Raw genomic sequence first — 72,089 nt, 5'->3', positions numbered from 1 at the left:
TCGTTAGACTTCGCTGAACACAAATATTGGTGTTTTAAAACAGTAAAATGTATCACAACAATTATATCATCAGTGTAAGTGCAATTTGTGTGTGAAAAATGCAAAAAAAATCATTTTCACTGACGATATCATTGTTGTAATACTTGTGTAATATTTGTGTTCAGCGAAGTCTCCGAAATAAAACAGTACCCACCATGTACAGGATTTATGGGGTCTTGGAAAGTTACAGGGTTAAATATAGTGCTAGCCAATTAAATTCCCTGGACTTTCTGCCTGGGTTGTCAGGCAGGTCCCACAAATTGTAATTAATAAAAGGACCTAATTATGTAAACAATATTACATAAATATATACATAAAATTTATATATACGAGCACGCACTTAAAGGGGAAGTGGGAGCCGAAAATCAAAACAGTCTCCCATTGGCCCCTCTCACCCCACACTCCCCATACTCTCACATTTTGGGGGCGTGGATATGACAGGGGCCAATCAAGAATAAGTTGAAGGTATTTAAACTTACCTATCCCTTTACTCCCTGCCCTATCGTGGTTTCTATTGCAGATCCCTTTAGCGCTTGTTGTGTTCAGTTGTGTTCCTTCGTATTGACCGTGGCTTTGTTTCTGACTACGTTATCTCTTTATCCTTATCTGTTCTGTTTGCCAGCTTGCTGTTTACTGTGTACCGGACCCCGGCTAGTCCCAGTTCACGCTGTCTCTTTGTGCCCTTGACCTCGGATCGTTCCTGACTCTGTCTCCTCTCATATACGTCGAGTCCGGCCATTCTAAGGCCCGGTAGACGTATCTCTCCTCTGTGTTGTCTTTTGTCGAGTTTAATCCTGCGAGTTGGTGTATATTTTCGTTACACATGCTCTCAAACAATCTCTACCATACTCTCAATTCCTAAGAGTCTTGAGAAACAACTCTGATCATATTAAGGCTAAGGAACAATTAAGCTTTATGTGGGATAAGTTTCAGCAGTGTGGTTACAGTGACCATGTTCTAGAAAAGGCTCCTAACAAGTGCCATTCAACACCAGTTATATCGAGAGATTTATCTACAAAGAGATTGGTGTTTCCTACTACTTACACCACAGCATCCTTACAATTCAAGCAAATGGTTGACAAGAATTGGAGAATCTTGAAAAACTATACTTCTTTGCCGGAATCATTCCGCTAACCTCCTATGATGTGTTACAGGAGAAATAAAAATCTTAAAGACCTGTTGGTTAAGACGGACCCCATACATTGTTATGAGAAGGACCAGGGTTCTACCAATGTGGGTTGCTACAGATGTCTGGGGTGTGTCACTTGTGGACACATGTTACCGGGTAAATTTTTTACCCATCCACATACAGGAAAGAAATACAATATCAAGCATCGATTAACTTGCACTACGGATTACGTAGTATACAAATCAACTTGCCCATGTGGGCTCACGTACATTGGCAAGACTGATTTACCTTTGCGTTAAACGTATCCGTAATCACAGATCCAGTATAAGAGTGGCAAATAGAGATCAAAAATCGGATCTCCCAGTGGCCAAAATTTTTTTTGAAAAAGGCCATACACTACCGACTTTAAAACTTATGGCGATTGACCACATATCACCACCTAGGAGGGGAGGGGATCGCAAGAAGATGCTACTACAACGTGAACTCCATTGGATTAGAACCTTGAGAACAGTATACCCAGATGGCCTTAATGAGAAATATACTCTTTTTGCATTTTTGTAATTTATCTATTAGTGGTATTCATGAGAAGAGTAATGTGATGCCCACCCTTGGGGATAGGCATACATTTTTACATCTCTCTTATACCATGTATATTTTCTTCATGCAAAATCACATATGTGGGATTAGTTTTGGGTGCCCACCCGGCGGGATAGGCAACCCTTTCATTTACCCACAGTGATCAAGGTTTATTTTACAGGGCACTGTTCTCTCCAGTCTTTATGTATTGATTTAATGCTTTTATTCCTTTTTGGCAATTGGAGTGTATTTCAACATTGTTGTGGTGATAGCCAATTACTGTTCTATACGTGGTACACCTACCAGTTGTAACTTAAATTTAAGAGCCCTGGGTTGTAGATAGAGGATCATTCAGTTATCCCTATATGGTGACACATATTTTGGATACTATATACTACAGGAATGTGGCATCTTTAGGCTTAGTGCTATACTCTATTAATTGTTTTTTCGATGAGGAGTTATAGTATATAATATTTCTTTGGGTTAGGTTGATTTTTATGCAAGTTATTAGGTTTATTGTTTGACATCTCTTTTCAGTTAATATTAAGCCTCCACAGGACACAACATGGTAATCTATATTTATTTTGATCTATATGATCAACAATGCTATTTAAAAGGAGATTGCATAGCTATTGATTGAAGCTATTGATTGCATTTTTGTTTCCTTTTTCTCTTTTCTGTTAAAGATTCGGTTAGATTTCGAGGCTAGATAGTCTATTATCTGATGTCCAGATAAACATTAGGGCCTCAATTCTTTATTTTGTATTATTTTCAATTATTTAATACATTAAGTCTCTATTCACTCTCTGGACCCATTTTTGGTTCGATACAATTTCAGCCGTTTAAATTAGGCACGGTAATCATATGGTGACAATGAGTATTATATAAATCTCTTATTCTCTAGATAGCTGTGCTGGTATTGCTCTGTATTTCTATTAGTTTAATTCAGCTTGTTGGCAACATCCACCGAGCGTGATGCAGTTAGCTATACTGCTTTTAATTTGTATGTTAGATGTCAATTACGTCTATGCATTTACAGGTTGCCATGGTGATGACCCCTGGCCGCGTCATTGAGCGTGACGCCGTGCGGCTGCTGACGTTCATCGGGTAGCGCGCGGCAGTCCCGGTCCGAGCGTCAATGGAGTCGGATGTATCACAGGTGGGGTGAGTGAATATCATGTTTTATGCTATATATGTGGGGTTATTTGTTTATACAGTGTGTCCTGATGAAAGCTTGAGGGGATCAAGCTGAAACGTTGACTTGCAAACTCAGTGTGCACCTTCCCATCACTCCGGCTGGGCACCGCGGACCGGAGAGCAGCTCGGCCACGCTACAGGGGAGGGGGTAAGAACAGAGAGGGAGGGGGTAAGAACAGAGAGGGAGGGGGGTTGGTAAGAACAGAGAGGGAGGGGGGTTGGTAAGAACAGAGAGGGAGGGGGGGTGGTAAGAACAGAGAGGGGGTAAGAACAGGGGGAGCTAAGAACAGAGAGAGAGGGGGTAAGAACAGAGAGGGGGGTAAGAACAGAGAGAGAGGGGGTAAGAACAGAGAGGGAGCGGGTAAGAACAGAGAGGGAGCGGGTAAGAACAGAGAGGGAGCGGGGGTAAGAACAGAGAGGGAGTGGGGGTAAGAACAGAGAGGGAGCGGGGGTAAGAACAGAGAGGGAGCGGGGGTAAGAACAGAGAGGGAGGGGGGTAAGAACAGAGAGGGGGTAAGAACAGAGAGGGGGGTAAGAACAGAGAGGGGGGTAAGAACAGAGAGGAGGGGGGTAAGAACAGAGAGGGAGGGGGGGTAAGAACAGAGAGGGGGGTAAGAACAGAGAGGGGGTAAGAACAGAGAGGGGGTAAGAACAGAGAGGGAGGGGGTAAGAAGAGAGAGGGAGGGAGGGTAAGAAGAGAGGGGGTAAAAAGAGAGAGGGAGGGGGGTAAGAAGAGAGAGGAAGGGGGTAAGAAGAGAGAGGAAGGGGGTAAGAAGAGAGAGGGAGGGGGTAAGAACAGAGAGGGAGTGGGTAAGAACAGAGAGGGGGTAAGAACAAAGAGGGAGGGGGTAAGAAGAGAGAGGGGGGTAAGAAGAGAGAGGGAGGGGGGGTAATAAAAGAGAGGGAGGGGGGTAAGAAGAGAAAGGGGGTAAGAAGAGAGAGGGAGGGGGTAAGAAGAGAGGGGGGTAAGAAGAGAGAGGGAGGGGGGTAAGAAGAGAGAGGAAGGGGGGTAAGAAGAGAGAGGAGGGGGTAAGAAGAGAGAGGAAGGGGGGGGTAAGAAGAGAGAGGAAGGGGGTAAGAACAGAGAGGGGGGTAAGAACAGAGAGGGGAGGTAAGAAAAGAGAGGGAGGGGGGTGAGGACAGAGAGGGAGGGGGTAAGAACAGAGAGGGAGGGGGGTAAGAACAGAGAGGGAGGGGGGTAAGAACAGAAAGGGAGGGGGGTAAGAACAGAAAGGGAGGGGGGGTAAGAACAGAAAGGGAGGGGGGGTAAGAACAGAAAGGGAGGGGGGGTAAGAACAGAAAGGGAGGGGGGGTAAGAACAGAAAGGGAGGGGGGTAAGAACAGGGAGGGAGGGAGGGGGTAAGAACAGAGGGGGGTAAGAAGAGAGAGGGAGGTGGGTGTGACGAAGTGCCTTTCGCCACTTTGTCCTGGAGAGGCCTGCTTGCCTGCCTCCTCTCCTGCGACTATGGCCCTGGAAGATTTGGTCCTTTAAAAACAGTATTCGGCCCTAACAGAGTGCATGTCACTCATTCTGGCCCTTTAAATACAGTGGGGCCATTCGGTACTTGCCCTGTGTGAGCGGTGATACCCCAGATAGCTATGCCATGGAGCCTATTCATATAATGAAAGACTATGGGAAAGACTTTAGCTCCATGGCAATTGAACTGTGTGAATAGGATCTGCGCGCTATTCGGTAGTTTTGTGCGCTCAGATCCCAGCTATCTGGGGATATGTGAAATGTCTGTGTGTTATGTGTAAAAGGGGACTTTATGTATTTTAAAATGTTTTACTGTTTTTGTTTCCCCATGTGCTCAATGGAGTCTGTCTCTGTACTGGGAGGTAATTGGATTACTTCTCCATTGTGTCTCCAGGAGAGAAGACTCTGTAAAACCGGTCTGAGCCGGAAAGCCATGCTGACAGGGGTTTTAAAAGATACTTTACTAACTTTTGAACCCCTGGTCTGATTCATGCCATTTTTTAATATGTTGTTCCCCTGAATGGATTGATTGTGGATATGTATTTTTATGTGAATGTGATGTATGGTTTTAAAGTTACAGAGTATGTGTGGAAACTGTATTTTTACTGTATGTAATAATTATGTTAATTGCTTATCTGAGGGGAGGGGATGTGTGGGTTGTACTGTTACTTGATTGGTTGTTTTATGCCTCCCCCTGGGTGTGTCCTGTATGTGCACAACTGTAATAAAAATCAGGCTGGGTGTTCCAGACCTCAGACCTCTTCTGACCCTCAATACGTAGCCTCGTCTCGTTATTGGAGGGAACTGCTATATCACACTTGGGATTGCTATGCTCTGCATATTCCCCTGAGCTTAATCACTTAGCTCTTTTAAGAGCCTGTTCCGGATACGCTCTCCTGGAGGAGAGGTCTTCTCCACACGGTCCTGGAGGACAGAATCCGATCCAGGGTAGAAGGAAGACGGTGAGGCTCCAGTTAAGCTATGGCGGTTGTGGAGCCTGCGGTGGTTGTGGTGTCATCTGCAGTGCTTGGAGTCCTCTGTAAGCGCTAGGAGCATCCATCAACGGAGGGTACTCGGTCGGAGTACACGGAGCTCCATTACAGGGGGTAAGAAGAGAGAGCAAGGGGGGGGTAAGAAGAGAGAGAAAGGGAGGGGGTAAGAAGAGAGAGGGAGGGGGGTAAGAAGAGAGAAGGAAAGGGGGAAAGAAGAGAGAAGGAAGGGGGGTGTCAGGGTACCTGAAGCCTCTACCTCCGAAAGAGGTAGAGACTTAGCAGTTTACTCCTCTGGCAGGTCGGCTTCCTCCATCCCTTGCGGCTCCTCTAGACACTCTCACGCCGGCCGCGAGGGATCCGTCTCATTTTATGACGTCACGCACGCTGCCCGACGTCATGACGTCAGTCCGGACCGATCTGTCACTCAAGTGACTGGAAGCCAATCAGGACTCGTCGGAGGCGGGTATACTCACTGTAACCAGGGTATTTAAACCTGTTTCTCCCATTCACTCATTGCCCTGTCGTGGTTCTAGCCTGTCTAGTCACACAGTGCTCTGGCGATTTCAGTTATTCCTTTGTTTCCGACCCGGCTAGTTTGACTTACTCTGTTTTCCTCTGGTATCCTTGACCCGGCTTGTTCCTCGCTCACCTGTCCTCTCGTTCCCTCGACCTCGGCTTGTTTCTGACCATTCTCTTTACTCTCCGTACGTTAGTCCGGCCATTCTAAGGTCCGGTATACTTACCCTGTCCTGTTTGTACTTTGCGTGTTGGATCCCTGTCCCGATCCTGACATTACGACAGGGCCAATGGATCCTGCAGGTACAAACAGTCAAGTTGGTTCCTCTGATTCCAGGTTTGACGCCATGGAACACAGAATGGACCAGATGGCACTAGCACTACAGGCGCTATTATCTCGTGCCAATAACCCACCTGAGGAGATCCGTTCTACTTCCATCTCTCCTGTAAGTTCTGGTCTAGAGGTAGCCACTGTAGGTGCCTCTTCCCGTATTACCCCACCAGTACGTTATGGTGGTTCACCGGAGAAGTGTCGTGGTTTTTTGAACCAGATTAGTATCCACTTCGAACTACAACCTCGCTCCTATCCCACAGATAGGGCGAAAGTTGGATTTATTATCACCCTACTCATTGAGAAAGCGCTGAGATGGGCCAACCCACTATGGGAGAATGATAACCCATTGGTATATAATTATAATGCCTTTGTAGCTGCGTTTAGAAGGTTAATGCAGCCAGATTACTGTTGCGCCTGAGACAGGAGAACCGAACACTTGTGGATTATGCACTAGAGTTCAGGTCTCTGGCGGCAGAAGTCAAGTGGAATGAGCAGGCTTATATAGATGTATTTTTGAACGGGTTATCAGATATTATCCTTGATGAGGTTGCTACTAGGGAGCTTCCTGAGAATTTAGAGGACTTAATTTCGTTCATTTCTCGTATTGATGAGCGTTTAAGAGAGAGACAGAACACTAGAGAGAGGAACTTCAGACCTGCCTTTAAATTAGCCCCTACATTTCAAAGTCCTGATTCCAATACCTCACTGTATCCTGAACCTATGCAGATAGGCAATACTCGCCTCTCTGAGGAGGAGAGGCAGTACAGGAGAAGGGAGGGTTTATGTATGTATTGTGGAGCCAGAGGTCATTTGCGTCTGAATTGTCCTACTCGCTCGGGAAACGCCCGCACCTAAGTTTCTCTAGAGGACAGGCCTTGGGTGTTTCTATTTTGTCCTCTACGCATAATTATAAAGATCACAGGCTTCTGCTACCAATTTCTTTAACGTGGGAGAAGGGAATGCTAAAGACCATGGCCTTGATAGATTCCGGAGCTGCTGAGAATTTTATCGACCAAGTCTTTGCTACTAAACATACTATCCCATCCCAGTTAAGGGATACACCCTTGGCCGTTGAGGCCATAGATGGTAGACCTTTGCTTGAGCCTGTTATCTCTCGTGAGACTATACCCATTAACTTAACTATTGGTATCTTACACGAGGAGAACTTATCACTTATGCTCATTTCATCTCCTTCTGTTCCCATAGTCCTGGGCTACCCATGGTTAAAGAGACATAACCCTATTATCGATTGGGAATTAGGGGAGATAATCTCATGGGGCCAGGGTTGTCAGGAGAGGTGTTTACGCAGGGTGTCTCCATTGGCTATGATTAACACACCAGATAGTTCTACCCAGTCTACAGGGAGACAGATACCTCCTCTGTACATAGACTTAAAGGCAGTGTTCGATAAGAAGAACGCGGATACACTACCCCCACACAGGACCTTTGATTGTAAAATTAATCTTCTGCCCGGCACCATGCCCCCCAGGGGTAATGTATATCCTCTATCCATTAAAGAGAATTCTGTTTTAGAGGAGTATATTCAGGAGAATTTAGACAAGGGATTCATTAGGAGATCCACTTCTCCTGCCGGGGCTGGATTTTTTTTTGTTAAAAAGAAGGATGGCTCACTCAGACCATGTATTGATTACCGAGGTTTGAATAAAATAACCATTAGGAATGCCTATCCGATCCCCTTGATTACCGAGCTCTTTGATCGGCTAAAAGGTTCTAAGATTTTCACCAAGTTGGATCTCAGAGGGGCATATAACTTGGTGAGAATTCAACAAGGTCACGAGTGGAAGACTGCGTTTAATACCCGCTACGGGCATTATGAGTACACGGTCATGCCTTTTGGCCTTTGTAACGCACCGGCAGTATTGCAGGATCTGATTAACGAAGTTCTTAGGGAATTTCAACAGGATTGTGTTATTGTATACCTGGATGACATTCTCATACACTCTAGAGAGGTTGAGATCCACCATAGACAAGTCAGAAAGGTATTACACAAACTTCTACAACACGGCTTATACTGCAAATTGGAGAAATGCAGCTTTGACCAGACCCAGGTAGATTTTCTTGGATACGTGATTTCTGGGGAAGGCTTTAAGATGGATCCTGACAAACTCCAGTCTATTCTAGATTGGCCATTGCCTAAGGGACTCAAGGCTATCCAGAGGTTTATTGGGTTCTCCAATTACTATAGGCGCTTCATTAAGGGTTACTATTCTATTATTGCACCTATTACCAATATGACCAAACAAGGGGCTGATACTAAGACTTGGTCTACTGAAGCTCTCGTTGCTTTCAAAAATCTCAAGGAACTTTTTGCTTCTGCTCCAATATTAGTCCATCCTGATACGTCCTTGCCGTTCCTACTTGAGGTCGATGCCTCTGAGACAGGAGTAGGTGCCGTTCTCTCACAAAGGTTGGGGGTGGATAAACCGTTACATCCTTGTGTTTTTTTTTCCAAGAAACTTTCTGGTCCTGAAAGCAGGTATGACATCGGAGACAGGGAATTGTTAGCAGTCATTAAAGCCTTGAAAGAGTGGAGACATCTATTGGAGGGCACCTTACATCCGGTTACTATTTTGACGGACCACAAAAACTTGTCCTATATTGGGGAGGCTAAGCGTTTGTCCTCTAGGCAAGCTCGTTGGTCCTTATTCCTGACTCATTTCAATTATGTGCTTACTTACAGACCTGGCTCTAAGAACTCTAAGGCCAATGCTTTGTCCCGACAATATGAACCTTTCACTGTATCTGAACCGATTCTTTCTTCTATAGTTCCTAAATGCAAGATTGTTGCTAATACGAATCTCAGGATTCATTCCCCGTTACTGGCCGAGATCATTAAAGGGACACTATAGTCACCTGAACAACTTCAGCTTAATGAGGTTGTTCAGGTGAGTGCTACAGCTACCCGGAGCCTTTTTCTTGTAAGCACTGTATTTACATTGGAAGCTTGGAACACCTCTTGTTGCAGTCAATCAGACGGCCACCAGAGGGACTTCCGAGTTCAGAGGCCCTAAAAAGGCCTCTCGTCCGATGCATTCTGGGTGAATGCATCAGATGGGCTATCAGCACACAAAGCACTGTGAACGCGCTTTGTGTGCTGATAGCCTGTCAGCACTGCTGTGGGCGTGGCTTCAGCTGACAGCTTCAGCTTCAGCTGACAGCTTCAGCCCGAACCCACAGGGACCTACTCTCCTTCCCCGGCCCCCACCGCTGTGCGGCGGGTGGGGGCCCTAAAATTATTAATAAGGGGGGGACCTATTGTCCACCCCGGCCCCCACCCCTGAGCGGTGGGTGGGGGCCCTAAAATTATCTATAAGGGGGGGGACCTACTGTCCCCCCCCCCAGCCCCCACCCCTGTGCGGCGGGTGGGGGCCCTAAAATTATCAATAAGGGGGGGACCTACTGTCCCCCCCGGCCCCCACCCCTGTGCGGCGGGTGGGGGCCCTAAAATTATCAATAAGGGGGGGGCCTACTGTCCCCCCCCCGGCCCCCACCCCTGTGCGGCGGGTGGGGGCCCTAAAATTATCAATAAGGGGGGGACCTATTGTCCCCCCCCCGGCCCCCACCCCTGAGCGGTGGGTGGGGGCCCTAAAATTATCGATAAGGGGGGGGACCTACTGTCCCCCCCCGGCCCCCACCCCTGTGCGGCGGGTGGGGGCCCTAAAATGATCAATAAGGGGTGGACCTACTGTCCCCCCCCGGCCCCCACCCCTGTGCGGCGGGTGGGGGCCCTAAAATGATCAATAAGGGGGGGACCTACTGTCCCCCCCCGGCCCCCACCCCTGAGCGGCGGGTGGGGGCCCTAAAATGATCAATAAGGGGGGGACCTACTGTCCCCCCCCCGGCCCCCACCCCTGTGCGGCGGGTGGGGGCCCTAAAATGATCAATAAGGGGGGGACCTATTGTCCCCCCCCGGCCCCCACCCCTGAGCGGTGGGTGGGGGCCCTAAAATTATCAATAAGGGGGGACCTACTGTCCCCCCCGGCCCCCACCCCTGAGTGGTGGGTGGGGGCCCTAAATACAAAGGGGGGGGGGACCCTAGTTAACCCTCCCCCCCAAAAAAAATTTTTTATCTCCCTACCTACCCCCCTCACCCTAAAAATAATGAGGGGGGAACATTAACTAAAAACCTGTAAAAAAAAAAAAAAAGAGATAAAAAAACTTACCATTCGATGTTTTCTTTCTTCTAAAATCTTCTTTCTTCAGCCCAAAAAAGGCCAAATAAAAATCCATAATAACCGACGCAATTAAAAAAAAAAAAAAAAAAAAAAAAAAACGAGCGCAAAAAAAATAATCCATCTTCACCCATGGAGGGCTCCGCGCAGACTGAGCTCCGCAGGGTGGGGAAGGCTTATAAAGCCTTGCCCCGCCCTGCAATTAGGCTAAGAACACTCTGATTGGTGGGTTTAAACCAATCAGAGTGCTCTTTGTCATTTTACAAGCGTGGGAAAGTTCTTTGGAATTTTCCCACGCTTGTAAAATGACACAGAGCACTGTGATTGGATGGCTTGAAACCCATCCAATCACAGTGCTCTGTGTCATTTTACAAGCATGGGAAAATTCCAAAGAACTTTCCCACGCTTGTAAAATGACACAGAGCACTGTGATTGGATGGCTTGAAACCCATCCAATCACAGTGCTCTGTGTCATTTTACAAGCGTGGGAAAATTCCAAAGAACTTTCCCACGCTTGTAAAATGACAAAGAGCACTCTGATTGGCTCAAACCCACCAATCAGAGTGTTCTTAGCCTAATTGCAGGGCGGGGCAAGGCTTTATAAGCCTTCCCCCGCCCTGCGGAGCTCAGTCTGCGCGGAGCCCTCCATGGGTGAAGATGGATTATTTTTTTTTGCGCTCGTTTTTTTTTTTTTTTTAATTGCGTCGGTTATTATGGATTTTTATTTGGCCTTTTTTGGGGCTGAAGAAAGAAGATTTTAGAAGAAAGAAAACATCGAATGGTAAGTTGATTTTATCTCATTTTTTCTTTTTTACAGGTTTTTAGTTAATGGTCCCCCCTCATTATTTTTAGGGTGAGGGGGGTAGGTAGGGAGATAATTTTTTTTTGGGGGGGGAGGGTTAACTAGGGTCCCCCCCCCCCTTTGTATTTAGGGCCCCCACCCACCGCTCAGGGGTGGGGGCCGGGGGGGACAGTAGGTCCCCCCTTATTGATAATTTTAGGGCCCCCACCCACCGCTCAGGGGTGGGGGCCGGGGGGGACAGTAGGTCCCCCTCTTATCGATAATTTTAGGGCCCCCACCCACCGCTCAGGGGTGGGGGCCGGGGGGGGGACAGTAGGTCCCCCCCTCATTGATAATTTTAGGGCCCCCACCCGCCGCACAGGGGTGGGGGCCGGGGGGGACAGTAGGTCCCCCCCTTATCGATAATTTTAGGGCCCCCACCCACCGCTCAGGGGTGGGGGCCGGGGGGGGCAGTAGGTCCCCCCCCTTATCGATAATTTTAGGGCCCCCACCCACTGCTCAGGGGTGGGGGCCGGGGGGGGACAGTAGGTCCCCCCCTCATTGATAATTTTAGGGCCCCCACCCGCCGCACAGGGGTGGGGGCCGGGGGGGGGACAGTAGGTCCCCCCCTTATTGATAATTGTAGGGCCCCCACCCGCCGCTCAGGGGTGGGGGCCGGGGGGGGGACAGTAGGCCCCCCCCTTATCGATAATTTTAGGGCCCCCACCCGCCGCACAGGGGTGGGGGCCGGGGGGGGGACAGTAGGTCCCCCCCCTTATTGATAGTTTTAGGGCCCCCACCCGCCGCTCAGGGGTGGGGGCCAGGGGGGGCAGTAGGTCCCCCCCCTCATTGATAATTTTAGGGCCCCCACCCGCCGCACAGGGGTGGGGGCCGGGGGGGGACAGTAGGTCCCCCCCCTTATTGATAATTTTAGAAAGCGAGCTGAGCTGTCAGTCAGACAGCTCAGCTCGCGAACGCGCATTCCGCGCACATGCGCGGTAAAGCGCTCAGGTTCTTCATAGGGCGGCATTCAATGCCGCTCTATGAAGAACGCGATTGGTCCAGCGCGAAGCCGTCCCATTGGGCCCCGCGATTTCGTCATTTTGACGAAAAAGGGGGCGCGGCCTAGCGGGGAGCTCGGCGCTGGAACGGAGGTAAGTTTTTAATATAAAAAAACCGAATTTTTTTTTTTAAATTAATGAAAGTTCATATAAAAGCAAGAAGGAAGGCTGGGGGACCTGTCTTTCTTGCTTTTATATGGTGACTATAGAGTCCCTTTAAGCTGCAACATCTAGCACCTAAACAGACTCCTGAGGGTCGACATTTCGTTCCTCCTACTCTTCAACTGGAGCTGTTGCAATGTTTCCATAACAGCAAGATGGCGGGACATCCTGGTATCCGCAAGACGTATGCTTTGATTTCTAAGGACTTCTGGTGGCCTGCTTTACGTAAAGATACTAAAGATTTCATCGCTGCGTGTGAGGTGTGTACTAAGACCAAACAACCTCATACGCTCCCAAGTGGATTCCTGCATCCCTTAGAGGTACCAGAGAAACCATGGTCTTGTTTGGCCATGGACTTTATTGTCGATCTACCTATCTCTAAAAAACAGACTGTTATCCTCACCGTGGTTGACAGATTCACCAAGATGGCTCACTTCATTCCCTTGCCTAAACTTCCATCCTCCCCAGAGTTGGCAGAGATATTCGCGAGGGAGATTTTTCGCTTACATGGGATACCTTCCCAAATCGTATCTGACAGAGGGTCCCAATTTGTTTCCCGTTTTTGGAGATCCTTTTGTTCTCAACTAGGTATTAAATTAAATTTCTCTTCTGCCTATCATCCCCAGTCTAACGGAGCTGCTGAACGTACTAACCAAAAGATTGAGCAATATCTACGTTGTTTTGTTTCCGAACACCAGGACGATTGGGTCGGTTTGATTCCTTGGGCGGAGTTTGCGCACAACAATCTCGTTTGTGACTCTACTCATTCAAGCCCCTTCTTCATGAACTATGGCTTTCATCCGTCTATTCTTCCCTCGGTTTCTCCTTCCCAAGGTGTACCGTCGGTTGATGTACATGTTGCCAATTTGAGGAAGTTGTGGGATCAGACTCGACAAATTCTTCTACACAATTCTATGCTGGTTAAGAAACACGCCGATAAACGTAGAAGGGCGGCTCCGATTTTCGTTCCAGGCGATAGAGTATGGTTAAGCACTAGGAATATTCAGCTTAAAGTTCCTTCCATGAAATTCGCTCCTCGATATATTGGTCCTTACAGGATCTTGACTCGAATTAACCCAGTGGCGTATCGTCTAGCTCTCCCAGCTGCCTTACGCATCCCTAACTCCTTTCACGTTTCATTGTTGAAACCCCTAGTCTGTAACAGATTCTCCTCCACGATCGCCCCTCCTCGCTCTGTTCAGGTGGAGGGTCAGGAGGAGTATGAGGTTAACTCCATCATTGATTCTCGTATCTCTCGGGGGAGAGTACAATATTTGGTCGACTGGAAGGGATATGGTCCTGAGGAGAGAAGTTGGGTGCCACAAGAGGATGTTCATGCTCCTCACCTTCGCAGGGCGTTTCACTCACGCTTTCCGTCTCGTCCCGGTTCCTTCCGCCCGGTGGGCGTATCTGAGAGGGGGGGTACTGTCAGGGTACCTGAAGCCTCTACCTCCGAAAGAGGTAGAGACTTAGCAGTTTACTCCACCGGCAGGTCGGCTTCCTCCATCCCTCGCGGCTCCTCTAGAGGGATCCGTCTCATTTTATGACGTCACGCACGCTGCCCGACGTCATGACGTCAGTCCGGACCGATCTGTCACTCAAGTGACTGGAAGCCAATCAGGACTCGTCGGAGGCGGGTATACTCACTGTAACCAGGGTATTTAAACCTGTTTCTCCCATTCACTCATTGCCCTGTCGTGGTTCTAGCCTGTCTAGTCACACAGTGCTCTGGCGATTTCAGTTATTCCTTTGGTTCCGACCCGGCTAGTTTGACTTACTCTGTTTTCCTCTGGTATCCTTGACCCGGCTTGTTCCCCGCTCACCTGTCCTCTCGTTCCCTCGACCTCGGCTTGTTTCTGACCATTCTCTTTACTCTCCATACGTTAGTCCGGCCATTCTAAGGTCCGGTATACGTACCCTGTCCTGTTTGTACTTTGCGTGTTGGATCCCTGTCCCGATCCTGACAGGGGGGTAAGAAGAGAGAGGGAGGGGGGTAAAAAGGGAGAGAGGACGGGGGGTAAGAAGAGAGAGGGAGGGGGGTAAGAAGAGAGAGAGGGGGAGTAAGAAGAGAGGAGGGGGGAGTAAGAAGAGAGGGGGAGTAAGAAGGGGGTAAGAAGAGGGGTAGGGGGGAGTAAGAAGGGGGTAAGAAGAGGGGGAGGGGGGATTAAAAAGAGGAAGGGGGAGGGGGGAGTAAGAAGAGGGGGAGGGGGGAGTAAGAAGAGGGGGGAGGGAAGAGTAAGAAGAGGGGGAGTAAGTAAGAAGAGGGGGAGGGGGAGTAAGAAGGGGTAAGAAGAGGGGGGAGTAAAAAGAGGAAGGGGGAGTAAGAAGAGGAAGGGGGGAGTAAGAAGAGGAAGGGGGGAGTAAGAAGAGTGAGGAGTAAGAAGAGGTGGGAGTAAGAAGAGGGGGAGGGGGGAGTAAGAAAAGGGGGAGGGGGGCGTAAGAAGAGGCGGAGCGGGGAGTAAGAAGAGGGGGGAGGGAAGAGTAAGAAGAGGGGGGAGTGAGTAAGAGGGGGGAGGGGGGAGTATTAAGGGGGTAAGAAGAGGGGGAAGGGGGAGTAAAAAGTGGAAGGGGGAGTAAGAAGAGGGGGGAGGGGGTAAGAAGAGGGGGAGGGGGGCAAGAAGAGGGGGGAGGGGGGCAAGAAGAGGGGGGAGGGGGGCAAGAAGAGGGGGGAGGGGAGTAAGAAGAGGGGGAGGGGGGAGTAAGAAGAGGGGGAGAGTAAGAAGGGGGGTAAGAAGAGAGTGAGGGGGGAGTAAGAAGAGGGGGGAGTAAGAAGGGGGGTGTGGGAGTAAGAGGAGGGCAATTGCCCCCTCCCCTGTCCGCAGGCACCGTGCGGGCAGCCGGCAGGGGAGGGAGGAAGAGAGGACCCGGGAGCTCAGCCTGCAGCTCCTCTGGGTCCTTCTTGCGCGAGCACAGATCGTTGCCGCGATTACCACGGCAACGTTACGGCTCTTGCGAGAGTAAACTCTAACCCTGGAGCTACGGGCTAGAGTTCACTCTCAACACTGTGACCACCAGGGATTCCTGGTGGTCGCAGTGGTGAGAGTGAACTCTAGCCCCATAAACACACGGCCCCCACACACCATACACATTCACACACTGCCCCCCATACACACACACTGCCCCCACACACACCATACACATTTACACACATTGCCTCACACACACACATACACTGCCCACCCATACACACACAGCCCCCCATACTAACATTGCCACACACATACACAGCCCCCTCACACACACATTGCCCCACACACCCTACACATTCACACACTACACCCCCTCACACACACTGAACCTTTCACACACACTGCACCCCTTACACATTGCACCACTGCTCCTATACCCTACTACAGCCTCATATCCCAGCAGACCCCAGGTAAGTTGTCAAACTGTTCTTAAACGGTTTGACTACTTACTCTGGGAGGGGGGCCCGGCCCTCCTGGCACCATAACGACTACACAGAGCAGTAGTGGTTATTGTGCATGGATTATTTCTTTAAATAATCTACAAGTGCCCCAGTAGCCAGCAAGCCAGCCAGCCCACAGGCCGACCAGCCAGCCAGCCAGTAGCCGGCCAGCCAGCCCACAGGCTTACCTTCACTAATTGAGTCCTATACAGCTCTGCCGTGTTTACTGATAGGTGCCCACGAAGGCACAGTTTAGGTGCTCGTCCACTGTCTTCCGCTTTCTCAGGGCTATCGTACTATTTAGCTTCTCCCAGTTCAGCTAGCTAGCTCTTACTTCTCAGTCAGGTGCCCTTGAAGGCACAGTTTAGTAATTCAGCAGGAATCTAACTGTAAACTACGTTTATTAGGTGCCACTCGGATGCACAGCTCTGTATTTTTCTCTGTGACCAACAGCTGAGCTGATGCAGAATTATTAAAAAATCTTTATTGTACTTGTATTGAATTATTGCACTAACTCCATTTTAACCTGATGCTGTGACAAATCCTCCATTTTGTCCTCTTAACCTGACTTCTCCATATGAAAACCACATTACATGACAGAATTTCTCAGCACATCTAACACAATAGACAAAGACTGTATTCTCCATAAAGATATGACTAACCCAGGAACTGCTGAATTTCCCCTAACTCGCAACATAATATAATTTAAAGGCCATGAGAACACAGTAGTAATGAAATGTTCTATTCATAAGAGACCTTGCACCTAACCACGAGATCTGACATCACCGACCGAGTAAAATGACGCTCAAGACCCCCTTGTCCCCACCCGTGTCTAAAATAATACCACCTCTTGGTGGGTGGACACGGAACAAACCACTTAGTTTTTGATCCAATTAATTATATTGATAGGTGGACACTAATCCAGACACTTAACAATTAATCCAATTAATGATGTTTATTCACTGATATCTTGATAATCAATGATGACGAAAATGTCTCTTAAAAGGGCCTGCGCGCCCTCTGATTGTGCACTTGCCAATAAATTTCCTCGAAGTTATTTTAACCTGAACTCCGTGTGTCAGACTGAATTACTTCAGCGTATATACGCAATTCAATTCTCTTTAATTTGGACAGGAACAGATAGACACTTAAACATTTTGGTTTACTGAAAAAGTACCATAACAACTATGGCGCCCGAACAGGGACTCCGGGCTATGTCTGGCCGGTGAGCCGTCCTAAGGAAGACAAGGGTGGATGGAGGAATCCAGGGGGAAGGAAAGGAGATTGATCACCTCCAGGTACACGGTAGAGACTTCTGCAGAGCCACCGGTATGTTCCGGCCCCTTTGATTGACCCGTCCACGTGTCTGTGACTGCTTCCCGGGAGGACATCAAAGACAGGTAATATCTTGCCCGGAGTCTTATTACCCATTTGTTACCTGCATTTAGTCTATCTGTTGCCTGGGTGTGTCTAGTTTGTTTGCCCGGGCTGAATGTTTATTTGTTTCCCCTTTTTGGGATAAAGGGGGGGTGGACCCGTGGTAGTTTGCCTGGGGGTCCTGTGTTTGTCTGTTTCCCCTTTTTGGGATAAAGGGGGGGTGGACCCGGGGGATTTGCCTGGAGTCCTGTTGCCTGTTTTACTCCTTTTAGGAGCCACGTGTTTGTGGCTGTAAGGAAAAAGGGGGGTTGACCTGTGGAAGTTTCCTGGGGGTCTTCTTTGCCTGTTTACTTCTTTTAGGAGCCTCGTGGCTGTGGCTGTATGGAAAAAGAAGTTTGTGGAACTGTGGGATCTGTGTAGAATCATAGTTTCCTGTGATCCAATTTTGTGTCACTCTGATAGCCTAGCTAGCTTCACTGTGCGCTTTCGGACCCTCCAGCTCTAGTTGAGTTGGGGGCATCCTGACCCGGACCCTCCAGCTCTAGTTAAGTTGGGGACGTCCTGACCCGGACCCTTCGGCTCTAGTTGAGTTGAAGGTCCACTGATTATTTAATTGTGGTAGGAGACTTAGCCTTGTGGCAGGGGACTCAGTTTCCTGGGGGGATTCAGGCAGGCATTGCTTGTTTTCCGCATCACGTGGTAGTGAGACTTATAAAGTGGGTTTTATAGGGGCACTACGGGAGTGAGGGTGGTGCGGCCACTTTAAGTGGACTGCTGTAACGAGGGAGGCTAGAAAGGATTTCGGACCGGTGTTAGCTGTTATCCTTGGCCGCTGGTAGTGAGACTTACGAAAGTCGTTCTTCCGAGCGGGGACACTACGAGATTGAGGGAGGTGACTTTGGAGTAAGCACATGATTAAAGGAAAGGGATTACTGTTGATTTCATTTGAACTGTGATGCATGCACTGTATTTCAACTGTACTGTTGTCTTGTTTGTTTAATGTGGAGTCATTTAAACTCCTGTGTCTGTCTCTAAGGATTTTTTTCCTTACTCTTTACCTTTTCTACACTTCCTGTACTATTATACTATCCACTCCCATTCCTCTTAATAGAGAAGTGATTGGTCACACACTTCTCACCTCACTCCAATCCGTGTCTACCACCCCGGGTAGGCGGATTCAGCGACTAGTCTACGTTTTGGGAAGACGCACTTGAGAAGGACCCATGATTCTCAGGTGGCAGTCGAGCATTGTAGACGTTCCGGTTCAATTTTCCTTTTCTTTCCCTATATCTAGGACGCTGGTGTAGGGGGAAAGGGATTATGGGGCAGGATTTAAGTAAGCCCAGTAAGGGCTGGTTAGCATGTGATTTAGTTGATGACAGAGAGGGTGAGGAGATGGTTAAAGGTGTTGAAAAGATTGCAAAAGTATGTAAAATTGCTGTGCCGACATGTGGCAGATTGCAACCAGAAAGTTGGCGTAGATTATTGATGGAAAAGAGAGGCAAGCTTGCAAATAATGATTTATTAAAAACAGCTGAAGCATGGTACAGAGTAGCGAAGGCTATTCAGCAAGAAGGTTGGGTTGAGGAAGAAATAATTCACAAGGGTGTGAAAATGTTTGTGTACCATAATGATTGTGTCGCTGGGGCTTGTCCTCAGCCAGCGCCCCAAAATGGCGCCCAGAGAATGTCTATCCCCAAGGTTCAGTCAGCAATGAGAGATTGCCAGCTGACTATGTATCCCACTCCCAATCCTCCCAACCCCCATCCCGTTACCTCTCCCGTTTGCCCGGTCCTGAATTCTGATGGATCTTACTTTTCCCCTTCTCCTTCCCTAACACTCCCATCATCCTCATCCATCCCTAAACCACCCTCTATGTCTAATGCTAACATCTCATCTGCTATTCCTTCCCCACACTTTGTCTCCGTTGATAATCCTACCCTCCCATCTGCATCTGCCCAGTTCACTAACCCCTCCTCCCCTGCCACTGTCAATCTTGCTGATCCCACTCCGGCTCCTCCTTCTTCACCCGCCTCTACTGATTCATCTCCATCCTCTCCCTTGTCCGTCCCTACCACGGCCCAGGTTCCCACCCCCTTTGCCAACCCCTACCCAACCTTCCTGCCCACTCCAGGTTCCGCCCCAGCACCCACCCAGATGGCTTGGCCATACCCCTACCCATACCCCATGTCCATGCCCTATCCTAATTATCCATACCCCTTTCCCCAAGCCACTCCCCAGGTTCCGGTCATGCCCAGTCCGATACAGTCTGCCCCGGATGTGCCCACATCCAACATGGCCGCCACTTCTTCCCTTAACCCCAATGCAACTTCCTTCCCCGCCTCCAATATGGCGGCCCCCAGTCATTCAGCACCCCTGATGCCGGTGCTTCCCGGTGATTACCGGTCCCATGATTATGACCCAATGGCGACTCCCGCCTCCGGGACTCCCTCTCATCCCCCGGCCCTGTCACCTCAGGTGATCCCCTCACGCAGAAGGGCCCAGATCATAGAATTAGATGAGGAAGAGGATGACAGGGATGACAGGCTGTCCCAGGATTCATTAGAGGCTGCAAGAGTCTCGACCCACCGTTCTATTGAAGATCCCTTCGGCCATAAGGGTCGGGGAGAGCGGGCCCCTCCTAAATATGTTGCTTTCAATCCCACACAAGCTAGTGCTTTAATGAAATCTCTCCCTGACCCAGAGAAGCAGCCTATGCCTGTAGTTCAGATACAAAAGACTTATTCCGCCGCCTGGCGTGACCTACTGAGCATTTGTGCTATTAAAGCAGGGGATGCATATTGGCCCAGCATGGCCCGCCACCTCAGTACAGATCTGCTTACAAGTGATGTTGATTACCCCTCCGGAGTAACCTTTTGCAATCAATTAAGAGATTGGGCTAAGGATAAACTTGCAGATCAAGCTGCTGGCCTTACTGATGTTGTGCAAGACAAAGGAGAATCAGTGGAAAGGTTTCATGCAAGACTATATCAAATGTTTACAGATTTGGGATTTGATCTCACTGACAAAATTCATTCACAAATGCTATCAGGTGCGTTTGTCCAAGGTGTTAAAGATTCCATACGCAAGGGAATCATTGCTGCACGCCCTGAATACAAGGTTGTTCCCCTAGATACGTTACTCCTAGTTGCTAGAGGTTTGGAATCTGCCCAAACCCCCAGAAGACCCAATCCAGCTCCTCTCATGGTGGCCCGTGCCGCCCCCATCACCCCTGGCACCAAGGGTGTCAAGTTAGAGGACGTAACATGTTTTAATTGTGGGGCTAAGGGACACTACAGAAGTGACTGTCCAGAACCCAAAAGGGAACCGGGGGAGCCCAAAAAGTTTCCCACAGGGGAGCCCAAAAAGTTTCCCAAGCCTGCCCCGGCCCCTAAGGCCGAGAAAACGGTTCCAATTGTTGAGGAACCAGATGATGATTAGGAAATTGGCAAACCTGTGTCATTAACCCCTGTCATGGCAGTGTCTACAGGGGATAAAGGGGGGGGGGGGCACTTGCCACAGTGACTTTACCCATTGAAGGCCAACCTACCACATTTCTTATTGACACAGGCGCAGCCCGAAGTGTTCTCAGAGAACAAGACCTGCCAGACCCATCTTTCTTGTCAAGTATTGATGTCTCCAGTGTTGGAGTGGATGGCCAACCGAGACACAGTCCTCTAACAAACCCTCTGCGGGTTGGCACAAGCTTACTTGCTCGTTTTGTAGTTTCCTCCACATGCCCAATTAACCTGTTAGGCGCTGATGTCCTCTCACGCCTGCAGGCATCTATAACCTTCACTCCAGATGGACAGGTAGAAATGTTTACACCTCTATCTGTTTCTGACACTTCAGCCCTGTGCTCCTTACCTTTGATGCTGCAATTAGAAAAACCCAATGAGGAAGCAGCAGAACCTAGGTCCAATTTCCCAGATGAGTTAAAAACTCAGGTGCCTGCTAAGTTATGGTCCTCGGGCCCAGAGGATATAGGTCACCTAAATGTCCCACCTGTGGTGGTTAAGCTTATTCCAGGAGCTAAGTTACCAAGGAAGCCACAATATCCTCTAAAACCAGCACAGGCTGCAGCCATTTCTATTCACATCAAAGCACTCCTGGAAAAGGGTGCTCTAGTGAAGTGTAAATCAGAATGTAACACTCCATTATTTCCTGTAAAGAAAAAGACTCTAAAAGGAGAGCCAGTGAAATACAGGATGGTTCAGGATCTCCGTGCTGTCAATGAAGCCACTGTCCTGGACACCCCTCTTGTACCAAACCCCCACACTCTGCTCTCTGGCGTCCCACCTTCTGCAAAGTATTTTACAGTCATTGACCTAGCTAATGCTTTCTTCAGTGTTCCACTGGATCCATCCTGTCAATACCTGTTTGCTTTCACCCATGAAATGCAACAGTATACATGGACTGTCATGCCCCAAGGGGCTCAAAATTCTCCAAGTCAATTTGCCAAAGCCATGTGTACTATCCTTGACCCATGGCAAGCTGACCACCCAGAAGTTGTTTTACTCCAGTATGTGGATGATTTGCTGCTCTGTGGAGATGATATACCCACTACTGAAAAGAGTTCAATTAGTCTGCTTTGCTATTTGGCAGAACAAGGATGCAAAGCTTCACTTCTCAAACTGCAGTTCTGTCAACCTTCAGTGATTTTCCTTGGACATTGCCTATCTCAAGGTACCAGACATCTCACTCGGGACCGAGTCAGAGCAATTCTGGACATTCCACCCCCAAGGACTTCAAAATCTCTTCATGCCTTCTTAGGCCTAATTTCCTATTGCAGAGCATGGATCCCAGAAGCCTCTCTGCTTATGCAACCTCTCTATGATGCACTCAAGTCAGACCCATTCGGCCTGACCAACGAAGCTTTGGACAATTTCAAATCTCTCAAACGTCCCATTGTCTCTGCTCCTGCCTTGGGCCTACCAGACTACACCAAACCTTTCAAATTATTTGTCTCTGAAAGACTAGGCCATGCCACAGGAGTTCTTACCCAAACTAATGACTTAAAAGGCCGCCAGAGGCCTATTGGATACTTTTCATGCCAACTGGACATTGTGGCTAGAGGGACCCCTTCCTGCCTTAGGGCTGTTTTTGCTGCAAGAGAACTCATTGAAAGAACCTCAGACCTGGTCCTTGGCCACCCTTTGGTTGTTTTGGCCCCTCATGACATCTCTGCCATTGTTAACCAAGTCCAGCTCAAGCACGTGTCCCCCGCTAGACACCTGCAATGTCATCTTCTTCTGCCTGACAACATTTCTATACAAAGATGTCAAGTTCTTAACCCATCCACTCTTCTTCCACTCCCTGAGGGGGGTATCTACTATGGGTTTGTCACAGATGAAACCTACATCTACCTTCTCTGTGGATGTATCAAGAAAATGCATCCACATTTAACTTTTCACAAAGACAAGACACCTCTGTGTGAAGGTCCGGATTATGCCTTCTGTACCATGTGGTACAAGCCGGACATTACTCCTGAACCTTGCTATGAAGATGAGCTCTACCACTGGTTTGAAGTAAAGCTCACTGCCCAAGATTTCTAATGTGATTCGGAAGGCAACAGCGTGGTCCTGATCCAACTGCCTCCAGAACTCAATTACCTATACCGCCATTGGGATACTGCTATTCCACATATTCCTGTTACCAAGTTGAAGACAAGATCATGGAATGACCTTGGGCCCATGGCAAAATTATGGGCCACCATGGATGAATCACAACTACAGGAAAATGGCATTGCCAAATACCCAGCAACTGAACTTCTTGAAGCATGGCCACGCCATTTCCTAGAAAAAGAATTCAAAGACCTAGTTATAACAAATGACTATGACCCAGGAACTCCTCATGACTGTTTCGAACAGATGAAAATGGAAACAGTGCACTTACCAACCGTGCATGAGAATCCATTACCGGATCCGGATTTTACTCTGTTTGTGGATGGTTCAAGATATGCTGATGAAGAAGGAAAATACCACACAGGATATGCCGTAACCACAACAGAGGAAGTTCTCAAGTCATCATCTTTACCGCCAGCAATGTCTGCGCAAGAAGCTGAATTGCAAGCCCTGACTACAGCATGCAAGATCTCCGAGGGAAAGCGTGCCAACATCTATACAGATTCAAGATATGCTCTGGGTGTGGCACATGACTTCGGCCTCATTTGGAAGACAAGAGGATTTCTTACCACTGCCGGTACACCAGTCAAACACAACTCTGCAATCAAGGAGCTAATGGATGCCCTCCTACTCCCTGAAGAAGTGGCCGTTTTGAAAGTAAAGGCACATGGGAAATTGGATTCAGATGAAGCTAAGGGCAACCATTTAGCTGATCAGGCTGCTAAGCAAGCGGCCAGAGATTTGCAGGAAGTGGATGAAGAAGTGTCCGGTCAAGAAGAAGAAGTTCCTATCTTTACCTTGCAAACTCTTCCTACTGACCTAAGAATTTTGCGAGAACAACAAGCTGCAATTACTCCTGAAGAAATCCAGAAATGGAAAAAGAAGGGAGCTGTCCTAAAAGACGGAATTTACTACAACAACTCTAAATTTTGCCTTCCGAAGAATTTATATCCAGCAGTTGTCCAATGGGCACATGGGCCTGCACATCTGTCAAAAGACCTAATGGCCGCCCTCATTCAAAAGTATTATGAAGCCCCTGGAATCACAACTTTGATCAGCAATTTCTGTAAGGCCTGTGTCATTTGTGCAAAATGCAATCCAGGAAGACCAATCAGGGTGCCTGCAAAGCACCTAGCAAAACCCATGTACCCATTCCAGAGAATTCAAATTGACCACATTCAAATGCCCAAGAGTGGGCCTCATGAATATGCACTAGTCATAGTGGACATGTTCTCAGGCTGGCCAGAAGCCTACCCTGTGACCAATATCACTGCAAAAACAACCGCAAAACGCCTACTTACAGACATAGTATGTAGATTTGGACTTCCAGAAGTCATTGAAAGTGATCAGGGTCCAGCCTTTACAGCAACAGTGACTAAAGACATTTGGACTGCTCTGGGGGTGACCCTAGCCTTTCACACCCCTTACCACCCACAAAGTAGTGGTAAAGTAGAGCGCATGAACGGCACTCTAAAAGCCAGAATGTTAAAAATGTCACAAGAAACAAAGATGCCCTGGCCAGAAAGCCTGCCAATAGCTTTATTCAGCGTTAGACACACACCTAGAGGGAAGCACTCGTTATCCCCATATGAAATTCTATTTGGGACAGCACCCAGACTAGGTTGTTATTATCCGCAACAGTTACAGCTGCAATCTGATGTTTTAGTAGACTATGTAACTGAACTTGCAAGTGTCTTGAACAAAATACATGCCCAAGTTTTCTCTTCAATTCCAGATCCTGATTTGGACACAGGTACCCATAACCTGCTTCCCGGAGATTGGGTTCTGGTTAAGAAGTTTGTGCGGAAAAGTACCCTGGAACCAAGATTTGACGGGCCATTCCAAGTTCTCCTGATCACCGCAACCTCCGTCAAATTGGCCGGCAGGCCACATTGGATCCACGCTTCCCACTGCAAGAAGTCTCCTGCCCCAGAGGAAGCAGATACTGCACAACCATGTACCTCTGGTACATTGTCTCCTTAATTAGTTTAATTAAGGCCCAGCAAGTAGCCATCACTAAAGATGTTAGTGGGTACACCTTCTGGTATAATTCATCATGTACCCGTGTGGCTACCTATACCTTTGATTATTGTGACATCGTAGAATGCCCATTCTCTACAACACAAATCCAGAATATCTATAGAGATATCCCTCATGCAAAGGACCCATATGTTTGTGTAGTTGACAAACAATGGGGGCACAATTGTGGCCGTTGGGGGGCGGCGGGATGGAATGCCGGGCCTTCCTGGGGTTACAAGCCAAAAAGTGCCTTATCTAAAGTAGATGATCATGGTAGGTCCCTCCTTCAAAGAATGACTCTAAGAAAGCCTGGAGGAGGCACACCAATGAAATTAATTCTTAATATTGAGCATCCAAGCCCAACAGATGCAGACCGATATGTAATGGGAATGTATTGGAAAAAGGGTTCCTACACTAAATTAGGGCATTTCTACCTTAAAGATATGTGTAATTCCCCTGAGTGGCGAGGAGCTACTCACATGGTCATAAATCCATTAAAACCACACATCCAGTCCTTTAAGGACATGATGGCCATTGCCAACCCCACCTTTGAAGATACCATGGCCGCTGAAACAGGTTTTAATGATGTTAACCTATGGTTAGAATGGATGAAATATAATGCCAACAAACATAACAGAACCGCATGCTATGTGTGTGGTGGTGCCCGGCCTCATCTGGGCACTGTACCTTTAACCCTGCCAGTAGATGCAGAAAATTGTGTTTTAAGTCTTTTTGCCTACCAATATGATTTCAACAGGTCTCTATGTCAAGCATGGACAGCGGAGTATCCTTTTCTAGCCAAAAATGTCAGACCTCCTAATGGTATTACAATATATAAAGGTAATTACACTTGCTATGCCATGCACGATGGGATTGGTAAATTTGTGGGTAACTTTCCCGAAGGATATTGTGCTACATATCGAACTGTTCCTGTACGTTTACTGCAGCATCACACTAGGTCATTAGGAGATATTTACTGGTTGTGTGGGGATTTACAGTTCAGATCCAGAATGGACACAGAGTGGTGGGGGGAGTGTACTTTGACTAAGGCCATTATGCCTATACACATTATCTCTGACACACACCTCAACACCCATGAGCCCAGCCACACTAAGGTTAAGCGTGAAGCCCCAGTAAAAGGAAGTTTTGACCCTCACATTTACATTGATGCCATTGGGGTGCCTAGGGGGGTACCCAATGAGTTTAAAGCAAGAGATGAGGTTGCTGCAGGATTTGAATCAATTTTTACCATAGTTACCGCAAACAAGAATTTAAACTGGATAAATTATATTTATTACAACCAACAGCGTTTTGTTAATTACACCAGAGACGCCCTCCAGGGATTAGCCGAACAGTTACAGGCCACATCCCAAATGGCCTTCCAGAATAGAATAGCCCTAGATATGATCCTAGCCGAAAAAGGAGGGGTATGTAAAATTTTGCCCGACACCATGACATGTTGTACCTACATCCCAGAAAACACAGGCCCTAATGGTAAAGTTACTTTAGCCATAGAAAAATTAAATGACCTCTCTGAAGAGTTAAAAAGAAATTCTGGGATAAAAGATCCCTGGGACAGATGGTTTGGTTGGATGACGGGTTGGCAAAAGGCTTTAATGCATATTGGAATGGCAATTCTAATTTTCCTTTTTATCTTTGCTCTTCTCTTTTGTTGTGTCTTCCCTTGTCTGAGAAAAGCCCTCACGAAGACTGTTGACCAAGTGGCACCCACTTTCACACATCTTGAAGTTGATGACCAAGATTTCCAGGATCTCAACTCACCCTGTTTGCCGCTGCAATCTATCCCTTTTGATGATAAAGTGCGAGAGTTCTAGGAAGGGACCACCTTAGGGACAGCATCTGTCAGTGAATGGTAAAGGCCCCGTGTGGAGAAGTGGTGGGTTAGCCGCCATGGGACACCCATGGGTGTGAAGTGTTCGAGAGCCATACTGACAGATGAGTTAGCCTATTAGGGTCAGAATTAGGGACAGACTTGCACTTTGCATTAACACCTAGCTAGCGGCCACGGGGTTTCTGTGCCTTTGGGCTAACACGTCTTCTGATATTAACAAATAAAGTTTTTATCTCTTAGAATTTAACATTTCATAGGGGGGACTGATGTAGAATTATTAAAAAATCTTTATTGTACTTGTATTGAATTATTGCACTAACTCCATTTTAACCTGATGCTGTGACAAATCCTCCATTTTGTCCTCATAACCTGACTTCTCCATATGAAAACCACATTACATGACAGAATTTCTCAGCACATCTAACACAATAGACAAAGACTGTATTCTCCATAAAGATATGACTAACCCAGGAACTGCTGAATTTCCCCTAACTCGCAACATAGTATAATTTAAAGGCCATGAGAACACAGTAGTAATGAAATGTTCTATTCATAAGAGACCTTGCACCTAACCACGAGATCTGACATCACCGACCGAGTAAAATGACGCTCAAGACCCCCTTGTCCCCACCCGTGTCTAAAATAATACCACCTCTTGGTGGGTGGACACGGAACTAACCACTTAGTTTTTGATCCAATTAATTATATTGATAGGTGGACACTAATCCAGACACTTAACAATTAATCCAATTAATGATGTTTATTCACTGATATCTTGATAATCAATGATGACGAAAATGTCTCTTAAAAGGGCCTGCGCGCCCTCTGATTGTGCACTTGCCAATAAATTTCCTCGAAGTTATTTTAACCTGAACTCCGTGTGTCAGACTGAATTACTTCAGCGTATATACGCAATTCAATTCTCTTTAATTTGGACAGGAACAGATAGACACTTAAACATTTTGGTTTACTGAAAAAGTACCATGATAGGTGCCCACGAAGGCACAGTTTAGGTGCTCGTCCACTGTCTTCCGCTTTCTCAGGGCTATCGTACTATTTAGCTTCTCCCAGTTCAGCTAGCTAGCTCTTACTTCTCAGTCAGGTGCCCTTGAAGGCACAGTTTAGTAATTCAGCAGGAATCTAACTGTAAACTACGTTTATTAGGTGCCTCTCGGATGCACAGCTCTGTATTTTTCTCTGTGACCAACAGCTGAGCTATGCTCATTATGCTGACTGGGTAGTATTTCTGTTATTGTTACATGGGGCATTTATCGTTTAGCCGCTGCTATACATTAGCCACGTATTCTCCAGCCACTGTGTTATCACCGTACAGTGTACTAATCGTATACTCTCTGCGCTGCACATTTGTGATTTGTTCAAGCAGCCTGACAGTTTAAGTTACACTGTATCGGGTACCGGCCAGCTGGTGATTTTGCAACTTACGGCTTCAGCAACAGTGTAAGCCACTGGGTTGCAAACTGATTAGCCACAGTTATACATAAACGATTTATTTACCAGCTATTGTGTTATTATCGTACAGCACATTTACTTTACACTCTCGGTGCTATGTATTTGAGACTTACTCCAGCAGCCTGACAGTCCAAGCTATACTGTATCGATTACCATATAGCTGGTGTTTTTTCCTATCCTCTCATTCAGTAACATTGTATGCTACTGCGTGGTAACTACATCACCTGCATTGAGCAGCGGAAGGTATACCTCTACTTTTTGGGTGGGCCCTATTACCCACTCCCCCCGTTTGGGGTTAATGCCGCTTCCTTTTAATATTATTATTTCTATTTGTGTATGTCTTATTTACTCCCCTCCAGTTTCGGGATACTCTTTATGTAGTATACGGTATTAGTCACACCTTCTGCCTCAGCTAGTGTCCATCGAGACATTAGCACCTAGAGACATTAGCACCTAGTGACTCATTATCAGTTTGTTTTTGAGTTCATTAATAAAGTATTTATTGTTCCCTTTTCAGTTTAATATTGGGACAGATTTCTTAGTACAATACTGGGACAGATTCATTTCGTTTTTCTATTTCAACATAGAAGAGGAATACCCAGGTAGTCACCTTATGGAAGTGCTGTTTGCTGGGTCTTCAAGGATAAAGGCTTAGACTCGGCTGGGCCTCATGCATGCAGTGGACCACTGTCATCCCCTGAGGGAGAGAAAGAGGCCAGACTCCTGATTGCTGAAGGAGGTACCCAGGCTTGCAACTGTTACAGATGTGCTGTTTGCTGGGCCTTCAGGGATAAGCGGCTGAACCCTGGCCTGGCTTTATATAGGAAGTATAATCACATTCATCCCCTGAGGGGGTACCCAAGCTGGCCTGTTGCTGGGTCTCCAGGGATAAGAGGCTGAACCAAGGACCCTGTAGGTGTCAGGGTGGCGGTCCGGTGCCCGGGACCCAATATGCCTGATGTTCAGAGTAGGAGTCACAGTGTGGAGGTGGATTAGCAGGGTCTGGTGCAGAGTAACCGCATGCCCCCTGGTGTTGAGCACCAGCGTTTGTGCAGCCACATACCAAGACCCTGAATCAGCTTAAGCGGATACCAGGAACTAGGAGCAAGGAAATTAGCAGACCTCCCAGGAGCTGAATAGGGAGGCTCTGCAGCAAGATTGTATCCAGTACTAGAAACAAGGCAAGACTAGAGATAGGCACCAAACATGAAAACAAGACAGAACTAGTAGAACCCAGAACCAGAGAAGGATAGTAAGCTAAACCAAGAACATGTACACAATACATAAGGGAACATTCACTAAACATGGGCATGACTGGACAGGACTGGGTATACAAACTAAAACAAGACAGGATAACATAGGCAAAACAAGAGGAGATATAACTAAGTACTACATATGATCATACATTGCATAAGCCTGCCAACAACGCCAATGTACCCCATATCTGGCAGGTCCTACACTGCCTAATGTATGCTAAAATATTCAGAACACATATATAGCACGTACCTGCAAGAAAGGACAGAAGCAGTGAGCAGCTGACTGCAGGAAAACTGAAACATAATGAAAGATGGAAACAAACGGGTGTGGCACATAAAACAAACATTTAAATGAAACCTGGAGACTGGGAATCCCAGGGATGGATTAAAGGAATGAACCCAGAAATCCCAGCATAAAGAAAACCAGACACAGAATAGAAAACCAAAAACCAAGAAATACTAAACAAGAATAGTAACAAGAGTACTGGATACCAGAAGCCAAGGCCAGACAACTCCACAGAACAGAGCAGGACGTGACAGTAGGCAGTATATCACATATATCCCCTGAGGGGGTACCCAAGCTGGCCTGTTGCTGGGTCTTCAGGGATAAGAGGCTAAACCCAGGCCTGGCTTCATGTAGGCAGTATATCACATTCATCCCCTGAGGGGGTACCCAAGCTGGCCTGTTGCTGGGTCTTCAGGGATAAGAGGCTAAACCCAGGCCTGGCTTCATGTAGGCAGTATATCACATTCATCCATTCATTCATAATGGCAACTGATAGTGTAGATTTAGTTGCTGTTACTGAGACATGGTATAATGAAAAAAATGACTGGAACATAGCAATACCAGGGTACTCTTTATATAGAAAAGACAGGGAAGGCAAGAAAGGGGGAGGGGTGGCCCTGTATGTGAAGGATAGCATAAAATCTAGCCTAATAAAGGTTAGTGAGACGAACATAGAGTCCATTTGGGTTACGTTAGAATTTGGTAATCACACAGTAATTCGTGTAGGTGTGATTTTATAGTAATTGAAGAGTTCGATAATCTACTAGTTGAAGAAATAGCTAAAATGACAATGAAGGGGAAAGTTATCACCCTGGGTGACTTTAATCTTCCTGATGTGAATTGGAAAACAAAAATAGCTACTTGTGCCAGAAGCACACATATTCTAAACTCCCTACTGGGATTGTCTCTAAAACAAGTCATTGAGGAGCCAACTCGTAAAGAGGCCATACTAGATTTAGTGTTAACAAATGGAGATTTGGTATCAGATATTACTGTAGGTGAAAGTTTAGGATCCAGTGATCATCAGTCAGTGTGGTTTAATATAAGAACAGTGACTGAGTCACACCACACAAAAACAAAAGTTTTAGACTTTAGAAAAGCAGACTTTTCTAAAATTAGAATATGTGTAAAGGAGTCATTATCAGACTGGAGCAACTTAAATGGAGTCCAAAAGAGATGGGATTATTTAAAAGCTGCACTACTGAAGGCAACAGAAAATTGCATTAGGCTTGTCAGTAAAAGCAAAAAATTCAAGAAACCACTGTGGTACTCCGCAGATGTGGCCAAAATAGTAAAAAACAAAAAGTTAGCATTTAGTAATTATAAAAAAACCCAGAGTGAGGAAGACAGAATGACCTATAAGATTAGGCCGAAAGAGGCTAAGCAAGTTATAAGAGCTTCCAAATCACACACAAAAGAGAAAATAGCACAGTCAGTAAAAAAGGGGGACAAAACTTTTTTTAGATACATAAATGAGAAAAGAAAAGTAAAACAAGGATTAGTTAGATTAAAAACAAAAGAAGGAAGGTATGTAGATGAGGATAAAGGTCTAGCTGACTGCCTCAATTAATATTTTTGTTCTGTATTTACAGCTGAAAATGAAGGAAAGGGACCTCTGTTAAAAAAAAAGGATAAATGAGTCATTTATTACACGTGAGTTTACAGAGGAAGAGGTTCTATTTCAACTGTCAAAAGTAAAGACAAATAAGTCAATGGGACCTGATGGAATACACCCAAAGCTATTAAAAGAGCTTAGTGGTGTACTAGCAAAACCATTAACAGATTTATTTAACCAATCATTGTTAACAGGAGTAGTCCCAGAAGATTGGAAGTTAGCGAATGTTGTGCCCATTCACAAGAAAGGTAATAGGGAGGAGTCGGGCAACTATAGGCCAGTAAGCCTTACTTCAGTAGTGGGGAAAGTGATGGAAACCATGTTAAAGGATAGGATTGTTGAACATCTAAAAACACATGGATTTCAAGATCAGAGACAACATGGGTTTACTTCAGGGAGATCATGCCAAACTAATCTTATTGATTTTTTTGATTGGGTAACTAAAATTATAGATCAGGGTGGTGCAGTAGACATTGCTTACCTAGATTTCAGTAAGGCTTTTGACACTGTTGCACATAGAAGGCTTATCAATAAACTGCAATCTTTGAGTTTGGATTCCAATATTGTTGAATTGGTAAGGCAGTGGCTGAGTGACAGGCAACAGAGGGTTGTAGTCAATGGAGTATATTCGAAGCTTGGGCTTGTCACCAGTGGGGTACCTCAGGGATCTGTACTTGGACCCATTCTCTTTAATATTTTTATTAGTGATATTGCAGAAGGTCTTGATGGTAAGGTGTGTCTTTTTGCGGATGATACTAAGATATGTAACAGGGTTGATGTTCCAGGAGGGATAAGCCAAATGGCAAATGATTTAGGTAAACTAGAAAAATGGTCAGAGTTGTGGCAACTGACATTTAATGTGGATAAGTGCAAGATAATGCATCTTGGACGTAAAAACCCAAGGGCAGAGTACAGAATATTTGATAGAGTCCTAACCTCAACATCTGAGGAAAGGGATTTAGGGGTGATTATTTCTGAGGACTTAAAGGTAGGCAGACAATGTAATAGAGCAGCAGGAAATGCTAGCAGAATGCTTGGTTGTATAGGGAGAGGTATTAGCAGTAGAAAGAGGGAAGTGCTCATGCCATTGTACAGAACACTGGTGAGACCTCACTTGGAGTATTGTACACAGCGCTGGAGACCATATCTGCAGAAGGATATTGATACCTTAGAGAGAGTTCAGAGAAGGGCTACTAAACTGGTTCATGGATTGCAGGATAAAACTTACCAGGAAAGGTTAAAGGATCTTAACATGTATAGCTTGGAGGAAAGATGAGACAGGGGGGATATGATGGAAACATTTAAATACATAAAGGGAATCAACACAATAAAGGAGGAGACTATATTTAAAAGAAGAAAAACTACCACAACCAGAGGACATAGTCTAAAATTAGAGGGACAAAGGTTTAAAAATAATATCAGGAAGTATTACTTTACTGAGAGGGTAGTGGATGCATGGAATAGCCTTCCAGCTGAAGTGGTAGAGGTTAACACAGTAAAGGAGTTTAAGCATGCGTGGGATAGGCATAAGGCTATCCTAACTATAAGATAATGCCAGGGACTAATGAAAGTATTTAGAAAACTGGGCAGACTAGATGGGCCGAATGGTTCTTATCTGCCGTCACATTCTATGTTTCTATCCCCTGAGGGGGTACCCAAGCTGGCCTGTTGCTGGGTCTTCAGGGATAAGAGGCTGAACCCTGGCCTGGCTCCATGTAGGCAGTATATCACATTCATCCCCTGACGGGGTACCCAAGCTGGCCTCATAGGCGTGCGCAGCCTGTTGCATTAGGGTGTGCACCCTAAAGCACAAACACACACGCCGCGTGTATATGTATTTTTATATACACATACACACACATACATATACATACATACAAACATTTATATATAAACATATATAAACATACATACAAACATATATATATATATATATACAAATACAAATATACGTAGGTGCAGTGTGTGTGATTGTGAGCGGTACAGTGTGTGTGATTGTAAGGGGTACAGTTTGTGTAATTGTGAGGGATTCAGTGTGTGTGGGGTACAGTGTGTATGATTGTGAGGGGTGCACTGTGTGGGCGACAGGGGTTAGGAGGTTGGAGGGGCAGCGACAGGGGTTGGGGGGGTAGAGGGACAGGAGGTGGGGGGTGGAGAGGCAGTGACAGACGGTTAGTGACAGGGGTTAGGGGGTAGAGGGGTAGTAACAGGAGTTAGGGGGTAGAGGGGTAGTGACAGGGGTTAGGGGGGTAGAGGGGTAGTGACAGGGGTTAGAGGGGTAGTGACAGCGGTTGGGGGTAGTGACAGGAGTTAGGGGGGTAGAGGGGCAGTGACAGGGGGTGGGGGGAGTGGAGAGGCAGTGGCATGGGTTGGGGTGGTAGAGGGGCAGTGAGAGGGGTTATGGGGTAGAGGGGTAGTGACAGGGGTTAGAGGGGTAGTGACAGGGGTTAGAGGGGTAGTGACAAGGGTTAGGGGGGTAGTGACTGGGGTTAGGGGGTAGTGACAGGGGTTAGGGGGAAGTGACAGTGGTTAGGGGGTAGAGGGGTAGTGACAGGGGTTAGAGGGGTAGTGACAGGGGTTGGGGGTAGTGACATGGGTTGGGGGGTTAGAGGGGCAGTGCGAGGGGTTAGGGGGGTAGAGGGGTAGTGACAGGGGCTAGAGGGGTAGAGACAGGAGTTAGGGGGGTAGTGACAGGGGTTAGGGGGGTAGTGACAGGGGTTAGGGGGGTAGAGGGGTAGTGACAGGGGTTAGAGGGGTAGTGACAAGGGTTAGGGGGGTAGTGACAGGGGTTAGGGGGGTAGTGACAGTGGTTAGGGGGGTAGAGGGGTAGTGACAGGGGTTAGAGGGGTAGTGACAGGGGTTAGAGGGGTAGTGACAGGGGTTGGGGGGTAGTGACATGGGTTGGGGGGGTAGAGGGGCAGTGAGAGGGGTTAGGGGGTAGAGGGGTAGTGACAGGGGTTAGGGGGTAGTGACAGGGGTTAGGGGGGTAGTGACAGGGGTTAGGGGGGTAGAGGGGTAGTGACAGGGGTTAGAGGGGTAGTGACAAGGGTTAGGGGGTAGTGACAGGGGTTAGGGGGGTAGTGACAGTGGTTAGGGGGGTAGAGGGGTAGTGACAGGGGTTAGAGGGGTAGTGACAGGGGTTAGAGGGGTAGTGACAGGGGTTGGGGGTAGTGACATGGGTTGGGGGGGTAGAGGGGCAGTGAGAGGTGTTAGGGGGGTAGAGGGGTAGTGACAGGGGTTAGAGGGGTAGTGACAGGGGTTAGAGGGGTAGTGACAGGGGTTAGGGGGTAGTGACAGGGGTTAGGGGGTAGTGACAGGGGTTAGGGGGTAGTGACATGGGTTAGAGGGGTAGTGACAGGGGTTAGGGGGGTAGTGACAGGGGTTAGGGGGTAGTGACAGGGGTTAGAGGGGTAGTAACAGGGGTTAGGGGGTAGTGACAGGGGTTAGGGGGGTAGTGACAGGGGTTAGAGGGGTAGTGACAGGGGTTAGGGGGGTAGTGACAGGGGTTAGAGGGGTAGTGACAGGGGTTAGGGGGTAGTGACAGGGGTTAGGGGGTAGTGACAGGAGTTGGGGAGTAGTGACAGGGGTTGGGGGGGTAGTGACAGGGGTTAGGAGGGGTATGGGGGCAGAGGCAGGGTGGGGGGGCAGTGAGTGACAGGAGGCAGAGGGGGGTTTAAATACCTGCTGTCCTGGTGGTCCAGTGGGTGCCCTCTCTCTTCAGTCTGCAGCTCCGCCGGGAGTGAGCTGCAGACCACATGGTGAGTCTCGCGATCTCCAGGCAGAGCGTTGCCGCGGCAACGCTCTGACAGGCTGGAGATCGCGAGACACCTCAGTCTGCAGCTCACTCCCGGCGGAGCTGCAGACTGAGGCCGGATCTCCATCTGGGCAGACGGACTGGAGGGGCCTCTCACCCGGCGGCATTGTGGGCAAGCCGCCGGGCCCCCTCCTGTGTCGGGTCCTCGGTCATAGACCAAGGACCCGACATGTCAGTCTGCCCAGAGGCAGTGCAGCACGGAGGTGTGATTAGGGTGTGCCCAAATGGCTGGCCTGTTGCTGGGTCTTCAGGGATAAGAGGCTGAACCCTGGCATGCAGTGGACCATTTTCATCCCCAGAGGGAGAGGTTGGGTCCGACCCCCGGTCACTAAAGGGGGTACCCAGGTTTGCAGTATTAACAATAGTGCGTTGCTAGGTCTTCAGGGCTTAGAGGCTGAACCCCGACATGGCTACAAAAATATTGCCTGGTGAGCATAAAAGAAAAAATCTAGGCCTACATAAGCAGAACTCCTTCCAAACTGCTGTGAAGGACAGGAAAAACGACTGCCTGATGGGGAGGGGGAGGATCTATTTATACCAGTTTCAGAGTTCTATTTCCTGTCCTTTCTGCTGTGGGGGGAGGAGCTACCCAAGAGTAAATGCTGCCATGAATAATGTCAGGAAAATATATTTAGATGATTTGGATTTAAGATGGCTGTTAACATTGAGAGTTATTCTCCAAAGTGAGAAAAGTCAGGAATTTAAAGTGAATTTAGTTACTTTCAAACTTAAGGACGGGATAGCTGAGCTAGAAGCAAAGCAGATTTGTAAAATATTTCCAGTTGAACTATTTTGGCCTTAAATGTTAAATTCACTTTGAATTCCAAACAACTATCCCTCTAGTGAGTAAACCTGTAAAGTGGGAATTGGGAGAAATTGTATTTGGATTTCAGATTGTAGGTCGATGTGAATGAAATTGAATATTTTGGTCTGATAGGTTTTCAGATTGGATAAAATGAATCCGGCAGCATTTCACGATTTAGTAAGTAAGCCCTGTCTGTATTACTTGACTTGCTCATTAGCTCGGTTTTATTATCACTCACAAGGAATGAATGTGAATCTGAAACCAGTTTGCTTTTAAATGTTTTTATTGTTAAAGAAGAAGCAAGTAAATATTATTTCTCAATCATCAACAAAATCCCAGCTCAACAACTAACTGATAATTATATATAAAGAGAGAAACACCGAGACGTACATAGCGACAGACAGCCGTGTCTTTACAATGAGACAGATTTTCATTTTCTCTAAGAAAGATGTTGGTAACTTATTTTGTGTTTAAAAATGAATATATAGTGTGGCAGTGTGAGGGAACACTGCTATATTAGCCCCAGAATGGCACTTTCAGTGTTCCCTGACTAGAGGGGGTTAAAAATCAGGTTGCTCTAGTACATCAATTAGGGAGCTACATAAACCCTATGCAGCGAGAAATCAGTCTCTCCTGGGAAGAGCTGGGGTGGAGACAGAGAGACAGAGAGACAGAGAGACAGAGAGACAGAGAGACAGAGAGACAGAGAGACAGAGAGACAGAGAGACAGAGAGACAGAGAGACAGAGAGGCAGAGAGGCAGAGAGGCAGAGAGGCAGAGAGGCAGAGAGGCAGAGAGGCAGAGAGGCAGAGAGGCAGAGAGGCAGAGAGGCAGAGAGGCAGAGAGGCAGAGAGGCAGAGAGACAGAGAGACAGAGAGACAGAGAGGCAGAGAGGCAGAGAGGCAGAGAGACAGAGAGGCAGAGAGACAGAGAGACAGAGAGACAGAGACTGTGAGTCAAAAAAGACTGCTGAAACTGTGTGGAAAGTAAAGGTATTTTGCAAGGATTTATTTGTTTAACTACTGGGGTCAGCTTAGTTAGTCTCCAGTGTGGAGTAGGAGTTCATTTTGGGTTTTCATGTTTTCCTGCGGCTCAATGGGGGCCAGCTTGCTAAATAAGGCTTCCCTCATATTGGAAGAAAGAACTGTTTCTGCTATTTATGACCCAAGACCCGGCCAGCCTGCTACAATAGATCTATTGAAACTTGCTTTTATTCTCTGGGATGAAATGATTTGCCTTTCAGTAGATATTAGTAGATATTAGTAGATATTAGTAGATATTATTAGATTTGTGCCCAAATCCATCTCCGCTTCAACAAATCAAATTCCTGTTAATTTACACCAAACTAACTGATTTGTCCGGAATTTGCCTTTGACCCATCAAGTAAATCCCGGACAGATCGCTTCATTTGGGCGCAGATTAACAGGAATTTGGCTTGTCCGACACAGCTACAACTTTTTGGGCAAAAGTCTACAAATTACCCCTCGGATTACTGTAAGCAGTCATTATTAAAGCCAGCAGCTGTAAAGCAGGCGATGCAGTTATTAGTACAGCGATACAGAGGCATTTTATCATCAATTGATTTCAAGCGCTCCTTAGGACAGCAGTTTTCGATTTGTTTCTCGTCATATACCTGTCTGTAAACAAAAGCCCTGTTATTGATGCTATTAAACTGGCCAAGCCTGTCTACAATGTTATATGGCCCATTGGGCTTGGTACAATGTTCATGGCATGGTGAGTTATGAGTGAAAAATATGGCACATCCAGCAGGGGGTGCTTTGTTCAGTAGATTTTCGACTGGTCCAGAGAGAAGCCGACTTTCTGCATGAACTCTTATAAGTTTCTTCTTTACTTTCTTCTGCAATAATTTAGCCGCTACCATTCGATCTCCTTGAAATATATCACTATTATCACTGAGTTTACTGCTAACGTCAGCCACTTTATCATTTTCAAGAGCTCTCCTTATATTTTCATTATTCATGTTTGTGCATTCAGCATCAGTAAACTTGATCACGTAGGCGTGCTGTCCTTCAATACTGCATTGCAATAGAAATAGCCGAGATTAAAACCACATAGATAAGATGTACACAGAATAGACCTAGAGGAGGAGTTAACCCTCACACAACGTAACTGTCTGCCTTTAACTGTGTGCTTATGTCTCTGCCTTTAACTGTGTGTTTCTGTCTGCATGTAATTGTGTGTGTGTGTGTCTGACTGCCTTTAACTGTGTACCTTCAACCTGTTTGCATGTGTCACTGTCTGCCTGTACCTGTGTGTGTGACTATATACTTGTAACTGTGTGTGACTGGGACTGTGTGCATGTGGCTGTATTTGCCAATGTATTTGTATAAATTTGTTAATCTGACTGTGGTACTGTGTGCATGTGAATCTGCAAAAAATACACACCTGCATTCACACATGGGCTTACATGCATGGTTTTTATCGGAATTGAATACTCCTCACACACATAAACCCAGCACAAATATCACACACATCCAGTGAAATATATGCATAAATATAACACACGCAGCCAATACACCCATTACAAATATCACACACAGCCATCACATAGCATACATATCACACACAGCCTTAACACCTCTTACACACATTTAATAAATCCCAGTGGCGTACACACAACTCATGGGGCCCCAGTGCGAAAACTGATCCGTACCCCCCCCCCCTCTGCGCGGGCTGGGGCCGCAGCACATAGCGGCGGGCACCTGGCCGCGGTATGTACGCCTGTGCATGCATAAACACATACACTTAAAGGACCACTACAGACACCCAGATCACATCAGCTCAATGAAGTGGTCTGGGTGCCAGGTCTCTCTAGTTTTAACCCTGCAGCTGAAAACATAGCAGTAAATTAGAAACTGCTATGTTTCACTGAGGGTTAATCCAGCCTCTAGTGGCTGTCTCATTGACAGCCGCTAGAGGATCTTCTGCAATTCTCACTGTGAAAATCACAGTGAGAAGATGCTGAACGTCCATAGGAAAGCATTGAGTAATGCTTTCCTATGGGCGGTTTGAATGCGCACGTGGCTCTTGCCACGCATGCGCATTTGTAGCTGAGAGGTGGATCGGGGCGGAGAGATACCCGGCGCTGGAGAAAGTTAAGTGCTTAAGACACACACTCTCATGAACAGACACACACACTCAGTGACAGACATACATACACACTCAGTGACAGACATGCATACACACTCAGTGACAGACACACACAAACACACTCAGTAACAGACACACACAGTAACACACTCACTGACACACTAACACACTAACACACACACACACACTCTAACACTAGCACACACACACACTAACACACACACACACACACATGTTTTTTTTTTATTTAATCCCCCCCAGCCTCCCTACCTGTGGGAGAGCTGAGGGGATCTCCTGGGGTCCAGTGGTGTCACCCAGCTGGCTGGTCCTGCGGGCGCGCGAGGGAGCACTCTTCCCTCCATTACTACATCACTGATACTGTCCCTGGGTAAGACAACTACTGATATTTATCTACATAACACTCATAGATTGTATGCTCTAATAGCTGTTATAAGTACTGAAGTGCCTAATTGATTTTCCCAAAACCTCTACTGCTGTTTCATCACTGCATTAATGCTTACATTTTCATTTCATTTGAAGCAAACCTTACTTATAGCTTGTGCGGACATAATCTGTTATCCTATTTAACTGATCGGGTGTAAATCCACTCACGGTCGGCGCCAAGCTCCAGTAACACAGCAAGAGGAAAAGAATGGGCAGCTTCTGCACCTGGAATTAGAAAAATTATTTTACATCCCTATTTACTTATAAAACTTATAAAAATAACAATTAAAGGAGGTTCTGATTAAACTATTCGTTAAGTACGTTTGTTCGCACACTCCTGAAATGCTAGAGGCTTAGTGATTCTAGCCCGTCACATAGTACGCTGGTTCGTACTCTCCCGTAAATCAAGCTGGTTGTGAGAATAAATCAATTGGTTTGTCATTCACATACCCAAACATCAGTTGAGACTGAAAACTGGAATGTTTTATTCCGTTTAAATGGGCCACTTATATACACAGACCCCCAGCAGGCGTAGCATAGTATAGTAAAACACGCCCCAAACACTCCCACAACACGCCCCAGAGTCTCTGTGTCTGGGAGATAATTTTGTGTACTTTGCTTAAACTAATTATCTCCCAGGCACTAGACTTACAAAGTAGAAAACATAAAATATAAAAAATACACATAATATATATATATATATATACACACACACACACACACACCCACAAGCATTATATCCCTGGATATCCTGTTGTGCCAAAGTTGTCCAAATAGCTATCAGATCCCACAAACACAGCCGAATCGCCACATGGCATCTGCCCAAATTAGTTCCAGAGAAATAGTGGCACTGGTTGGTCACTTCGGGAGTTCAGAACCGATAATGTTGAACGGTTCCCCTAGTTCGTGCGAACAATCCTACCAAACAGTGCCCTCTTGTCATGTCGAGAAAAGAAGCAGGCATTCGTGTAAAATCACTGGTGTTCAAGAGGTTGAGTGTCCGACTTATAGCTCCAGACACTCAACGACCAAGCCCTGCTACCTGCGTTCATACGACAAGATGGCCGCCGTTTTCTCCAGCATGTGTTGTTCGGTTATACGAACGGTGGGCACACAGGGAGAGCACTTAAGTCTGTGGTTTCTTTGAAGTTCAATTAGCCAGAGGTTGGTCAGTGTTCGGTAGATTTGTTTACTGAACACAGGGGAATTAACTGGGATAATAAAGTACAGCATTTTGTCACCGATAAAAAGGCAATTTTGCTTCAGATGTAAATATGACAATAATACAGATTTTGTTTTGCTCAAAACTGATGTAACTAAATGAAAAGTATCCAAATAATCTGTCTTAATGTGGGGTGTGTCTGTGCATGTGGGTGAGTGCTTGTTTGTGCATGTGTGTAGTTGTCAGAGATCATTCAAAAACATCAATTCATCCATTTTTTAGAGAGTAATAGAAGGTAAAAGAACACTAAGGGGCAATAAAGGATGAATGATAGAATAATGAGAGAGAGGGGGAAGGGCAGTTGGATGGAGCAATGGACGAGAAGGAGAGTGGGCAGGAAAGAAATGATGAGAGAACATGAAAGATGGACAGCAGCCTTTAAAAAAAAAAAAAAAGTAAAATAAATATATATAAATAAACCGGAGGATCTGGCACACTACCTTTTTAATGTAGCATCAATTCAATAGACCTCGGTGCTGCACAGCGTAGAAATATAGAATAAAGTTGTGTTGTATGAAGCAATCAATGTTTCGACCCAAAGGACTTTATCAAGATGTGCATACACATAACAGAGTGTTTATATAAGGTATAAAGCATAAAAAAAGGTAATCATTTACCAAGTGCAGGTGTACCCCCCTCAATCCGTGCTCAGACGCTGTGTGGACTGGTGAGAATGACCGCGCATCCATGAAGGACGTGTTCATAATGACGTGATGTACGTGCCTAGATGTGGCCATGGTCGTGTCTAGTAACCATGGTGACACGGTACAAAAAGTGTAATACGTGTATAGTTAGAGAGAGAGATATCTCTAATTACTAAAATATTATAAAACCCAAAGGAGAATGAAGTATGTTCATGAAAAGGTATGAAGATAAGCAAGTGAGACCCTGTAGATCTGTAAGAAGTAATCGACCAAAGAAGTAGAAAACTCAACCGAACCGTGATGGATGAAGTGTAAAGATTGGAGAGCCGAGAAGTGTGAGGAAAAGAGGAATATGTTGAAAAGAGGAGTCTAAAGACAACGAACAAAGTGAATGGCTCTGACGCCCCCCAAAAATGTGGAAAAACCTGTTTGGAGAGAGAAGTGACATAAGAAAATAATGGTCTATATACATCGTTGTATCATACCCCTATAAATGCTAACAAGCATATATTATAGCCGAAACAATGAATAAAATGGGGAAAAAAAAGCATAAAGTGATACTATATGTGGAAAAGGATGGCATGGTAATTAAGCCAAAAACTATATATATATATATATATATATATATATATATATATATATATATATATATTACACACACACAGGTTAATCTATCTGTTTGACCATGATTTAACTGCAAGAGTATATTGTAGGATATATATCCTATACACATTTCCTGGATGAAGTGAACACAAATTAAGGAGAGAGGGGGAATGTGGTCGATGGCCATGAATTTGAGTGTTGGAAGACGAGGCTGTGCCTCTAAGAAGTGTTTGGCGACTGGTTTGTCTGTTTTGCAAACTCTAAAATCTGTCATAATCCCTGATCGATGCCCACGTATACTGTCACGTAGGGTGAGATCGGTTTTCCCCACGTAATGGATAGGATATCATGTATACTACACGATCAGTTAAACAGGTAATGTGGTGTTTGATGAGATGTCGTTTCCCTGAATGACAAGAATATCTCTCAGATTTATGTATCGGCTAAAAGCAATACAAGGAGGTTTAAAAAAAAAAAACAGGGTGTAGCGTATGGTCAGAGGATAAAAGATCCCATCTCTTTTGATTTCATGATGGTTGAAATTTTGTTGCTTACTGTGTGATAGAAAAATGGTACTGTGATCTTAGGCACGTCAGATGAAGAGGGTCCAACCCTGGTAGAAGGTTTTATATATTTCAAGCGCTCTTTGTTAAGAATGTTCCAATGTATGTTTGGAGTAACCTCTTGTCAAGAAGGCTTGTATAATAGGTATGATTTGAGCTTTGGTGTTGTGGGGATCTGAATTGTTCCTGAATACTCTGAGAAATTGAGAGATGGGAAGAGATTTCATCAGAGCTGTCGGGTAGGAGGGTGTTACTGAAGATTTTTTGTATAAAATGTATCCGATGGAATTATGTATGCGGTATATCTCTACATCCAAAAATTGTATCTTGTTAGTATTACTGGTGAGGCTTAGGTGAACAGGGGAGCAATATTCAAATTGTTGATCATTGTGTACAATGATGAAGGTGGGTCTGACCATTGCATAAGAATGTCATCCACATATCTAAGACGTAAGAGATTAGGTTGATATTTTGATCGTATGTATTGTTGCTCATATGAATACATGTAGCAATTAGCGTAATTCAGAGCTGTGGCCGATCCCATCGCCTTGCCGGTTTGCTGTAGGTAGAAGGATTTCTCAAAGCGAAAATAATTGTTGTTCAATGTGAATTCCAAACATTCACGACTTTATTTTTGAAAATCCTTTTTGCAACAGATCACCTGGCTCCCTGACTGGGCACCTCTGTTGACGGACGCTGAGGACCATAAGCACCGCACCAGACACCACAACCACCGCAGACTCCACAACCGCCATAGCTTAACGGGAGTTTCACCGTCTTCCTTCCACCCTGGATCAACCTCTGACATCCAGGACCGTGTGGGGGAGATCTCTCCTCCAGGCGAGTGTATCAGGAACAGCTCTTAAAAGAGCTTAAAAGTGATTAGAGCCCTGGGGAGTATACAAAGTATGGCAATCCCCAGTGTGATTATAGCAGTTCCTACAATAACGATACAAGGCTACGTATTGAGGGTTAAGCAGATTAGAATGAACTGAGGGTTTATTGTCTCTTTTATACAAGTTCTCCCACAAGGTTACCGCCCATGTGGACCTTGTGGAGAACAGGACACAAAGTTACAAAGCCAATCAATAGACACTCGCAGATGATGTACACAAACTCTCCCCTCTGTCTGATACAATTAACAAACACAATGGACTAACTCAATTAACCACAGGGAGAAAACACACATTTTCCCCAAAACACCACATATCCCCACAAATATATCCCTGGATAGCCCTGTGTTCTCGGTGAGCAACATATCTAAAAATCACCCAGATCAGAGCAGGGGTTGAAAGGTTTTCTGGAAGTCTCTTTTGACCGACCGCAAGCATGGCTTTCATGCCCAAAACAGTTCCACAAATTTAGGATGTGTGGCCGGTCTATCTTCTCCTCTATCCTGGAGATAATTGACTTAAGTTGCTGTGGTAACTTAAATATCTCAGGTTCACAAAATATAAATCAAAAACTGTTACAAAAACCACATAAAAATACATAACTCATATAATACAATGTTTAACCTATGTGTGCAACATATCCCCAGATAGCTTGGATCTGAGCGCTCAATATGTCTGAAAAGTGCTCAGCTCTCACGAATACAGTTGGATTGCCATGGGGTTGAACAATAGCAAGGGCTGATAGGAGACTGAGGAGGGACAAGGCAGCCAGTTTCAACTGGTCTGGCAGTGTCCCTGGGCCAACACCCTGCTGGAGAAACAATAGCATAGGAAAGAGGTACATTTTCCCCTGGAAGTGACTTTTTAGTATGTCTTTTTGCAGGGCCCATAGTCTTTGGGCAAAAGGATGGCCATTAGTACTCTCCAAAAACCAGTGGCAAAATTGCTTTTGTCACACCTTTGAGTGATATATATATATATATATATATATATATATATATATACACAGTTGCAAGAAAAAGTATGTGAACCCTTTGGAATGATATGGATTTCTGCACAAATTGGTCATAAAATGTGATCTGATCATCATCACAACAATAGACAATCACAGTCTGCTTAAACTAATAAAACACAAAGAATGACATGTTGCCATTTTTTATTGAACACACCATGTAAACATTCACAGTGCAGGTGGAAAAAGTATGTGAACCCTTGGATTTAATAACTGGTTGAACCTCCTTTGGCAGCAATAACTTCAACCAAACATGTCCTGTAGTTGCAGATCAGACGTGCACAACGGTCAGGAGTAATTCTTGACCATTCCTCTTTACAGAACGTTTCAGTTCAGCAATATTCTTGGGATGTCTGGTGTTAATCGCTTTCTTGAGGTCATGCCACAGCATCTTAATCGGGTTGAGGTCAGGACTCTGACTGGGCCACTTCAGAAGGCGTATTTTCTTCTGTTTAAGCCATTCTGTTGTTGATTTACTTCTATGCTTTGGGTCATTGTCCTGTTGAAACACCCATCTTCTGTTGAGCTTCAGCTGGTAGACAGATGGCCTTAAGTTCTCCTGCAAAATGTCTTGATAAACTTGGGAATTGATTTTTCCTTCGATGATAGCAATCCGTCCAGGCCCTGACGCAGCAAAGCAGCCCCAAACCATAATGCCCCCACCACCATACTTCACAGTTGGGATGAGGTTTTGATGTTGGTGTGCTGTGCCTCTTTTTCGCCACACATAGTGTTGTGTGTTTCTTCCAAACAACTCAACTTTGGTTTCATCTGTCCACAGAATATTTTGCCAGTACTGCTGTGGAACATCCAGGTGCTCTTGTGCAAACTGTAAACGTGCAGCAATGTTTTGTTTGGATAGCAGTGTTTTCCTCTGTGGTATCCTCCCATGAAATCCATTCTTGTTTAATGTTTTATGTATTGTAGATTCGCTAACAGGGTTGTTAGCATTTGCCAGTGACTTTTGTAAGTCTTTAGCTGACACTCTAGGATTCTTCTTCACCTCATTGAGCAGTCTGCGCTGTGCTCTTCTAGTCATCTTTACAAGACAGCCACTCCTAGGGAGAGTAGCAGCACTGCTGAACTTTCTCCATTTATAGACAATTTGTCTTACCGTGGACTGATGAACAGCAAGGCTTTTGGAGATACTTTTATAACTCTTTCCAGCTTTATGCATGTCAACAATTCTTAACCCCTTAAGGACCAAACTTCTGCAATAAAAGGGAATCATGACATGTCACACATGTCATGTGTCCTTACGGGGTTAATCGTAGGTCTTCTGAGAGCTCTTTTGTGCAAGGCATCATTCACATCAGGCAATGCTTCTTGTTAAAAGCAAACCCAGAACTGGTGTGTGTTTTTTATAGGGCAGCTGTAACCAACACCTCCAATCTCATCTCATTGATTGGACTCCAGTTGGCTGACATCTTACTCCAATTAGCTCTTGGAGATGTCTCTAGGGGTTCACATACTTTTTCCACCTGCACTGTGAATGTTTACATTGTGTGTTCAATAAAAAACATGGCAACATTTCATTCTTTGTGTGTTATTAGTTTAAGCAGACTGTGATTGCACTCCACCCCCCCACGGACTCGTAGGTTCGCTGTATGTTAATACCCTCGGTCAAACCTTGGTCAAAACGATAATCTTGTAAATAGGGGCATGTTTATCTGCATTGGGTTAGCCTCTGCTGTTATAGCAGAGGCTATGCTACTATACTGTGTATGTAAAATATGCCATAATTCACTATAGTGTGCACGGCATATTGCTACTGGTTGTAAACGCTCATTCATGCTTTCTATTATTGTTTCTCTTGTCAGTCGACACCTAGTGGTTTTTATGGTATTGGCTGTTTTTATGTATTACATGTAGCTTGCCTGCCTAAACAGCAGCTACAATGTTACTTACTTGGATGTTACCGTGAAATTACTAATTACACAATATACCATTCCTTTATGTGCAAGTTAATATTAGCTCTGTTAAAAAAAATGTCTTTGATCTCCACAGATCGCCCATTTTGTCATATATTACGGCTAAATTGCAAAAAAACTGGTTCTTTTCCTTGAATCCAGGTATAGTATTTATTTTACTTCAGTTTCTGTTTTGTTAAGGCCTCAGGCAGCCTTCACTTTACACTTGTCACTCTGTATCAAATCATTCGTTCAGATCCCCCAGGAACTCACGCTGCGCTCATACGTCACGCTCACACAGATCTACATCTGTCATCTGTCTCAAACCCTTAGGTTTCTTCTATGATATCACCAACCGCTGTGCCTCTTCTAAATTGCAATAAACCCTGGTTCTTGTCCTTTAATCCAGGTATAGTATTTATTTCACTTCAGTTTCTGTTTTGTCAAGGCCTCAGGCAGCCTTCACTCTACACTTGTCACTCTGTCTCGTATCACTCGTTCAGACCCCCAGGAACTCATGTTGCGCTCATACGCCACGCTCACACGATCTACATCTGTCTCAAACCCTCAGGCTTCTTCTACGATATCACCAGCTGCTGTGCCTCTCTTCTAAAAATACTCGAAGGTTAAAGTTCCTGGGTATAACCACTTTCAAGGTTAGTATCCACCCATTAAATAATTTGCCATTTTATCCCATAGATGGTACGTGAACTGGCTCACAGGGTCTGGGCTCCAGACACAGCTCACCAAGGCATTTACAGGCCCCACAAGGCCATCTCCCACCTCAACACGTCCCACGTCCAAATCATAGTTAAAAGCCTCATTCGCTCTTCTACAGGGCCGTAGTCAGGGCATCACTTTCCACAGCCACACGTTTTGAATTTCTTAAATGTCATCGTGAGGCCAACATCCCGCCACCACATGTGTGGCAATGTACTTACCTTCGGCCAAATCATAGATCCTCTCATCGCCACTTGGCATTAGTAGGGCCTCATCTGTCACTAGTCAAAGTTACGTTTTTCGCTTCAGCAATGGCTTTACAGTCCAGTTCACCTGAGGAACCCCCCCCTGCCTCCCCCCACCCTTTTGTTTAATTTTCTCTTACGTCCCTACTAAATCCAATTCATTAATTCATTTCTAGAATGTCTCAAGATACAGCTCCCATTGACTAGTTGCCTACCGATGAGATACCATTCACGCCTATCAGACCCGAGTCTCCAGGTGAATCTTTCGCCCCTTCTACCCCTACGTCTTTGAGAGCATGGACTACTCCAAAAATTATGACCGAACTTAGGCTTAGGGGCATCCCCTTTCCTGCTACGGCTCATAAGGCAGAACTCTACAGACTTTTGACCAACCAGGCCCCTGAGCCTAGGCCAGACCCTAGCTCTCAAGGTCAATCGTCTGGCGCTGGTACAGACACCCAGGACACCCTTGCGGCAATCCTGGCCAACCTGCAGACCTTGAACAGCAGGTTAAGCAAGGTGGAGAGTGCCATCGCCTCCCCAGGTAACCTTCCTGACCTCTCAGCCCTCACCCCGGCAGTACCTATGGCACCAACACGCGACCCTATACTTCCCCCTTCAGCTCCTGCCTCAGATACGTCTCCTTTTGTGTCACTAGCTCACTCCGTCCAAGACTCCATTAGGAAAGAAATCCTGGATGGGAAGGATGTGTGTCTGGTGTCATTGCTTATAGCCTCCCAAGATGTGCTGTAGAACAGGGCTTATAACTTTGGGGATATTTCGGTGGTTATTAAAACCAAAGACCCTAGGCTCAACAAAAAATTATCTATTCCCAATTTCATTTTGGCTTTCGGGATATACTGTGATGTCATCTGCTCGGTATATCCCCACAGGAGAGAGGAACTGGACCTCTATCTCCATAAAGTGGTGGATTTGGGCGTCAAGTACTGGGGCTCATCTTTTTATGACAATCATAAATCGACATCAGCGAAAAAGCGGCGACACATCTGAAACAATTTAACATAAGAATTAACTGGTGTCAGATGGATACAGAATTATTCTGTCGCCACTTCGCTGGTCTCAGGCCCCTGTCTTGTGCCATATGTAATACTTCAACTCACTTGGCTGATTTGTGCCCTTCTGTGGCTGATCCATCCACCCCCACTCCCACCCCTCAATCCACTTCCACTCCTCACAATAAACATGAGGGTGCTCAGCGGGATAAACTGGGTAGGCCCATCTCCTACAGCTTCAGCGCCTGTAGATTGTTGCACATCTGCTCTCTGTTTCAGGGCACACACTAAGACCATGTTTCCGGCCAGGTTGTCTAACCGACATTAATATTGACAACTTGTTTTTTTACTTGAAAACTCATCCAAGTAGACATCTGGTGGAATATTTGTTAACAAGGTTCACCCAGGGCTTTCTCACGGGTCTCGAAGCCATTCCCTCAGGCACGCTGGAATGTCCCAATCTCCTATCAGCCTGCCTAGACCCAGAGACCACAGACGCTCTCCTTTCCACAGAAATAGCACAAGGTTTCATGATCAGCCCCTTAGCTCCTCACCGTTTTCCTCCTGGCGCACTAATCCCATTGGCATAGCTGTGCACAAATACTCAAAAAAAAAAAAGCGCATGATTATTGATTTATCAGCACCGCACTCTTCTTTTGTTCCCAGCATTAACGCACTCATTGCCGCAGATGAATTCTCACTACAGTACGTAAAAATTGACGGCTATACAAACCATCATTTCAACTGGTAGCAACACTTGGCTTAGCAAAACAGACATAACCAATGCATTCAAATTACTGCCCATGCACCCATCACTTTGCGAAACAGGTACTATTTTTCCACGCAACTCACTTTCGGGTCCAGAAGCAGCCCTAAACTGTTTCATATTTTCACAGAAACTCTATGCTGGCTGCTTCTGAACATTCCCAGGTGTCACGCCATCATTCATTATTTGGATGACTTCCTCATAATAGAACCGAGCACACGCACACCCACTGATATCCTTAGCACTTTTCTCCACTCTCGGGGTACCTTTGTCTCCCTCTAAAACGATTGGCCCCACTACTAAACTTACTTTCTTGGGGATAGAGCTGGACTCTGGTACTTTCCCCCGACAAACTGGTCCGCTTGAGAGGGGAGATAGACATGTTCCTGCGGAATGATGTCTGCACCAGGAAGGAACTTCAGTCCTTATTGGGGTCCCTGAATTTCGCGATGCGCATCATTCCGCAGGGAAGGTCTTTTGTATCCAGGCTTCTTTGTCTGCTTCACGGGGTACCAGATGCCTGCCCAATTGCGTTGGACCAGCACGCCAAAGCTGACCTGGGGGAAGTTTTTGACTAAATAGAACGGTATCTCCATGTTTATTCCCCCTCTCTACCCTGCATTCACTCCTCACCCTGCATTCACACTGACGCTGCAGCCAACACGGGTTTCGCAGCTATATTCGGTAATCACTGGTTTAGGGGTCACTGGCCCGCTGAGACTGATGCCTTGCCAGGTTTCAGAGAGCCCTATTTGAAATTTACCCCATTGTGGTGGCCACAATGGGGTCATCTGGTCCGGCAAGGCAGTAAAATGCTATTGCGACAACTCGTCAGCTTGCAATATCATTAACAAGGGGCACTCTTCCTCCCTTACCATCATGTGGCTGATTCGCAAGCTGACCTGGCTGGCAGCAACCGTCCAGTTCCACTTAATTTGCTTTCACATCCCGGGTATCCACAACACGGCACCAAGCACTATTGATACCGGAGAAACTGACGGAAGCGAAGCACAGAGAGATGGACACAGGTTTCTTCAGGAAGGAAGAGATTCTTTATTGGATCACCGATCGGGACTCAGAGGGACTAGCGTCACCAAAATACCACAAGTTCTGAGTCCCGGACAATAGTGCAGGCTCCTTATATAGGCACATAACTCCTCCCATATTAAGCTCCACCCGCACATTCTCTTGACCAATCAATACAAATAAGAATTAACTTCCTGCTTGACCGCATGGCTTGTCCAGCACAATGGAGGAGGGGGAATACTACATCCGGTATTCTTGCACATGCTCCGTACACTACTGATCGTATCTTGCCTCGTGCAACCAACTGATCGATACGTCAGCATATGCACGTACACATGCCACGTGGTAATCTCGGCCTACTAAATTTATTTTTACCGAGATTCCACCACATTCCCCCCTTTGATGCCTCTTGATATTTCACAATTACTTGAGGCATCACTTAACCTTGGTTTGCATACACCGCAAGTTACCTTGAACCAGACCAGACTTATCTTATGATGTGAATCTTCAACACTCATCTTCCTGCATTGGTTCTCCCTGATCTAGAGCCTTATACTTATAAATCGCCATTATCTGTGCAGCAGCCTTCCTCTCTGCTATATTTTCTATCAGGCTTTGCACAGACCTAACTACTAAGGGTATAAGACACGGCAGGAGTAGACACAACATTAAAATCAGTAGGACTCCACCTACCACTGCCTTAAGCCCTCCAAACCACTCATACCAGCTACCAAACCAACTACTTGGATTATACCCTTTCCATACCTGAGTAGGCACATGCGCTAGTTTAACCATATGGCTAGTAAGCTCAGCTATTGCTTGCCCTTCGTCATCTATTTGAAGACAGCAATTGCTCAGGTTAAACTTCCCACATACACCTCCCTCTACTGCCAAAAGGTAATCCAAGGCTAATCTATTTTGGTAGACTGCTGTCCTCATCCTGGTGTTATGCTTCGCTAGAAGATTGAGCGCTTGTGATGTTTCGTTAGTAATAATCTCAACCACCGCCTGTAATCTTATAATACGGTTGAGCATATAAATAGGGGTTCTATAACCAAAGGTACCATCCTCTGCCCATGTGGCTGGCCCATAATAATCTATGATACGCTGGGGAGGCCATTTATCATCTTCCCAGGCGCCTATCTCTATGGGTCCCCTTTTCTTCCTATGATTCACATCATACACTTTAACACCTAAAGTCTCACCTGTTTCAATCGGTAACAAGAAGAAGGATGGTTTGAGCATACCCAACACACATGCCCCTTCCCAGTCCTGTGGCAACTCCGAATAGGCTTTCTTACCACAGATCCAGTACAAATTTGCTGGGGCTCTCCAGGTAGATGTGATGGATAAATCAAACCACACATCCTTTAAATTGGCGTATCTAGCAAACGGGTTAGATGGTTCTGAGACATTCGAAGCCGACCACCAAGTTGTATTCTTTGTATCATCATCATAAGCTTTTTGCCCTAGACAAGTTAATTCTTCTACAGAAGTATTATACATTATTCCTTTCCTTGCTATGCAAACATATCCTATGATGGAGGTCTTTAATCTCCACTCAGATTTACCTCTAACACTCATATGATAATCGGCTTGTGTAGATATTAGTTGGTCAACTGCCTCAGAACCGGACATTACCTCCTTTCATAAAAGGAATGGTATACTTGATGAGTTTGGGAGGATACCGTATCAGTCTCTATCCCTATAAACAATACTGTCCCAGGATCTAAACCCGTCCCGTATATCTGAAACCCAAATAAATTGCCATATTTGTCTAAGAACTTATCGGGGTTATTTATAAGTATATGGATGGGATTACATTCCATAGACTTACAATATGGGCTGGTAGGCAACTTAGTCACTATCATGTCTTTGTCTACTGTCTGTCCCCAAGTCGCCCACCCCACACAAGACCAATATGGGCAAAAGTTATAGTCTTTATTTGGGCATCTAGGACTCACATATTTATTTTTACTACTGGGACAAATATATTTATCATTAGACCCATACGTCCTCTCCCATCTAAGATCCCCACATACATTCCACGGCTTTCTACCACTCGATATCGCTTTACACGCATCAAATAGCAGAACACCCGAAGAATGTACGGATTCTAACACCGTCTTATTAATTAGGGTCCCCTGAGGATCTCCATTCCTGAGAGTCAACCAAACTGTACGGGGTTGATACTCCGGACTGAAGCACTTAGGTTCTCCTACTCCTAAATGGCACACACTATAGTCTATATTTAGGTATCTACATCTCGATACATCTCCTTTACACTCGTATTGTGAATGCCAAATTAGGGTTTGGGAAATATGATTACCTGTTCTTGTAGTCTTAATGCATACCTCACAGCTAGGAGTGTCGGTACCTCTACCTTCCTGAATATAAAAACACACATAAATAAACACTATCATCAACACATCTTTCGCCGTCATCCTCAGTCTTCGTCCGTGCGAAGGCACCTCAGCTTCCAGGATGTAAGGGCTGCAGGGAATGGAGTTCTGCTCGTCTTCACAGGAGTCCCTTCGAGACTTTCCCTGGCTTATACACTATATGTCGGTAAGCGGACAGGCTTTATTATGGCCGTCTAAAAACACTCACTTCACCAAATCCCTGTAACAATAAAATTTGTAATCCACAATAGTTCCTCGTTACTCCGACTGAGTAGTGCGTTTTAACCGGATCTTGCAGGGATTCTCTGGATCTGCTGTAACTTGCCAAGAATCGACTGCTGCTGGTTTAACCCTGGAGTGATGTATCCACGGAGTCACTTCGGCTACTTTTATCGCTGTAGGGGTAGACAAAAGAACAACATAAGGACCTCTCCACTTGGGCCCTAACGGTACATTATTCCACTCTTTAATCCACACTTGATCTCCTGGATGATAACTATGAACAGGGGGATAAATATTCACAGGTAATCTATCTTGTACCCATTTCTGTACCTCCTCCATAGTCTTACCCAACTCTACAACCTGCTGCCGGGTAATTCCTTCTCCCAACTGACTGAAGTCCCCCCTTAAGTTACCAAGTACGGGAGGTGGTCGCCCATACATGATTTCAAAAGGAGAGAGGCCCATCCTTCTGGTAGGGGTACTGCGGATTCGCAATAAAGCTATGGGTAAGAGAACGTTCCACTTAAGTTGGGTTTCCTGACACATTTTAGCCAACTGGTTCTTAATAGTTCTATTCATTCTCTCTACCTTACCAGAACTCTGGGGTCTATATGCTGTATGAAGCCTCCACTTTATACCAAGCATATGAGTCAGTTGTTGTAGGCACTGATGAACAAAAGCTGGACCATTGTCCGATCCTATAGAACAGGGTAGTCCATATCGGGGTATTATTTCTCGTAGCAGGAATCTCACAACTTCTCCTGCTTTCTCTGTACGAGTAGGACATGCTTCTACCCAGCCTGAATAGGTGCACACAATTACCAGCAGGTAACGATGTCCACCCGATTTAGGCATCACTGTAAAGTCAATTTGTAAATCGGACATGGGGAGTCCCCCCATAAACTGGACTCCTGGTGGCTTTACTGGTCCTTGTCTTGCATTATTTTTAGCACACGTTACACATCTTTGTACAATGGCCTGAGTCAAGTTGGACAATCTTGGTATGTAGAAATGTTTTCTGAGAGATTCTTCAGTGCTGTCTCTCCCAGAATGTGTCCCGTTGTGATAATTTTGGACAATTTCTACCGCTAGTGATGCTGGTATGACTATTCTTCCATCTTCTAGCTGATACCACTTGTTCTCCAAATACTTTCCTGGTTCAGTCTTTAACCACTCCTCTTCTTGAGCTGTATAAACTGGAGTCCATTGGAACAGTGGAGTTGGTATAAGAGCAGCTATATGCCCCACATACTCCTGTCTTCCTGATTCAGCAGCACGCTTAGCTGCACTGTCTGCCATCCGATTTCCCTTGGTTACATCACCATCTCCTCTCAGATGCGCTCGACAATGTATGATACCGACTTCTTTCGGCTCCCACACTGCTTCCAATAGTTGTAGGATTTCAGCTGCGTATTTGATTTCTTTGCCTTCTGAATTCAATAGTCCTCTTTCTTTATACAAAGCTCCGTGGGCATGAGTGGTTAAAAACGCATATTTGGAGTCCGTGTAGATGTTCACTCTTAAACCTTCAGCCAATTGTAACGCTCGTGTCAGTGCTATCAATTCTGCCTTTTGTGCTGATGTTCCTTTCGCCAGTGGCCGAGCTTCTATCACCTTGTCTATTGTTGTCACTGCATATCCTGCATAGCGGATCCCTTCTTTCACATAACTACTGCCGTCGGTATAATATTGAACATCGGGGTTCTGGATGGGAAAATCACGAAGATCTGGTCTACTTGAGAATACTTAATCCATTACTTCCAAACAATCATGTTGACTTTCAGTAGGTTGTGGCAAAAGGGTAGCTGGATTTAAGGTGTTTACAGTCTCTAAATGCACTCTGGGGTTTTCACACAACATTGCTTGATACTTGGTCATACGGCTGTTACTAAACCAATGATTTCCTTTGTAATCCAACAACGTCTGTACTGCATGTGGGACTCGTACATAAAGTTCTTGACCCAGAGTGAGTTTATCGGCTTCAGCTACTAGCAGGGCGGCTGCAGCTACGGCTCTCAGACAAGGTGGAAGTCCGCTGGCCACTGCATCCAATTGCTTAGACATGTAGGCAACAGGTCTTTGCCATGATCCCAAGTACTGTGTCAATACTCCCACAGCCATTCTTCTTTGCTCGTGTACATATAAGTAGAATGGTCGTGTCTGATCAGGTAGACCTAATGCTGGGGCACTCATCAAAGCCTTCTTCACATCTTCAAATGCCGTTTGCTGTTCTTGGGTCCATAAGAAGGGGTCGTGCTCTGTACCTTTGATAGCTGCGTACAGAGGTTTTGCCAGTATCGCGTAGCTGGGAATCCATATCCTACAGAAGCCTGCTGCCCCCAAGAATTCTCGCACTTGTCTTCTATTCTTGGGTATCGGTATTTGGCACACAGCTTCTTTTCTCTCTGGCCCCATAATTCTTTGACCTTCAGAGATATGGAATCCCAGATATTTGAAGGTTGGCAAACACAACTGAGCCTTCTTTCTAGACACCTTGTATCCTGCCTTCCAGAGAATGTGTAGTAGATCGTGCGTTGCTCGCTGACAGATTTCTTTTGTAACTGCTGCTATCAACAAGTCATCTACATATTGTAACAATACACACTCTCCTGGGATGGACTCGAAATCCAGTAGATCTTGACTTAGGGCTGAACCAAATAGGCTAGGTGAATTTTTAAACCCTTGGGGCAGTCTTGTCCAAGTCATTTGGCGTTTTGAGCCCGTTACAGCGTTCTCCCATTGGAAAGCGAAAATACATTGACTTTCTGCGGCAATTCGGAGGCAAAAGAAGGCATCTTTGAGGTCTAAGACTGTAAAGTAAGTAGCCCCGCCCGGAATTAAAGCAAGCAGGTTATATGGATTGGGTACAACTGGATGTATACTAACAACCACATCATTGACTGCTCTCAAGTCCTGCACAGGTCGATACTCATCTGTACCGGGCTTTTGAACAGGCAGCAATGGGGTGTTCCAGGGGGAAGTACAGAATTTTAGGATACCATACCGTATGAACTTATCCAGATAAGATTGGATGTTCTTCTTAGCCTTCTGCGGGATGTGGTATTGTCTTAGGCTCACTGGATAAACCCCAAGTTTTAGTTCAATTTTTATAGGTGGAATATTGCGGGCCAGTCCTGGTGGGTTGTTCTCTGCCCAAACTCCTGGTATGTTGAATAATGTCTCATCACTCCTAGGGTTTTGGCTAGTCAACGCTGTATAAAGTCGCCACTCTTCTTCCTTTGGTACGGATAATGTCATGATACCTGAAGGTCCATTAAACTTTAAGGATGTTGTTCCATTTGGTAGGAACGTAATCTGCGCTTGTAATTTTGATAGCATATCACGTCCCAGCAATTGGACTGGACATTCAGGCATATAAAGGAATTGATGTTTTACTACGTGGCCTCCCAATGTACAGAGTCGACTTTTAAGAACCAGTTTTTCAGCACTTCTTCCAGTTGCTCCTATTACAGTAATAGTCCTTCCAGATGGAGGAGCAACTAGATTAGTCACCACTGAATGTTCAGCACCAGTGTCGATCATGAACGCACTCCTTTTTCCCCCTATTGATACATCGACCATAGGCTCCGCTCGACCAAGGGGGATGGAGCCCGGTCGGTATCAATAGTCCTCCATGACTGTGTCAGCCAATCCTACAAAGTCCCTGCCTTCTCTATCGCGGGACCTTTGCGCTGCTGGGATATATCTATCTTCCCTAACACTTCCTCTATTACCATTACTCCCTCCGGGGCCTCCTCTACCTCTCGCTCTGCCTCTAAAGTTTCCATAACCTGTCCTAGGTCTGTCTCTCTCACACTGTTCTCTTCGAGGACACTCATTTCTCCAATGCCCTTCTTCCCTACAGTATGCGCACTGATTTCTACTTAAAGGTTCCTCATTCCATCTACTATCGCCTCTATCTGGGCCCCGTCTATCTACGCCTGCGATCGCTACCGCTAGCATGTCTGCCTTTCTACGCATCTTGCGCTCTTCCTCTTTCTTACTTTCTGTTTCCCTATTCATGTATACCTTATTCGCTACCTCCATTAGTTGGGTGATGGACATACCTGCAAACCCTTCTAACTTTTGTAGCTTGCGCTTAATATCTCCATAAGCTTGGCTGACAAAGGCGGAGTTCACCATTCGGGAATTATCTGCGTCTTCCGGATTAAAGGGGGTATACAAGCGGTATGCCTCCAATAATCGGTCATAAAAGACACTGGGCCCTTCATCACTTTTCTGAATCACCTCAACTGTCTTCGACATGTTAATGGCTTTCTTTCCTCCGGCTTTCATGCCAGCAATTATAGCGTCTCTATGGGCTCTGAGTTGAACCATATCAGCACCATTTACATTCCAATCGGGATCGGTGTTGGGATAATGTGTTGCGGCCCATGCTGATGGATTGGCTTGGTTTAAAGTACGGGCTTTATCCTCTAGTGCTTTAATGGCTGCTTGATTAATTCTTGTCCTTTCCTCATTGTTGAATAAAGTCATTAATAACTGCTGGCAATCAGCCCATGTCGGGTTATGTGTCTGTACTATTGAGGTGAACAGATCAGTCATAGCTTGTGGTTTCTCAGTAAACGAGGAATTGTGGGTCTTCCAATTTAAGAGATCGGTTGTCGTGAATGGGACATATACAAAGACTGGGTCAGCATGTGCCATTTGGCCTGCGGCATCGATATAGGCTGGCCCAGGATTCAGACGAAGAGGCATCTGATAGTGTTTTAATTGTTGGGCACCGGTCAACTGTCGGGTCTGTATGGGGCTACGTGGAGGGGCGTCAGTCATAGGTTCCAGTCGGGGAGAAATAGGGTATGGGGATGTGGGAGCTTGGTTTTGGGAAAAAGTTGTAAATAAAACACTTCGAGCCGAGCTAGATGAAGCTTGACCGGAAGTCTGAAGTGGCGCCAAATCAGGATATTCGGGTTTTATGGGGGTTGGTTCTGATTCCGGAAGGGGAGATTTAGTACGAGGGGGGGTGGATCCTGTACTGGAGGAGGAAGCGGAAGTGGATGAGGGTAATGAGGGGAGGGTTGCAGGACTTCCTGCATTTGCGTCACTTCCTCTTAACGGAAAGTAAGGGGGCGGCAAAGGGATCTCGGACTCAGGGGGCGTGTCCAAAATGGGCCTAACACCAGTCCTAGTGGACAAACAAGTCCTAGCTACCATGAGGCGACACTGCTCCTCGTGGCATGTCTGGAGCCATTTTGGCGAGTCATTTACGGCCTGTCTCCAACAATCAATATAAGGAAACTGGCCGTAAAGTTCAGGCCTACCCGATACAGCCACGTGTAAGCGCTGTACCAGAGTTGGATCCAAACTGCCACGTGGCGGCCATGCCGCAACCAAAGTAGGCCACTCCCTAGTACACAAAGTGACCAAACGTACAGGAGACATTTTAACCCCAAAATCACAAGTTTTGAATCCCTTTTTAAAATTCTTCACCATACAACCTAAGGGATCCGGAATCGTTGACTGCGACGCACCCATACTTAACAATGGAACGTCGTCGACAACGAATACTATACACGCGTACTATTCAACAGTCACACCCGTTTCCTCTGGCAACAGCACCACGTGGTACAATTACCAAGTGAAACGTATACAATAACACAATAAACACTCAAGGAATTCCCGTACACACACAGCTGTTACACCAGTCACTAGATAATCAATATTATGCCCTTTGGCGTAACTATACAGTCACCCACGCTATAATTCTCTATATACGAATTACCCGTCTATAACACACCCCAGTAACATCGTCTTTTACAAATAGCGGTTACAGTACGGTTAGCATAGGTCAAAGCACAAGTTAAGGTCACAATACAATTATTAGTGGTTATGGTGTTAAACATGCAATGGACGACAATGATTAGTACTTATATACAGTGTCAGTAAATATACAGGGTTATGGTACCGTGCACTATAATACAGCAACACACTATTAACACTCTCGCTAGACGGCTGAGCTCGCGCTATCTAACAAGATATACACTTTACTAAACAATCGTTAACACATTTACAATTCCCAACTAAACTATTGGCCAGTACCTTGATGGACTACCTAAAAACAATCTACATACGTTTTGGTTAGCCACACTGCCCAAGCACCACATATAGCGAGCTAGAGGACCGAATTTACACAGACGCCTCTTAGTCGATAACTATCAAAAGTCTAGTGGGTTCCAAATTTACACGCCTTCCCACTTAGCCCAGATAGGATGAGAGCTAGCGAACCGAATTTACACAGACGCCGCTTAGTCTCCCGGTCCCTCCGACCTAGCGAACAAAATATACACCCTAGAACGCTAGTCTAGACAAGACACCGGTGTCCGGCTAGGGCTATTTACACCAGAGCCCCGCCTGACTAACAAAATCAAACGGTCTGACTAAAGAACGTTCGATCGAGCGGTGCGCCTTCGCTCCTTCCCTCCGACAGAGGGGGCAGATACACAGATTTAAACCCCTTTGGGCCTACCGCACAATCGGTATACCCCTAGTGGGTTCTGCCGTCTAAAACAGCAGTTGTCTTACCTCCTCGTTCCTGAACCTGAGTTCACACTCATCGACGGGGACACCCCAGCACTTCTCACGTAGAGGCCGATGATCTCCTGGACAACAGACCAGTGGCGCCGAGACGAAGGGAGGTCCACGCAGAAGTTCAGGGGTGCAGCCGTAGAGAACGTGGGCAAAGATAGACCGTCTCACGCCTCTGCCTCTCAGCTACCGTTGAACGATGAGCTTCCCGGCCAATGCACCAAATGATACCGGAGAAACTGACGGAAGCGAAGCACAGAGAGATGGACACAGGTTTCTTCAGGAAGGAAGAGATTCTTTATTGGATCACCGATCGGGACTCAGAGGGACTAGCGTCACCAAAATACCACAAGTTCTGAGTCCCGGACAATAGTGCAGGCTCCTTATATAGGCACATAACTCCTCCCATATTAAGCTCCACCCGCACATTCTCTTGACCAATCAATACAAATAAGAATTAACTTCCTGCTTGACCGCATGGCTTGTCCAGCACAATGGAGGAGGGGGAATACTACATCCGGTATTCTTGCACATGCTCCGTACACTACTGATCGTATCTTGCCTCGTGCAACCAACTGATCGATACGTCAGCATATGCACGTACACATGTCACGTGGTAATCTCGGCCTACTAAATTTATTTTTACCGAGATTCCACCACACTATCACCTAACACCACTATCACCTACAGTAGGGCACTTACCGTTTTCAATAAATTCACAGCTGAATTCGGATTACAAGGTGATTTTTCTACCCAAACTATGGTGGCTTTTGCCTCCTTTTGCCACTTACATTTAAAACTTTCCCACAATACAATTAAATTATACCTCACGGGGGTGCAGCATCACAGCCTCACAAATTTCCCTAACAACATCCCCTTTTTGTCATCATACCCCATCAAGAAAATCTTAAAGGGGATCTCTAAAGTTTCCATTCCACTTATCACCACCAGACTACCGATAGATGGGCCTATCTTTAGATTACTTAGCAATCTCCTTGACGGATCACCATTTGATCCCAACACAAACCTGGTGATCAAGTCTGCTATCTATTTAGCTTTTTACGGGTTCCTAAGACCTAGGGAATTTACCATTGTTTGTCAAGGAGATATCACACACAGCCTTAAAACCTCACAAAAGTAGAGGATTACTACGTTCTCACGATCCCATCTACCAAAACTAATCATTCACTACACCCCACTATCTTTCCCCTATTTCCAACAGATAATGCTTGGTGTCCGGTTAAGGCACTAGACCACCTACGGTCAACTCATAACACGCACCTACCAGACTCACCGCTCTTACAACTACAAGGGCACCCACTCACCACAGCAAAATTCACCACACATGTTAGAACCTTATAGAAAAAACTGGGTTACAACCAGACTTAGTTCTCCGGGCACTCCTTCCACATAGGAGCCGCTTCATCAGCTTCTAGTACAAACACCCTGGTCCACATAATCAAGAGACTGGGTCGTTGGAAATCCTCCATATACAATACGTGCATTCCACAACCGGAAAGAGAGCTCCACCAAGCCTTCAGGAATTTAGTTATGTAATAAATGCAATAAAGTGTGTTTTTCTCGAACTTCTCTTTACCCTCTTTTATTTACAGGCCCACTCGGATGTTGGTTTCGGAACACCACAACCAACTTTCATCTAAGACACTATCCATTACATATTAAATTCCGAGCACAAGTAGAAAGGCCATCAGGCCTGAATTTGTGGGAGGAGTAAGTCCCCTACTTAAACTCCCAGCCCCTACTCACCTCTGACGTTCGCGTTAAAGTGTTCCCCACCCACTAGCACCCTTAGAATATACAATTCTCCTTGGCGGGCCCTCTTTTATTTACAGGCCCACTCGGACGTTGGTTTCGGCACGCCACAACCAACTTTAATCTCAGACACTATCCATTACATTTTAAATTCCGAGCACAAAAAAAAAATATACATACATACTATTTCAAACGGTTAATAATGGAGATCTTACATTCCTTTTGTTCCACCATACTTTCCCACTGTCTTTTTTAGTGGCTCCATACATATTATATATCAGGAATGATTCTGCCAATGCAATATTTAAAGAAATGTATCATTTACGGCATCTCCTGGCTTGCCTTATGTGAACCATCTCTATCACTCTTTTATCTGACTAAACATTGTGCAGGTATTCGAAACTCAATGTGCGTTCACTAATCCTGATATTAATTCCAAACATTGGACTTATTAAAATGAGACCTTCAGACTGTGCAACAGCTTATTGAATTAAGGGCCAACAAGCAATGCTTCTGAACAGAGAGAGCTGTTTATTTAACTGTTTTGTCACCAATCTCTGCCAAACCGCCGGTTACATTTACATTTTTGCTGTTTTCGCACTCCCCCCCCCCCCCCCCCCCCATGATGAGTTTCACAGACGTGTGCCCTTACTGTAAGATCCCACATTTGCACTGTGTTACTGCCCCTTATTAGAGCAAGTTCAGTTGGTGACTATTGCAACAGCAAACAGATGCATAATGGCCTCACAAGTACTGATAAGACTTTATTTGAGGAGGCATACCTCCCAAGTGTCCATATTAGGAGGGACAGTCCCTGTTTTGGACTCAAATCTCTATGTGCATCTTTTCTATCCTATTGTCCATATTTTATTGGAGCTCCATATGGTTAGTGTGTATAACAGAGCTCCACAGTAATAATACTCCCAGTAATGTGTCTGAGTGTATAACAGAGCTCCACAGTAATAATACTCCCAGTAATGTGTCTGTGTATAACAGAGCTCCACAGCAATAATACTCCCAGTAATGTGTCTGTGTATTACAGAGCTCCACAGTAATAATACTCCCAGTAATGTGTCTGTGTATTACAGAGCTCCACAGTAATAATACTCCCAGTAATGTGTCTGTGTATAACAGAGCTCCACAGTAATACTACTCCCAGTAATGTGTCTGAGTGTATAACAGAGCTCCACAGCAAAAATACTCCCAGTAATGTGTGTGAGTGTATAACAGAGCTCCACAGCAATAATACTCCCAGTAATGTGTCTGAGTGTATAACAGAGCTCCACAGCAATAATATTCCCAGTAATGTGTCTGAGTGTATAACAGAACTCCACAGTAATAATACTCCCAGTAATGTGCCTGTGTGTATAACAGAGCTCCACAGCAATAATACTTCCAGTAATGTGTCTGAGTGTATAACAGAGCTCCACGGCAATAATACTCCCAGTAATGTGTCTGAATGTATAACAGAGCTCCACAGCAATAATACTCCCAGTAATGTGTCTGAGTGTATAACAGAGCTCTACGGCAATAATACTCCCAGTAATGTGTCTGAGTGTATAACAGAGCTCCGCAGTAATAATACTCCCAGTAATGGGCCTGAGTGTATAACAGAACTCCACAGCAATAATACTCCCAGTAATGTGTCTGAGTGTGTAACAGAGCTCCACAGTAATAATACTCCCAGTAATGTGTCTGAGTGTATAACGGAGCCCCACAGCAATAATACTCCCAGTAATGTGTCTGAGTGTATAACAGAGCTCCACAGCGATAATACTCCCAGTAATGTGTCTGAGTGTATAACAGAGCTCCACAGCAATAATACTCCTAGTAATGTGTCTGTGTATCACAGAGCTCCACAGCGATAATACTCCCAGTAATGTGTCTGGGAGCTCCACAGCGATAATACTACCAATGCTGTGTCTTATTACTACAATAAATGTGATTAGAAATAAGTTGGTGTAAACATTGTTTTTGAATTAAAATACATTTTAGTTGCATAAATTGTTATTAATAAGTCACCTAAAATCTCAGAACAGCCCAGCCACTGGCAACACCCCCACTCCTAAATTAAAGTGTCCTTCTTTAACCATATGAAATATTGGAAGATATGGGGAGGTTAAAAAGGTGGATACACTGCATTCTAAGCTGTATGTTCACCATATCATTCACCAGAACAAGGAGGCTAAGGACAAACAAACATGCTAGCATAAAATAAACTAAGAACGAGAAAAAACAAGAATGCAAATCAGAAATAATACTTTATCTTCTTGGGTGTTGTCTATGATCCAGACTCCCTCGTGTGGACATAAATGCCCAGTTGATAATGATATAAGCAGCCCCCCCTAATTCAGGTAATAATGAGAATCAGCTCTTCAAAAGTATATATCTACAGAATATGAACTAAGTATGATGGTACTAACCATTAATAGAATAAAGCGAAAAAACTACAACAACAAAAGACTAAACTGAAAAATAATGCTTTATAGAGGGTCACTCTAAACACCATCACCACTTCATTTCACTGAGTGCCTGGAGTCCCTTAATGCCATCCTGCTGTTCCACCATTTTCAACTAGTTTAACATGGAACAAGGGTACCCACGTGCTGCAGCCCAGTCCTTCTCTCCTGCTTTTGCTAAAGTTTCCAACCTAGCTCAAGTAGTGATGGGCTTCAGTGATGGGCAGAGTGTCAGTTGCGTGATCTCTACCTACCCCTGCATCCCATCACTGGTATGAGTTGGTATGGCTAATGGGGAGTGTGAATTATCCTACAAGGGGGTCGTAAAGCCACAAGCATCTGGGGACCCTAATTCAGTGTCAAACCATTCTCCATTGGCATCAGGAGACTACCTGGAGCACCCTAACCACTTTACTTAATTGAAGTGGTTCGTTACCAACAGTGTCGCTTTAAATGAAAGTAGTAAGTTTAAACTTACCTGAAATTTCATAATGAAGGAAGTTAATGCGATCACTACCTAATTCTTCAACCATATAATGATTTTATCTCAGTAACGATATTTATAGCAGAGAATTAGTGCTAATCATTTCGACACACAGCATTCTAACCTGTTGCCAACACAAAGACAATATTTATCAAGTAAATATTGTAGACGGTTACGGGAAAAGGAGGAAAACATGCAAAGTTAAACATTAAAACTGTATTCAATAATATCCAGTAATCAGCTTATATCCTGATATACAACCATTACAAAAAAGGCTCCAATAACCTACAAAAACAACAATACCTACCGGTTCCTTTACCAAATGAGTGCAATCCCTGTATCACATATATTTAAATATATACTGTGTCATGATATAGCAGATTACACTGCATATGCAGGATTAGTTGTCATTTCATATGTTAGTTTGATATGAGCATCTGGTACAGCAACGTAACCAGGGCCGGATTAAGAGCCCAGTGGGCCTGGTGCTGATAATTATGATGGGCCTAATTACAAAATCTTATTGACCAAAAACACTAAAACAGTCCTACCTCCTAAGCGTCATGTATCTGATGGAGATGGTGCTGGAGGGAAACTCATAGGATGCAACTATGAGAAAACACAAACCCTTTGCTAATCTCACGCTTTCATCTTTCAAGTAAACCCATACCCCCTAACAGCAGTGTCCAGTAAAGCAGGAAGTCTATGGATGCGGTAAAAGGGTGGGCCACTGCCACAAATCACATAACCAGAACGTCCGAAAGGGCGAACATACACAAAAAGGGTGCATGTCTGTGTCCCCATGTCTCCCAGTCCCTTAGTGTCTGTGTCCCCATGTCTCCCAGTGTCCCCATGTCACTAGGACATGAGGGGACACTGGGAGACATGGGGCACTGAGACACTGTGATATATGTAGGGGGCACTGGAGACTTGATAAAGACCTGGGTACGGGTCAAAATGTTGCAGTGTCCAATAAACCTGCCTAAAGCTATCACAGTGAGTGCCTGAGATTTTTTTATTTTATACTAGGGGACACAGACACTACAGGCACTGAGAGACATGGGGCACTGAGAGACATGGGGCACTGAGACACTCTGATACATAGGGGACACTGATACCTAGGGGACATTAGAGACTTGATAAAGACCTGGGTAAAGGTCGAAACGTTGCGGTGTCCAATAAACCTGCCTAAATCTATTACAGTGAGTGCCTGAGATTTTTTCTTTTATACTAGGGGACACTGAGACACTAGGAGACATGGGGACATTGGGGGACTAGGGGACATTGGGAGACTAGGAAACACTAGGGACACTGGTACACTACAGACACCAGGGACACATGGGGATACTGAGATACTAGGGACACTGGCTGGGAGATGTGGGGACACTGGGAGTGCCCCATGTCTCCTAGGTCTCAAAGTCGCCCAGTGTCCCCATGTCTCCCTGTGTCCCCCAGTGTTTCCATGTCTCTCATTGTCCCCTAGTGTCTCAGTGTCCCCATGTCACCCAGTGTTCCCTAATGTTTGTATCCCCATGTCTTCCAGTGTCCCTTAGAGTCTGTGTCCCCATGTCTCCCAATGTCCCAATGTCACTAGGACACTAGGGGACACTTAGAGACATGGGGACACATGGTAACACTGGGAGACATGGGGCCACTGAGACACTAGGGACAGTGGCTGGGAGACATGGGGACACAGACTAGTGGCCACTGCGAGACATGGGGCCACTGTGTCCCTAGTGTCTCAGGGTCTCCATGTTCCCCAGTGTCCCAATGTCTCAGCATCCCCATGTCTTGGAGCTGCTGTCTGGACTCTCTGTGCAGAGCTGCTCCCCCGCGGATCAGTGAGTAGAGAGAGGCAGGGAGGGAGATGCCGTAACTTCTTATCACTGCCTCTATCCACACAAACAGCGGCCCCTACTGGCCGGCGCTGGTACTGCAGAATAATCTCTGTTTATACTGAGACAGACATTTGTATTGCCGGTATTACTGCAATACCGGCACCGGCTAGGAAGCATCAAATACCTGAGAAATACTTCTGAGAAATACCTGGCAACCCTAAGAAATACATGAGAAATACCTGGCAACCCTAAGCGTAGTGTGTAAAAGAAATACAAATTTAAAAAAAAAAAACATTTTTTTTTTTTTTTAAATCAATGGGCCTATTCCATGGGCCTGGGCCTGGAGCTGCAGCTCCATCAGCCCCTATGTTAATCCGGCCCTGAACGTAACAAATTATTAGAGTCAGACAAACAGCACATAAGTAGCTCAGTGTCAGGGTACCTGTGGTCTCTACCTCCGAAGGAGGTAGAGACTTAGCTGTTCCTCCATCCAGACGGTCTGATGGCTCCCTTCCCCGCGGTCTATCCGGTCATGCTAGGCCGGCCGCGAGGGAGTGACTGCCTTTTACAGCATCTAGGCAGGAAGTAGTCATCAGGACACTCCCCCGGAACGACCTGTCAGTCAATTGCTGCAGGACCAATCAGGACGCCTCGGAGGCGTGGTTACTGCTCTGAACAGGGTATTTAACAGAGCTTCTTTCATTAGCTCATTGCCCTGTCGTGGTTCTAGCTTGTTCTATTCACTCAGTGCTTGTGTATTCTATTATCCCTTTTGGTTTTGACCCGGCTTGTTTACCTTACTCTGCTTATCTCTGTTACCCTTGATTCGGCTTGTCTCTCGCTTATCTGTCTTCTGTTACCCTCGACCTCGGCTTGTCTTTGACCATTCTATACTGTACTACTTACGTTAGTCCGGCCATTCTAAGGTCCGGTATACGTATCTGGCTACTGTTTGTACTCTGCGTGTTGGATCCCTGTCCCGATCCTGACATTACGACAGGGCCAATGGATCCTGCAAGTACAAACAGTCAGCTGGCTGCTCCTGATCCTAGGTTTGAAGCCATGGATCACAGAATGGATCAGATGGCGCTTGCGCTACAGGCTCTATTAGCTTGTGCCAATAACCCACCAGAGGAGATACGTAATACCCCTGTTTCTCCTGTCGGTTCAGGTCTAGAGGTAGCCACAGTGGGTGCTTCTTCTCGCATTACCCCCCCAGTACGCTATGGTGGGGCTCCTGAGAAGTGTCGTGGTTTTTTAAACCAAATTAGTATCCACTTTGAATTGCAACCTCGCTCTTATCCTACAGATAGGGCAAAAGTAGGATTTATTATCACCCTACTCATTGAGAAAGCTCTGAGATGGGCCAACCCACTATGGGAGAACGATAACCCATTAGTTTATAACTATAACGCATTTGTAGCTGCTTTTAGAAGAACATTTGACCCTCCAGGTCAGAAAGGTATTACACAAGCTGCTGCAACATGGTCTATATTGCAAATTGGAGAAGTGCAGTTTTGATCAGTCTCAGGTAGACTTTCTTGGATACGTGATTTCTGGGGAGGGTTTTAAAATGGATCCTGTAAAACTCCAATCTATTTTAGACTGGCCCTTGCCCAAAGGACTCAAGGCTATCCAAAGGTTTATTGGTTTTTCCAACTACTATAGGCGCTTCATTAAAGGATACTCCTCTATCATTGCGCCTATTACCAATATGACCAAACACGGGGCTGATACTAAGTTCTGGTCTAAGGAAGCTCTTGGTGCTTTCAAGGCTCTCAAGGAACTTTTTGCCTCGGCTCCCATTCTAGTCCATCCTGATACGACTCTGCCTTTCTTGCTCGAGGTCGATGCCTCTGAGACAGCAGTTGGGGCTGTTCTGTCTCAAAGGTTAGGGGTGGATAAACCGTTACACCCTTGTGGTTTCTTCTCTAAGAAATTTTCTGGGCCTGAGAGCAGATATGACATCGGGGAAAGGGAACTGTTAGCAGTCATTAAAGCCTTAAAGGAGTGGAGACATTTGTTGGAGGGGACCCTACACCCTATTACGATTTTGACGGACCACAAAGACTTGTCCTATATTGGGGAGGCTAAGCGCTTATCCTCTAGACAAGCTCGTTGGTCCTTATTCCTGACTCACTTCAATTATGTACTGACTTACAGACCTGGTTCTAAAAACTCTAAAGCCGATGCATTATCTCGCCAATATGAACCTTCTACTGTACCTGAACCAGTTCTTTCTTCTATAGTTCCGAAATGCAATATCATTGCTAATACGAATCTCAGGATTCATTCTCCATTACTGGCCGAGATCATTAAGTTGCAACATCTAGCACCTAAACAGACTCCTGCGGGCCGTCATTTCGTTCCTCCTGCTCTTCAACTGGAACTTTTACAGTGTTTACATAATAGCAAGATGGCGGGACATCCTGGTATTCGCAAAACTTACGCGTTGATCTCTAAGGACTTCTGGTGGCCTGCTTTACGGAGGGATATTGAGGAGTTCATCGCTGCATGTGAAGTTTGTACTAAAACCAAACAACCCCATACGCTTCCATGTGGATTCCTGCAACCCTTGGAGGTCCAGAAAAACCATGGTCCTGTTTGGCCATGGACTTTATTGTCGATCTACCTATCTCTAAAAGACAGACTGTTATCCTCACCGTGGTTGACAGGTTTACTAAGATGGCACACTTCATTCCCCTGCCTAAACTCCCGTCTTCTCCCGAATTGGCAGAGATATTCGCTAAGGAGATTTTTCGCCTACATGGGATACCCTCTCAAATTGTATCGGACAGAGGTTCCCAATTTGTTTCCCGCTTTTGGAGGTCCTTCTGCTCTCAACTTGGTATTAAATTAAACTTTTCTTCTGCCTATCATCCTCAGTCTAACGGAGCTGCTGAACGTACCAACCAGAAAATTGAACAATATTTACGATGCTTTGTTTCTGAACACCAGGATGATTGGGTCGGTTTGATTCCTTGGGCGGAGTTTGCACACAACAATCTCGTTTGCGATTCTACTCATTCAAGCCCCTTCTTCATGAATTATGGTTTTCATCCGTCTATTCTTCCTTCGGATTCTCCTTCCCAGGGGGTGCCGTCGGTTGATGTTCATGTTGGCAATTTGAGGAAGTTGTGGGATCAAACTCGACAAATCCTTGTGCACAACTCTATGTTGGTCAAGAAACACGCTGATAAACGTAGAAGGGCGGCTCCGGTCTTTGTTCCAGGTGATAGGGTATGGCTGAGCACGAGGAACATCCGTTTAAAAGTGCCCTCCATGAAGTTCGCTCCTCGTTATATTGGACCCTACAGGGTGCTGACCCGTATCAATCCAGTTGCGTATCGTTTAGCTCTTCCTAATACCTTACGCATCCCGAACTCGTTTCACGTTTCATTGCTGAAACCACTCATATGTAACAGATTTTCCTCCACAATAGCCCCTCCTCGCTCCGTTCAGGTGGAGGGTCAGGAGGAGTATGAGGTTAACTCTATTATTGATTCTCGAATCTCCCGGGGGACAGTACAATATCTGGTTGATTGGAAGGGATATGGTCCTGAGGAGAGGAGTTGGGTACCTCAGGAGGATGTTCATGCTCCCCGTCTCCGCAGGGCGTATCACTCTCGCTTCCCATCTCGTCCCGGTTCATTCCGCCCGGTGGGCGTATCTGAGAGGGGGGGTACTGTCAGGGTACCTGTGGTCTCTACCTCCAAAGGAGGTAGAGACTTAGCTGTTCCTCCATCCAGACGGTCTGATGGCTCCCTTCCCCGCGATCTATCCGGTCATGCTAGGCCGGCCGCGAGGGAGTGACTGCCTTTTACAGCATCTAGGCAGGAAGTAGTCATCAGGACACTCCCCCGGAACGACCTGTCAGTCAATTGCTGCAGGACCAATCAGGACGCCTCGGAGGCGTGGTTACTGCTCTGAACAGGGTATTTAACAGAGCTTCTTTCATTAGCTCATTGCCCTGTCATGGTTCTAGCTTGTTCTAGTCACTCAGTGCTTGTGTATTCTATTATCCCTTTTGGTTTTGACCCGGCTTGTTTACCTTACTCTGCTTATCTCTGTTACCCTTGATTCGGCTTGTCTCTCGCTTATCTGTCTTCTGTTACCCTCGACCTCGGCTTGTCTTTGACCATTCTATACTTACGTTAGTCCGGCCATTCTAAGGTCCGGTATACGTATCTGGCTACTGTTTGTACTCTGCGTGTTGGATCCCTGTCCCGATCCTGACACTCAGGGCTTAAGATCTTAATTTGTAAGCTCCTAGCCAGGTTTAAGTTATATTTCCCCCTGCAAGCCATACCATACTCACCAGAGGTAAATGTCTACTTGCCAGGGCTTCATTTCCACTCACAAATGGCTAGTGGCAAGTGAAACATCGTCATAAGCACTAATGAACCTCAAAATGTCCAACATATCCCGTCATCCCCCATCCCATCTTCATTGAGGAAAAATCACTGGAAAATCTCTGTATAATATTAACAGGTAAACCATTAACTGCAGTTCTGATATATATATATATATATATATATATATATATATATATATATATATATATATATATATATATATATATATATATATATATACGGATATTGTCTATACAGTGCCCATTGACCAAGTAGAAGATATTTTAAAGGAGGGGAAAAAAAAAAATCCTAATTTATTGAAGAGGGCTGACGGCTCTCTAAACGTACACTGAAACAAAAAATAATCCTAAGAAGCCAGACCACAATTTACAATGACCTTCCAATTAAACCAAATTTTTTTTTAAAAGAGAAGCCTCAAAGCAATTACACAGCCTCAACATGTTCATTCTGATTTCAAAGATACCAACTCTTTTTTTCCTTATTTAATTTTTAAATATTTTTGTTCCTGGCTGGTTCTGACTGTTGTGTGAGAAGCATTATTTTCTGTCTTTCCTTTGTTTGTTCTATATTTTAAAATTCCTCCATAACAGAAAAGAAATATTACAGGAAAATTAATAGGGGAAAGAAAGAAGGCAAAGAGTTACAGATAAGGAAGGGGAAAGGGAAGAAGGATAGGGAGAGAAAGGAAGAGAGAAGAGGGATCAAAGAGAGAGAGTGAAATGTCGTCTAAGAAAAAGCAATGAGACTAAATAAATGGCAAAAAAATAATAAACAAGATGTTCACTCTATTAAAGATAAATCTCTGATATCTATGTTCTCTCCACAATCAATAGGAAAAAAAACAGATAAAGCAATATTGAATGTTGTTAGCTCACAAAGCCGATGTTTCTCTAATCCCCAGGGCTGTATTAACATAGGGGCAGATGGAGCTGCAGCTCCAGGCCCAGGCCCATGGAATAGGCCCATTAATTTGAAAAAAATATATATACCTTTTTTTTTTTTTTAACACGTTCCTCTTAGGGTTGCCACCTGGTTGGTATTATATGGTATTTGAGACTGCCTGGCCAGTGCCAGTATTGCGGTAAAACCGGCAATACAGGGAGCGGAGCCAAGCCAGCAAGCTGACAAGTCGTGCTTTACATGTGCTCCTGCTGTATGGGCCACACACTCGACGACTACTCGGGCTACAGTGCTGGAAACCCCACGTAATGCAACTACATGGATGGGGGAAGCCTGTAGGTACCCATGGATACCAAAATCGACGCCCGGAACAACCGGGAACAGCTTCTGCATTTCGAGGCCTAAAGGAGGCAGCGGAGGGGAGGGACGGCCGCTTTCCCCGTACTGCTGCTAACCATAAGCGAGCAGACACACTTCCCCCCCACCCCCCCTATGGACCGGTGGGGGTTGCCCCGGTCCCCACTTGGGCAACAGCAACCACAGGCTCAGTGCACCATCAGGGAGCTCTGTGTAGCCGCACCGAAATCACGAGCCACAATCAAAATGGCCGACGCATCAGGGAAACAGCCTGAGACGAACTGGGAAGCCAAGTTTCTTGCTGACTTTAAAAGAATTTGCATGGAATTCTGGCAGCGGATTGAATCCCGAGCATTGCAAGCACAGCCACCTGCAACCCATGACATAAAGCCCACGACGGAAGACCCCATACATACCAGCCGTCCAAAATCTCCCACTACTCAAGGGGACGACATCGTTCCTGTGACCGCACAATCTTCTTCCGAGCTGGGGGCTCACATGGAGGTAACTCTCCAACACCACCCATACACCCAGGGAGGCTGCCGAGACCCGGTGGAACTTTGGGCCCACGACCCT

The 72,089-nt window shown here is 45.8% G+C and overlaps 1 protein-coding gene across 2 annotated transcripts; it reads right to left on the bottom strand.

Moving 5' to 3' along the window:
• Positions 1-36,925: 36,925 nt before the first annotated feature.
• LOC134585374 (uncharacterized) lies at positions 36,926-64,144 on the bottom strand. Of its 2 annotated transcripts, none has more exons than XM_063440777.1 (3): positions 64,037-64,144; positions 39,617-39,764; positions 36,926-38,020 (listed from the first exon to the last, which is right to left on the bottom strand). In XM_063440777.1, the coding sequence occupies exons 2-3, from the start codon at positions 39,622-39,624 to the stop codon at positions 37,474-37,476; spliced, it is 555 nt and encodes a 184-aa protein (XP_063296847.1). In that variant the 5' UTR covers positions 39,625-39,764; positions 64,037-64,144; the 3' UTR covers positions 36,926-37,473. The 2 variants fall into 2 exon arrangements, with proteins under 2 accessions (XP_063296847.1, XP_063296846.1); XM_063440776.1 differs by having other exon boundaries at positions 39,646-39,764.
• Between the last annotated feature and the right edge of the window lie 7,945 nt (positions 64,145-72,089).

Source organism: Pelobates fuscus, chromosome 2 (assembly GCF_036172605.1).
Source record: "Pelobates fuscus isolate aPelFus1 chromosome 2, aPelFus1.pri, whole genome shotgun sequence".
Lineage (NCBI taxonomy): Eukaryota > Metazoa > Chordata > Amphibia > Anura > Pelobatidae > Pelobates > Pelobates fuscus.
The sequence above is the reverse complement of the archived record's forward strand: the minus strand, read 5'-3'. Positions and strand labels throughout refer to the sequence as shown.

What these genes read in the sequence shown, in the direction of transcription:
- LOC134585374 (XM_063440776.1), bottom strand. An exon ending in TATGTCCGCACAAGCTATAA is followed by an intron (nt 38,021 to 39,645) that starts GTAAGGTTTGCT and finishes ATTGCAATGCAG; the next exon opens with TATTGAAGGACAGCACGCCT.